This window comes from Oreochromis aureus, linkage group 3 (genome assembly GCF_013358895.1).
Source record: "Oreochromis aureus strain Israel breed Guangdong linkage group 3, ZZ_aureus, whole genome shotgun sequence".
Lineage (NCBI taxonomy): Eukaryota > Metazoa > Chordata > Actinopteri > Cichliformes > Cichlidae > Oreochromis > Oreochromis aureus.
The window spans coordinates 62,820,165-62,892,253 of NC_052944.1; the positions used below are offsets into that span (position 1 = coordinate 62,820,165).

At 39.9% G+C, this 72,089-nt stretch overlaps 3 protein-coding genes and 3 long non-coding RNA genes across 6 annotated transcripts in view; 2 read left to right on the top strand and 4 right to left on the bottom strand.

The window, feature by feature from the left end:
- Nucleotides 1-5,077: 5,077 nt before the first annotated feature.
- Nucleotides 5,078-6,256, top strand: LOC120434056. Its single transcript, XM_039601504.1, has 2 exons — nucleotides 5,078-5,146; nucleotides 5,703-6,256. Exons 1-2 carry the CDS (start codon nucleotides 5,086-5,088, stop codon nucleotides 6,254-6,256), a joined length of 615 nt encoding a protein of 204 aa, XP_039457438.1. The 5' UTR covers nucleotides 5,078-5,085.
- Nucleotides 6,257-18,183: 11,927 nt separating this feature from the next.
- LOC120436278 lies at nucleotides 18,184-22,737 on the bottom strand. Its single transcript, XR_005610292.1, has 3 exons — nucleotides 22,574-22,737; nucleotides 18,663-18,731; nucleotides 18,184-18,411 (listed from the first exon to the last, which is right to left on the bottom strand). It is a non-coding gene; the product is annotated as an uncharacterized LOC120436278 (long non-coding RNA).
- A 4,103-nt stretch (nucleotides 22,738-26,840) lies between these two features.
- LOC116328958 (coxsackievirus and adenovirus receptor homolog) lies at nucleotides 26,841-30,662 on the top strand. Its single transcript, XM_039607036.1, has 3 exons — nucleotides 26,841-26,958; nucleotides 28,222-28,554; nucleotides 28,886-30,662. The coding sequence occupies exons 1-3, from the start codon at nucleotides 26,901-26,903 to the stop codon at nucleotides 28,990-28,992; spliced, it is 498 nt and encodes a 165-aa protein (XP_039462970.1). The 5' UTR covers nucleotides 26,841-26,900; the 3' UTR covers nucleotides 28,993-30,662.
- Nucleotides 30,663-32,140: 1,478 nt separating this feature from the next.
- Nucleotides 32,141-37,096, bottom strand: LOC120436284. The gene is made up of 3 exons (XR_005610293.1): nucleotides 36,921-37,096; nucleotides 35,342-35,425; nucleotides 32,141-32,634 (listed from the first exon to the last, which is right to left on the bottom strand). It is a non-coding gene; the product is annotated as an uncharacterized LOC120436284 (long non-coding RNA).
- A 31,066-nt stretch (nucleotides 37,097-68,162) lies between these two features.
- Nucleotides 68,163-72,089, bottom strand: part of LOC120434073 (ena/VASP-like protein) — a 10,107-nt gene continuing 6,180 nt past the window's right edge. The window contains exon 4 of the mRNA XM_039601541.1: nucleotides 68,163-68,800. Within this exon, the coding sequence (XP_039457475.1) occupies nucleotides 68,583-68,800 (218 nt within the window). The 3' untranslated portion in view covers nucleotides 68,163-68,582. The remainder of the gene's footprint in view (nucleotides 68,801-72,089) is intronic.
- LOC120437407 lies at nucleotides 69,780-70,777 on the bottom strand. Its single transcript, XR_005611102.1, has 3 exons — nucleotides 70,608-70,777; nucleotides 70,445-70,534; nucleotides 69,780-70,365 (listed from the first exon to the last, which is right to left on the bottom strand). It is a non-coding gene; the product is annotated as an uncharacterized LOC120437407 (long non-coding RNA).

Genomic DNA, 72,089 nt, shown 5'->3' on the forward strand with positions numbered 1-72,089 from the left:
GATGCTTCACAAATAACGACCAATCAGTGTTTCCTGATGGCTGCAGAGCATGGAGATGTGCTGTCATCCTGCAGAAGTGGTCTCAGAGATGAGTCCATCCTGTGGAGATGAAAGCTTAGTTTAACTCTGTCGTGTTGCAAATCACATCAAATTTCACCTGGATGAGGAAACAGTCTTGGAGTCATAACTGGTTATGGTGATCTTAGACTAGTTATTTTTCCTCCCACCTCCTTAGATCACCATGACCTGCATAACTGAAAACCTACACAGACTTGGTTATTGTTTTTATTGATGTTTTTGACTCATTGTCAGTGGATCATGAGTTCTGTTTAAAGGATCAAGGGTCAAAACTCCCTCCTCACATCCAGCTGTGGCCCTGCCACCCTCAGAGCTCTGTGCAGACCCCAATTTTTTAAAAAAAGAATGTCCCTAAATGTCTGTTTTCATCCGTCCTTTTAACAGGAGCTGCTTTTAAATTGTTCTTCCTTTTAGCCCAAAGTGGTAAATCTGTACCTCATTAAATTAATGTGCCCTGTGCTGCATAATCCAACTGTGCACTAAGAGCTCTTTGCAATCCCCAGTTTTTAAAAATGTCCTCTAAATAGGAGCTGCTATTTTTTTTCTATCATGACACAGTTAGAGGTGAAGTGGGAAATCTGCAGCTCCTGTTATTCATGCTGTGCCCTTTGCTTCCTAAATAAAAGCAGCTCACCGGTTACATGTTCATGTTTTTGGGCCTGTCAGGCAGCTCATGGACACTGTGTGTCAACAACAACAAGCCTTTGGTGAAACTTACAGATCAGCAGGTCCATACTTGTACAGGAAGTCAGAGCTGATCATGTTTTTTTTTCTCTGTAATTTTCCAGGATCACATCGGAACCCACATAAGTCTCTGTGTGGCTAAAACAAAACTAAAACAAGACTGTTTGTATCACAGTAAACTAGACATATAGACACTATTACTGACCATTACTGACAAAATGGTTTGAAAACTGGAGTTAGGAGTCTATTTTACATGCTTTCAGTGTCTGTTTATCTCTCCATCAGAAAATGTTTCACTCATTTCTACAGTTTTTAAGTCCTGAGCAGCGGCACACCTTGAACATCTGTTTTCTCCCCCTGAGACTTAAAATATGAGTAAACAAACATGTCTTGAAGTGAGGACTGATGGTGGAGGAGTGGCTGTGATCATGACGCGTTCTTGAGGAGAAAGGAGATGTTCTGCCACTTGCTGGCTGTAGTTTGTAACTGAAATTGTGATAAAAACGTTGACATAGATCATGTCTTTAGGTTTAACTTTGATTTGATATATAATGGTCCCTACTTCCTGTTATATTTTGAAGACTAGTCTCCTGTTGTGTTTCTGTTTACTGCATTTACTATTTTGTTCCTCACCAAAAACCACTGTGAGCCTTTCATGCTGAAGGATGTCTTGATTCTTAAAATGCATCGTGAGGATTGAGGAGGCTCCAGGAGGAGCTGTAATTTTGTTTATATTGTTTAAAGGGCTTGTAATTACTGAGAATATTTTATTATATGAATATATTATGATCTAAATATTTAAATCATATATGAATGTATGGTTTGTAGCATATATGCATGAAGATCACTGGACTGTAATAATTTATAATGCATATGTGAAGCTGAATGGTTTTGTGTCTGCAACAGTGTGTAACTTGAGTGATGCTACAGTAAATAGAAATATTACTTTGCCTTTTGTAAATATTTATAATGTGTATATCCCATGCATGTGACAGAGCTGCAGGCATCAGAATGAATGATGTTACAGTTATGAATGACACACATGATGGGGCTCATAATGAGAAACACTTTGATGTTGTTTATTTAATTATATGTCACATTTAAAATTACAGAAAGAACAAGTAAATTAAGAGTAAACTTTCACTTAACGTTTTTGTAACTGTAACAGCCATTCTGTGTCTGTAACAGGGAAACATTAAATTCAGTGGTGGTTCCCTTCAAAGCAGTGTATGTTTTTTTATTTATCACAAGATTTTACACCAAATTTACATCAAACTGACTTCTTCAGCTTCCCCCATTTAATCCTTGCCTTTGCTCTCACTCACTTCCTCCTGTTGTTGTCCAAAGTCATCACACACACTACCATCTCATGTTGCCTAGCTACCTTCTCCCTGACACCACCTTGCAATCTCTTTCAGATTATACCCTCAGCATAAGATGTAGTCCACCTGTGTCCACCTTCCTCCACTCTTTTATGTTCTCCTTTATTTCTCCCTCTTCTTAAAGTATGTCTTCAATGCAGCCATTGTCTACTAATATGTGTAAGACTGTGACTGCAGCTGGTTTCAAAGACTTCTTCTTCTTTGTCTTCAACAGGTTAGGAAACAATCTTACTTTTTGAATCCAAGCTGTGGTGAAGGTGTGTCAGTCAGCTTCAGTGAGGAGTAGATGACTGTTGTCTCCAATGAAACGTCTGAACACAAACACAGAATAAAGAAGTTTAGCTGTCAGGAAGTAAACATGAGAAGAGTAGTGCACCGGCTCTGTTTATCACAGAGAAGATACAGAGGAGCAACTGGTTAGTCTACTGTCCTACCTTCACTATGACAGGGTGAGGAGCTCGCTCATTCAAGAGGGAGTCGGAGTGTATAGGCTCAAATTGTGGGAATAATATTTTGGACTTGTAAATCAAATGTGTATTTGAGCCCTAGGAGTAGACCACTGCTCCTCCACATTAAAAGGAGACAGTTATGGTGGCTCTGGCATCTGACTAGGATGTCTCCTAGAATAGGTTTTTCTCTGCATGCTTGGGAATGACTCTGTTTCCCCAGATGAGCTAGAAGAGTTGAACAGGGTCACTCTGGACTTCTCTGCTCACACTGCTGCCACCAAAACCTGAATTCAAACAAGTGTAAGAACATGATGGATGGATATTTTCTAAGATAGTTTGATCTTCCTTTTTAGTCTGATTTGATGAGCTTATTATCTTCATGTTATCACAGGAACTAATGGTGTTTTTCACTGTGTCTGCTGCTGCAGGCTGAGATCCGAACCTTTTTTTTTCAAAATGGAGTTTTTACAGTAAGTGTGAAAAAGGCAGCAGCTGTACCTCTGTGTCTGCAGTTTGTCCTGATGGAGATCTGTGCAGTTATTAACTGTTCTGTGCACTGAAGAATAACCTGCAGCTGGATGATTCTCAGTCATACCAAGTCATGTGACTGATACAAAACTTTTGTTTTAGTATGAAATGTTGGGCTTTATAGATTAAAGCTGCAAACATGAGGCCACAGCTCATCTTCTATTTAACCTGAAGTGACTGTAACACCTCTGCATCACAGGTCTGATTAGCTACTATAATATTAACTGGCAGGAGGGGTTCAGTCTAAGAGAGACATGTGGCACTCAGAAAACCCTTAATTCAAATCTATGACAGGCAGCAACAGTAAAGATGGTTGCAGAGGTTGAAATTCCATGTGTGAAAAGGGTTTTTTAAAACCTTATTTTGGGGCAAAGTCAGCAAACGTTAAAAAATGCTTGATGTCAGATTTGACTGCTGATCCTGTAAGTAGTATTATACCTGTAGCTTTTTTGCCCCCACACACACACACACACACACACACCCCGCATCCCCCCCCCCATCCCCCGCCGCGTTCATGTGTGCGCGTGAACGGACTTTGCGCGTGAACGGACTTGTGAGTTCAGAGGTCATATGTGTTTACATGTGTTTAATAGCGTTTTATTTAATGAAACCATTATGTGTTTTAATTAAACTCTTTTTAAAGGATTGTATAGGTCTCAGAGTTCTGTTATTTAGACATAGATGATTTAATTTAACTAGTTTAGGGGTATTTTGCTTTTTTCTTTAGGGCTCTGAAACACACAGAGGCTAATAGTTTTTAAACAGAAAGTTTTTCCACCTTCTAAAAAACACATATTCCCAACTTGCCACACTGTAACAACCCCCAATGTTCCTTTAATGCAACTAGCCCTCTAATTATCTACTAGGCACAAACACACATAGATGATTTAACTGCATTAGGAGCATTTTGCTTTTTCTTTAGCGATCTTATCATGACAGAGGTCCAGCGTAGCCAGGTCCATCGGAGCCACCAAAAGTTTTTTCATCCTGACCATTCAAACAGGTTTTCACCTGTTGCTTACACCCCCACACATTTATCTCTGCATCTCAGAGGTCAGCTGAAACAAACCCCACCTATATAAAAAGGCCATAATCAGCCACACTAACCCTTACATCGGTCCTTGAGAGCATAACACTTCGTTCATCAGCACGAGCATTTTACTTTTAATTTAACTAGTTTAGGAGCATTTTGCTTTTTTCTTTAGCGCTCTGAAACACACAGGGGGTAATAGTTTCAAACAGAATACCACAAACAGCAGGCATTCCTGCTCTGATACTTCAGATTCTTAACTCTGCAACAGTTAGACAGAGGGGGTTACAGTTAGACCCCTACAGGCAGCAGAAGAGGTCATCCTTATCAAGAGCATCTCAACTGTACTGCCATAGTTTTCAATACAAACAGTCTCCTTTATCTTATGTCAGAGGTCCATCGGAGCCACCAAAAGTTTTTTCATCTTGCCACTGACCATTCAAACAGGTTTTCACCTGTTGCTTACACCTTATCTCTGCATCTCAGAGGCCAGCTGAAACAAACCCCACCTATATAAAATGCCCTGATCAGCCACACTAACCCTTTACATCGGCCATTGAGAGCATAACACTTTGTTCACAGCACGGACAACAAACCTAAGAGCCTTCTTTTCAACATGGACAGCATATATGGTAGGTAAAACAAGACTATAACGGATTCTTAAATTTATACAACTGTATATCAAAAATATTCAAAATGTTTTCTCTTCTAAACAAAAGCCTGATTTTTAGGAACATGGCACACTGGGACATCCCACGCGCACATACACAAGGTTTGTATTTCTTCTTCTCACACAAAACAGCTTGTGCCTCATTGTTTAGAAGTAATCTTACCTGTTTCACACATAGTAACATTTAAATGTGTATTTCTCATTCTTTCTACAGGATCACAAAGCTATATAGGGCAAACAACACCTCTAACTAAGGAGTGCGGGATGACGTCGGGATCAACCATGACGAACAGCCAGAACATCGCCCAAGCCACAGAAGCTCTAGGTACGTGTACAGGTGTATGTACCCGATGCCCCTCATCGTAAAAAGCAACGCTGTAAAAGCGTCGTAGATGGTTCTAAATTTAAGTTAGAATAGCAAGGCAGTAATAGGTATGTGTATACCGTTAAATATACCAACGGAGCAGTTATACCAGCGTGAGATTGTGGTGAGGAGTGTTTGGGAGTCACAACGCATGTCTACTAGAAACTGGAAACTCTTTCGCACTGTTGTTTGTGCGGACTTGGACAATGTGGGCTTCCCAGAGATGCTGTATGTTTCCCAGTGGAACAGTCCAACAGGCCCTGAGCTTTACAGTGCGAGGCTGACCGTTTTAACCGTAGACCCGATGACTTTATTATTCTCAGGGTATGTGATGACAGGGAAAGTCTTGTTGGTGCCAGAGGGGTTGAAAACTGGAGGTTAAATCCTTACCCTCTGAGCATAGAAGAGCCGCACTACATGGTTTAAGGATATGGTTTTATACAGTGGCATAAATGTGTGTGTGTGTGTGTATCTATGCAACAAAATATAAAATCTTTTTTATTGTTCCCATTTTCAGAGCGAGACATGCAAGCGTGGGACCTCTCAGACTCGCCACCGCCTGCGCTGCTAATCCAGACACCACCAACTCCACCCCCTTCTCCACAGATGCTGCAGGATCCTACAGGATCAGGTCTGTGTGAGGAAACCATTATCGACATCAAGCTTGCAACCCATCACCTGGTGATGTTGGCATTAAACGCCTTTCTACAGGAAACATGCTACGGGTGTCGAACAGCTCAACCCAGTCAGGTGCAACACAGCTGTTTGCTCGAACTGCCCGAGTATTACTTTGACACCTACTATGACGATGTGATGCTGAGGCTCAAGACAGACCGATTCATCCCTGCCATTCGCCTGTTTGTACGCTCGTACACAGACGATGGGACTAAAACACAATTCAGCAGAATTGCAGAACACACCATGACTGAACTGAGATCATCACAACATATAGTATGCGCAATTAACGACAATATTGCGCAGCTGCTAGAAAGCAAGTCGTTATGCCGTCGTGTTAAACCAGCCATGCTTCGCATGATTGGTAACTACTGGGCTGGGAGACACCTGGTTTAATGTATGTTGTTCAGTATTCATTGTCTGTGTGAATGAAATAAAAAGACTTGTCAACACCGACATCTTAGTCATTCGCGGTCGACTCTGCTTATACAATAGAGAAAAGCAACAATACAGAGTGTTTCTCTGCACCAAGACATCGGTGGGGCCTTTCACACGGTAAGCATGTCTGTTATACCCAGCGCATAAATGTCTGTATGTCAGTGCTGATTATTCAAACCCTGTTTAAAATGTGACACATATGTTGTCCGAAAACAAATCCTCTAAATTTGCAAAGTTACTGATTTAAAAATATATTTACGAATTTTTAGTTGCATGACAAACATACGATAGACTCTTGAGTGTATTTATTTATATAGCTACATTCACAATGGTATATAAGCGTGCTAAATAAAAGAGGCCCAAGCACCAAAGCACTCTAATGCAAGCCTCTAAACTGTATGTTGATAAGTGCATGAAGTTAACCTCTACAGTTGAAAACAGTTTGTATCCGTACTCTGAGGGTCTGCTGAATTGTTTTTAATATTGTGCTTTTTTTCACGAACTGCAGATGATGAATTTCTCTTTATTGGACATAGTGTCCTTAAGCTATTGTTGATCATACTCACTGAGTTCCCTAGCTACTTCTTTACTATGTCAGTAAACTTTTTGAAAAGGAAGGTGTTGTAGATTTAAAGAAACATCCTAATTGAAGCAAAGGCAAAAATTGGAATGAATTTTATGTGACTGTTCATATTAAAGCCAACAACAAGTGAAAATCCAAAACCGACTCCAATGCTTTGTATTAATGATCTCCCCCTCTCTCTCTCTCTCTCTCTCTCTCTCTCTCTCTGTGTGTGTGTGTGTGTGTGTGTGTGTGTGCCCTCACAGAAGGAAGGTCACAGCAGGAGCTTTTTCAAACGCGTTTCCAATCATTTTTTACAAGAAGTGTAGCTCATACGATGGTATAAATGTATTATTTGCGATACTTTATAAATATGAAACTCTAAAGATTTTGAGTTCATGCAAATTGTGAAACAAGAATCTAAATATTTTGTGTCACAATGATTTCTATAAAAACATGTTGTTTATGGGCATAATGTAACAAATCTTTTGTGGACCTATTAATGATCAATGGTGATTGAAGAGGAAGCTGAACCCAGGCTCTGGACATTTTCATGACAAGTGACAGCACAGACATGTGCTAATGAGAGAACATGTTTTATCATCATAAACACGGTGATATGAAGCATCGTTAAAGTGTCACTTCAGTAATGTTTTTAATAGATGTCTTTAAAACACTAAACTCTAATTTCTGTGGTTTACAGAATATAACATGTGGTAAGACGATGAGTTTTACTTCTTACTGTCCGTGTTATGTGTATCTATTCATCATGTATGCTACTTTGCTCTGTGGACTGTAAAATGTTTCATTGTGTTCATAAAATAAACCAGACTTTCACCGTCTGCATCTTTTACTGTTTTTCTGCTTTTGTTCACACTAAGTTTGACAAAACCCACAGACATCCAAAGTTAACTCGCTAACAATGTGGAGCAGTCTCAGTGTATTTAGCTGCTTTTTCCCTAAACACAACCAACTGAGAGAAACGCTTGTAGTCCTCACTTTGGTCATTTTGAACGCTGAAGGAAATTTGTTCCATAGACCCCTTATACTAGTGTTTCCTGCACTTAATCCATCACTACCATGTTCTATTTAAATCCAGATTCCTTTTATAGTTTGCAGTGAAATTTCTTAAACCGTTGCTTAATGTGACAGAAGTACACGTCACTCTTTACTAACACATTTGTAGATGAGTTTATTGCTGAACCACACAGCTAGCAGTCTCACCCACTCTTTAGGTTTTGAAGTTTTGTGTGTAATGGTTTAGTCTATCAAACCTTACCCTTTTCTCCCCAGTATCACAACAGTATGACTCCCAAAGTACGGATCAGTAAACAACCAATGATTCTAAAGCCAGAACAGAAAGATACAGCTGGAAGATGCATGATTGCGTTTTTTATGAAGCGTAGTAAAACTGGCCCCTCTTCTTCTTCTCTGTGTTGTTGTTGTTGTTCTTGTGTGTGTGTGTGTGTGTGTGTGTGCCTTAGAAGTCAAATAATACATTAGCCACACTTAAAAAACAAAAAACATCTGAATTTCATTTAGAACTGAGATTCTAAGTTGTAAGCAGAAATCCTATCCTCAGCCACAAACATGTTTCCCCACTTTCACAATGCTGAGGTGTCAAATCCACAACCCCCAACAAATGGTTTGTTACACGCGGGTGTGAAGGGCAAGCTTTACTTACACAGCCTCACACACAGTAGATTTTTAAAGTTTTTGGGGACAATGGTTTAGCCACAGATGTAACTTCTACTTTTGATAAAGGCCACTCCACATGTTTATTTCTTAAGAAATTAAGCTCTCATTTATAAATGTCTACACAATAATAGACACGGTGTGCTCTGTGACATTATAGTTTTCTACTGCTGCTTCCAGTGGTTTGCATTTTAAACTCCCAACCTTTCAGGTTGTTATGAACGACTTATATTTCTAACATTTTGTGATATAAAAGTGAACCATGTAGGGTTTTTTAATTTTCTGTGTGATGGAATGACTTAAGACGCAAGTTATTTAAACAATTCTAAATGACAGTGTGATGGCCATAGTACTTTATGCTGGGCCAAATATGTTAAGGATAATGTTTATCAATGTAAAATTGCAAAGAACCTTTGAATAGATTATAACATTTTGTAAACAGTTACCTCAGAACCTGTACTGTCAGATCTGTGTATGTAAGGTGAAACTTTCCACAGTACATCCACTTAAGTAACTAAACACATAAAGTCACCCTTTACCAATAATCCACTGCTCCTTGAAAAAAGTAGCACAAACAGACAAATGACTCAGCAATGATGAGTAGAGCTACCCCTAGGCCGAGACTCAAGCGGATGAAAATTAAAAGTTTTGGTTTTTGCGGCTCGGAAAATTAAAGAAAGTATGTTTAATAATTCAACAAGACCTACACTTTCAACACATACATTATACGTGCTTTAGAAGACATAGCGTACATTTTCACTGCTATGCATATGATACCCACTTTTATTGGTTAAACTGTCGGGATGTCTTAGACACATAATGAGCTTTAATTTTCTGCTTCTAAGTTCAGATAAAACTGAGGTTATTGTAACGGGTCGTAAAAATCTTAGAAACACTGTGGCTAACAAGGTCCTTACTCTGGACGGCATTGAGCCGCCTGTTGTAGTCATTTGGCACATTATAAGTAAAATTGAAGCACACAATCCCGTTGCACAACATCAACATTTATTTATATACAAAAATAAAAATGCTTTTTACAGAAAAGAATTGTAACTTCATATTTTATCAACGATTACGCGGGTACATAGGGTAAGTCCTCATCATTATCCCATAGCGGCTCCGGTAATCTCTCAGGACCTTGGAAGGGTGGCCATGCCCAGTCTACCTCATCAATGTCGGGAGAGTCGCCGAAATACAAAAAATCTTCCTCGTTGTCAGTGTCCATAGTCCACAGTTGCGGTGGTGAGGAGGGTGGGCTCCACTCTGTCGCTGGTGAACACGGTGCGTCTTCACACCAATCTTCAAATGCAGGGCTCTCGGATGGCTCTTCAGAGAGTAAAGATTGCCCAGCATCCCTGATAGTACCAAGTACCAAGCATGTACCAGATTCAGACACTTTGATGGTTGATTGAGCAGAAGGGTTGGAAGATGCCATTTTCATGGAGAATTTCAAACCCAACAGATGAGAATTACCGTTCTTTTCCAATGTTGCAACTGCTAGAGAGACACAGTGGCCAACTCTACGGTTTTTGAAAATTGTTGCCACTCCTACCCACACCCTTTAAGATCAACCCCCTTCCAGATCACGCCCCCTCCTGTTATTTTAAAAAGAACACCGCCGTTCCATTCCTTCAAACCTTTTTTTTAGCTCAAAAACCAGAAGTATGGCCTCTACAGCCCTGCGCCACACTGAGGAGGAGGAAAGTTCTGCGGCCGAGGGCACAATAGTACCCGACACGCCCGGTTACTATCGCCCCTTGGAGAAGCAGCAGCAGCAAGCCGATGAGCTTGACGGTTGGGCATCTTCTTTTTTCATCGATACCGTGAAAACCGCAGTGTATCATCTAGTCAACCTAGTAATCAACAGGTACCTCACTGACGAATGCAACGGCTGTAAGTCCGATCAACCCCGCCAGAGACAGCACGAGTGTCTGCAAGTCTTGGAGGATGACTTTTACGCTGAAAATTATCACAGCATCAGAAAAAGACTCCTCACCCCACATTTCATTCCATCTATTCAACGGCTTCTGATTGCTCGCAACATCAAAATGGACGACGTCAAAGTCCGCATGGTGGCGGAAACTCTCTTGCACGAACTGAAATCGGAAAGGAAAGTCTTTGACGCCATAGCCGAGGCATACACCAATCTGGTGGGGTTGGACATGGTGAAAATCAGACAGTTACGGATGGTCGCAGAGTGTTACAAAGGAGGCTGCTAATGTTTTCTCTGAAAGACTGATTTTTCTTTCTTAAAACGTGTAACCTGCATTTTACCAAACAATGTATCCAACATTTAGTGTATTTAAAAAAACAACAACAACAACAAAAACCGTGTACCCGCGTAATCGTTGATAAAATATGAAGTTACAATTCTTTTCTGTAAAAAGCATTTTTATTTTTGTATATAAATAAATGTTGATGTTGTGCGACGGGATTGTGTGCTTCAATTTTACTTATAATGTGCCAAATGACTACAACAGGTGGCTCAATGCCGTCCAGAGTAAGGATCTTGTTAGACACCGTGTTTCTAAGATTTTTACGACCCGTTACAATAACCTCAGTTTTATCTGAACTTAGAAGCAGAAAATTAAAGCTCATTATGTGTCTAAGACATCCCGGCAGTTTAACCAATAAAAGTGGGTATCATATGCATAGCAGTGAAAATGTACGCTATGTCTTCTAAAGCACGTATAATGTATGTGTTGAAAGTGTAGGTCTTGTTGAATTATTAAACATACTTTCTTTAATTTTCCGAGCCGCAAAAACCAAAACTTTTAATTTTCATCCGCTTGAGTCTCGGCCTAGGGGTAGCTCTACTCATCATTGCTGAGTCATTTGTCTGTTTGTGCTACTTTTTTCAAGGAGCAGTGGATTATTGGTAAGGGTGACTTTATGTGTTTAGTTACTTAAGTGGAAGTACTGTGGAAAGTTTCACCTTACATACATAGATCTGACAGTACAGGTTCTGAGGTAACTGTTTACAAAATGTTATAATCTATTCAAAGGTTCTTTGCAATTTTACATTGATAAACATTATCCTTAACATATTTGACCCACACTAAGTACTATGGCCATCACACTGTCATTTAGAATTGTTTAAATAACTTGCGTCTTAAGTCATTCCATCACACAGAAAATTAAAAAACCCACATGGTTCACTTTTATATCACAAAATGTTAGAAATATAAGTCGTTCATAACAACCTGAAAGGTTGGGAGTTTAAAATGCAAACCACTGGAAGCAGCAGTAGAAAACTATAATGTCACAGAGCACACCGTGTCTATTATTGTGTAGACATTTATAAATGAGAGCTTAATTTCTTAAGAAATAAACAGGTGGAGTGGCCTTTATCAAAAGTAGAAGTTACATCTGTGGCTAAACCATTGTCCCCAAAAACTTTAAAAATCTACTGTGTGTGAGGCTGTGTAAGTAAAGCTTGCCCTTCACACCCGCGTGTAACAAACCATTTGTTGGGGGTTGTGGATTTGACACCTCAGCATTGTGAAAGTGGGGAAACACGTTTGTGGCTGAGGATAGGATTTCTGCTTACAACTTAGAATCTCAGTTCTAAATGAAATTCAGATGTTTGTTGTTTTTTAAGTGTGGCTAATGTATTATTTGACTTCTAAGGCACACACACACACACACACACACACACAAGAACAACAACAACAACACAGAGAAGAAGAAGAGGGGCCAGTTTTACTACGCTTCATAAAAAACGCAATCATTAATCTTCCAACTGTATCTTTCTGTTCTGGCTTTAGAATCATTGGTTGATTACTGATCCATACTTTGGGAGTCATACTGTTGTGATACTGGGGAGAAAAGGGTAAGGTTTGATAGACTAAACCATTACACACAAAACTTCAAAACCTAAAGAGTGAGTGAGACTGCTAGCTGTGTGGTTCAGCAATAAACTCATCTACAAATGTGTTAGTAAAGAGTGACGTGTACTTCTGTCACATTAAGCAACGGTTTAAGAAATTTCACTGCAAACTATAAAAGGAATCTGGATTTAAATAGAACATGGTAGTGATGGATTAAGTGCAGGAAACACTAGTATAAGGGGTCTATGGAACAAATTTCCTTCAGCGTTCAAAATGACCAAAGTGAGGACTACAAGCGTTTCTCTCAGTTGGTTGTGTTTAGGGAAAAAGCAGCTAAATACACTGAGACTGCTCCACATTGTTAGCGAGTTAACTCTGGATGTCTGTGGGTTTTGTCAAACTTGGTGTGAACAAAAGCAGAAAAACAGTAAAAGATGCAGACAGTGAAAGTCTGGTTTATTTTATGAACACAATGAAACATTTTACAGTCCGCAGAGCAAAGTAGCATACATGATGAATAGATACACATAACACGGACAGTGAGAAGTAAACCTCATCGTCTTACCACATGTTATATTCTGTAAACCACAGAAATTAGAGTTTAGTGTTTTAAAGACATCTATTAAAAACATTACTGAAGTGACACTTTAACGATGCTTCATATCACAGTGTTTATGATGATAAAACATGTTCTCTCATTAGCACATGTCTGTGCTGTCACTTGTCATGAAAATGTCCAGAGCCTGGGTTCAGCTTCCTCTTCAATCACCATTGATCATTAATAGGTCCACAAAAGATTTGTTACATTATGCCCATAAACAACATGTTTTTATAGAAATCATTGTGACACAAAATATTTAGATTCTTGTTTCACAATTTGCATGAACTCAAAATCTTCAGAGTTTCATATTTATAAAGTATCGCAAATAATACATTTATACCATCGTATGAGCTACACTTCTTGTAAAAAATGATTGGAAACGCGTTTGAAAAAGCTCCTGCTGTGACCTTCCTTCTGTGAGGGCACACACACACACACACACACACACACACACACAGAGAGAGAGAGAGAGAGAGAGAGAGGGGGAGATCATTAATACAAAGCATTGGAGTCGGTTTTGGATTTTCACTTGTTGTTGGCTTTAATATGAACAGTCACATAAAATTCATTCCAATTTTTTGCCTTTGCTTCAATTAGGATGTTTCTTTAAATCTACAACACCTTCCTTTTCAAAAAGTTTACTGACATAGTAAAGAAGTAGCTAGGGAACTCAGTAAGTATGATCAACAATAGCTTAAGGACACTATGTCCAATAAAGAGAAATTCATCATCTGCAGTTCGTGAAAAAAAGCACAATATTAAAAACAATTCAGCAGACCCTCAGAGTGCGGATACAAACTGTTTTCAACTGTAGAGGTTAACTTCATGCACTTATCAACATACAGTTTAGAGGCTTGCATTAGAGTGCTTTGGTGCTTGGGCCTCTTTTATTTAGCACGTTTATACCATTGTGAATGTAGCTATATAAATAAATACACTCAAGAGTCTATCGTATGTTTGTCATGCAACTAAAAATTCGTAAATATATTTTTAAATCAGTAACTTTGCAAATTTAGAGGATTTGTTTTCGGACAACATATGTGTCACATTTTAAACAGGGTTTGAATAATCAGCACTGACATACAGACATTTATGCGCTGGGTATAACAGACATGCTTACCGTGTGAAAGGCCCCACCGATGTCTTGGTGCAGAGAAACACTCTGTATTGTTGCTTTTCTCTATTGTATAAGCAGAGTCGACCGCGAATGACTAAGATGTCGGTGTTGACAAGTCTTTTTATTTCATTCACACAGACAATGAATACTGAACAACATACATTAAACCAGGTGTCTCCCAGCCCAGTAGTTACCAATCATGCGAAGCATGGCTGGTTTAACACGACGGGCATAACGACTTGCTTCTAGCAGCTGCGCAATATTGTCGTTAATTGCGCATACTATATGTTGTGATGATCTCAGTTCAGTCATGGTGTGTTCTGCAATTCTGCTGAATTGTGTTTTAGTCCCATCGTCTGTGTACGAGCGTACAAACAGGCGAATGGCAGGGATGAATCGGTCTGTCTTGAGCCTCAGCATCACATCGTCATAGTAGGTGTCAAAGTAATACTCGGGCAGTTCGAGCAAACAGCTGTGTTGCACCTGACTGGGTTGAGCTGTTCGACACCCGTAGCATGTTTCCTGTAGAAAGGCGTTTAATGCCAACATCACCAGGTGATGGGTTGCAAGCTTGATGTCGATAATGGTTTCCTCACACAGACCTGATCCTGTAGGATCCTGCAGCATCTGTGGAGAAGGGGTGGAGTTGGTGGTGTCTGGATTAGCAGCGCAGGGCGGTGGCGAGTCTGAGAGGTCCCACGCTTGCATGTCTCGCTCTGAAAATGGGAACAATAAAAAAGATTTTATATTTTGTTGCATAGATACACACACACACACACACACACACACACACATTTATGCCACTGTATAAAACCATATCCTTAAACCATGTAGTGCGGCTCTTCTATGCTCAGAGGGTAAGGATTTAACCTCCAGTTTTCAACCCCTCTGGCACCAACAAGACTTTCCCTGTCATCACATACCCTGAGAATAATAAAGTCATCGGGTCTACGGTTAAAACGGTCAGCCTCGCACTGTAAAGCTCAGGGCCTGTTGGACTGTTCCACTGGGAAACATACAGCATCTCTGGGAAGCCCACATTGTCCAAGTCCGCACAAACAACAGTGCGAAAGAGTTTCCAGTTTCTAGTAGACATGCGTTGTGACTCCCCCCAAACACTCCCTCACCACAATCTACGCGAAGTATAACTGCTCCGTTGGTATATTTAACGGTATACACATACCTATTACTGCCTTGCTATTCTAACTTAAATTTAGAACCATCTACGACGCTTTTACAGCGTTGCTTTTTACGATGAGGGGCATCGGGTACATACACCTGTACACGTACCTAGAGCTTCTGTGGCTTGGGCGATGTTCTGGCTGTTCGTCATGGTTGATCCCGACGTCATCCCGCACTCCTTAGTTAGAGGTGTTGTTTGCCCTATATAGCTTTGTGATCCTGTAGAAAGAATGAGAAATACACATTTAAATGTTACTATGTGTGAAACAGGTAAGATTACTTCTAAACAATGAGGCACAAGCTGTTTTGTGTGAGAAGAAGAAATACAAACCTTGTGTATGTGCCGCGTGGGATGTCCCAGTGTGCCATGTTCCTAAAAATCAGGCTTTTGTTTAGAAGAGAAAACATTTTGAATATTTTTTGATATACAGTTGTATAAATTTAAGAATCCGTTATAGTCTTGTTTTACCTACCATATATGCTGTCCATGTTGAAAAGAAGGCTCTTAGGTTTGTTGTCCGTGCTGTGAACAAAGTGTTATGCTCTCAATGGCCGATGTAAAGGGTTAGTGTGGCTGATCAGGGCATTTTTATATAGGTGGGGTTTGTTTCAGCTGGCCTCTGAGATGCAGAGATAAAGGTGTAAGCAACAGGTGAAAACCTGTTTGAATGGTCAGTGGCAAGATGAAAAAACTTTTGGTGGCTCCGATGGACCTCTGACATAAGATAAAGGAGACTGTTTGTATTGAAAACTATGGCAGTACAGTTGAGATGCTCTTGATAAGGATGACCTCTTCTGCTGCCTGTAGGGGGTCTAACTGTAACCCCCCTCTGTCTAACTGTTGCAGAGTTAAGAATCTGAAGTATCAGAGCAGGAATGCCTGCTGTTTGTGGTATTCTGTTTGAAACTATTACCCCCTGTGTGTTTCAGAGCGCTAAAGAAAAAAGCAAAATGCTCCTAAACTAGTTAAATTAAAAGTAAAATGCTCGTGCTGATGAACGAAGTGTTATGCTCTCAAGGACCGATGTAAGGGTTAGTGTGGCTGATTATGGCCTTTTTATATAGGTGGGGTTTGTTTCAGCTGACCTCTGAGATGCAGAGATAAATGTGTGGGGGTGTAAGCAACAGGTGAAAACCTGTTTGAATGGTCAGTGGCAAGATGAAAAAACTTTTGGTGGCTCCGATGGACCTGGCTACGCTGGACCTCTGTCATGATAAGATCGCTAAAGAAAAAGCAAAATGCTCCTAATGCAGTTAAATCATCTATGTGTGTTTGTGCCTAGTAGATAATTAGAGGGCTAGTTGCATTAAAGGAACATTGGGGTTGTTACAGTGTGGCAAGTTGGGAATATGTGTTTTTAGAAGGTGGAAAACTTTCTGTTTAAAAACTATTAGCCTCTGTGTGTTTCAGAGCCCTAAAGAAAAAGCAAAATACCCTAAACTAGTTAAATTAAATCATCTATGTCTAAATAACAGAACTCTGAGACCTATACAATCCTTTAAAAGAGTTTAATTAAAACACATAATGGTTTCATTAAATAAAACGCTATTAAACACATGTAAACACATATGACCTCTGAACTCACAAGTCCGTTCACGCAAGAAAGTCCGTTCACGCAGCGCAAAGTCCGTTCACGCGCACACATGAACGCGGCGGCGGGGATGGGGGTGGGGGGGGGGGGGCTAAAAGCTACAGGTATAATACTACTCCTGTACATGCATTGTTTATGTCCTGGTGACCATTCAAATAAAAGACAGAGCAGATAATGCTTCATAAATAACTACCAATGCAGCATTTCATGATGGCTGCAGAGTGATCGGATCTGCTTCTAGAAGGAATTTCCTGTGTGACGCCAAACTGGTTACCTTTAAAATGTTTTATTAAAGACAAACAAATGTTCCACTTCATCCTGAGCTCTACGTTCAAACTGTTCCAGTGCAGCTGTACAACTGTAAACACACACAGAATATGATTGAATAAATAATATATAATATAGAGAGGAGCAGTGTTGGTCAAGTTACTTGAAAAAAGTAATCAGTAACTAATTACTGACTACTTCCCCCCAAAAGTAATCCCGTTACTTTACTGATTACTTATTTTCAAAAGTAATTAATTACTTAGTTACTTTTTTCAAAAACGGTTTACAACCTGAATAGGTGATAAAGCGATAGATCTTTCAGCCCAATTCTACTTTTTCTGCATAATTTATCATACAAAATGTAATCAAATGTAATCAAAACGTCTCTTTTTATAACTTGTTTTATTAGTTTTACTCTTTTAACTTTATGCATCAAGTAAAAATTAAATTATATGCAACATTCTCTGACTGGAAGAAATTTGTTTAACAATTAAACCTATTTTCTGCACATTCCAGCACATAAAATAAAATAGTTTTTTGTGTTTACACTCTTTCAAATAGATGCAAGTAAAACACAGCAGAAAATAAATAAAATCAAAGACTAGCGGTCCTGTTGTTCTATTTTCACCTGTAAAGCAGGACTGGGGTAGGCGGAGGTTTACCCTGGTGCAGGTGTGCCGCGGCGGTCAGTGGAAGAATCCGCGAGTTTCTCTGTGAATTTCCCATTATGTCGTAGAGCACTCGGTCCTTGCTTGGAAGTTTAGGGTTTTTTTTCGCTGTAAAATGTTTTCTTCCCACGCACAACAGACACTAATGTTTTTGTCACTTTTTATGGAATCAAACTCAAAATAAGGTCAGTACTTCCACGCTTTAAACGCTGCACGCTCATACTCTCTCCCGCACTCGATATATTATCCATTGTTGATCTGCACACAGCTGTTGTCACCAACGTCGCACTCGCTTACGTCACTGTCATGAGACATTCTCGCAAAAAAATCACGGTTTTAGTAACGCAGTAACGCAGCGTTCCTATGGGAAAGTAACGGTAATCTAATTACCGTTTTTGCAATTGTAATCCCTTACTTTACTCGTTACTTGAAAAAAGTAATCGGATTACAGTAACGCGTTACTGCCCATCTCTGGAGAGGAGTGCAGGGATGTGTTTGGAAGCCAGCTGGACGTCACTGGTCAGACTGGTTACACTGTGGTGAAGGTGTGTGGTTCAGCTTCAGTGAGGAGTAGATGACCGCTGGCTCTGGTGGAAGATCTGAACACAAACACACAGATTAGAGAAAGTTTAGATAAACATGAAAAAAGACCTGCAGCGCTCTGTTTATGACAGCAGAGATATTCACTGACTGATGTGAGCAGGAGCAGGTTAAGTCTTCTACACTGCAGAAGGACCAAAGCGCTGTAATGTTTCCATTGTGGTTTTCCCAGTGTCTGCTGCTGCAGGCTGAGACTTAAGCTTTTAAAATTTTGATTTAGGGTTGGACCTTTGAAGAGGAGCAGCTGTACCTCTGTGTCTGCTGTTTGTCCTGATGGTGATGTCTCCATAAATGATGTCAGCTGTTCTCTGCACTGCAGCTGCAAAACAAGACAAAGTCATGTGAGAGATACAGTACTTTTTGTGCTAGGGTGAGATAAAGATGGACTTTTCATGATTTAGAGCTGCAAACCTGAGGCACATTCTTCACAACACATCCTCTGTTTAACCTGAAGCGACTTCAACACCTCTGATCAGTTTAGCTCTCAAAATAGGAAGTTTAATGACCACAGAGCTGCTCAGGTGTTAAAACGATGCAACTGTTTACACCTCTTGTAAAGGAAACCTTTTTTAAATGATTTAAAATGAATGTTTTTACCTGACTGGCACAGCATCACCATAGAGCTGCCCTGTGCGCATGTGGTACACAGAAAACATAAAAGCTTCTGTTCACTGTGAGAGTCAAATGGACAAACTTTAAGATAAAAAAAACAAATATTCTGTGCAGTTAAAGGGATTATATTTGTGTTAACATCATTCATTAACAGCTTCAGTTCTACCTCATGTCTTTTTGTTCATGCTACTGTCTCCAAACACCACACTGCCACCTTTATTTTAACTCTTGCGGCCATCCTTCTGTCACAAATCAGCTCTAACACTCGTCTCCACCCACTCCACCCTCCTATTCATGGTAAATGGTAAATGGCCTGTATTTGTATAGCGCCTTTCTAGTCCCTAAGGACCCCAAAGCGCTTTACACAACCAGTCATTCACCCATTCACACACTGGAAGCACACTGGAAGCACACACTAGCAAGCTACACTGTAGCCACAGCCACCCTGGGGCGCATTGACAGAGGCGAGGGTGCCGGACACTGGCGCCACCACCAGTAGGCAATGGGTGAAGTGTCTTGCCCAAGGACACAACAACTGTCCAAGTCGGGGCTCGAACCTTCCGATTACAAGGCGAACTCCCAACTCTTGAGCCACGCCCTCATGAGAGGGCGATATTCACCTCTCCTGCTTTTGATGGTTGGCCCCAGGTATTCATACTCATCCACCTTCACATCTCTACTCCTAGCATGTTCACCTTCCCACCTGCCTCCCTCTCATTCACACACATGTATTCTGTCTTGCTTCTACTGACTTTCATTCATCTTCTCTCCAGAGCACACCTCCACCTCTCCAGCCTCTTTTCCTCGTGCTCCGTGCTCTCACTATAAATCACAATGCCATTTGCAAACATCACAATCCATAGAGACTCCAGCCTGACCTCAGCCTGTCCGTGACATCACAAACAAGAAGGGGCTCAGAGCAGATCTCATACATGTCCTGCTCCACCCTCACATACCTATCTGCCAATATTGACCTCCTCATGCAGTACCACAGTTCCTCTCTTGGCTCCCTATCACATGTTTTCTCTAGAGCCACAACAACACAGTCCAGCTCCGTCTAACCTTCTCTGTTGTCTCCATCAACACTCTGTAAAGGGGCGACCGTGGCTCAGGGGGTTGGGAAGCGCACCTGTAACTGGAAGGTCGCCGGTTCGATCCCCGGCCTTTCTGTCCTGGTCGTTGTGTCCTTGGGCAAGACACTTTACCCTACCGCCTACTGGTGTTGGCCAGAGGGGCCGATGGCGCGATATGGCAGCCTCGCCTCTCTCAGCCTGCCCCAGGGCAGCTGTGGCTACAACCGTAGCTTGCCTCCACCAGTGTATGAATGTGAGCGTGAATGAGTAATGGCATTGTAACGCGCTTTGGGTGCCTTGAAAAGCGCTATATAAATCCAATCCATTATTATTATAATTAAAGAAAGCATCTGTGGAGCTCTTTCTCAGTGTGAAGCCGTACCGCTGCTTGTTGATCGTCACCTCCACTGCCCTCTCTCCTACACATCTCCACATGTATGTCATCTGGACTAACAGCATTTCCACTCCTTCATTTCCTCTACTTCCAAATTAACAATGTTGATCCTGTGCCAGTATTGAAACAAAATAAACTCCATTATAAAGAAGACTGTATGACTCTTGAGAAGTCATCTCTAAATAGAAATAAGGTCAATTGTCCCACTTATAATAGGATTTTTTTTTTTAGTTTTTGTGTTTGGACAACTGCCTGAGCACAAGAAATGTGAGCACAGACGTTTTCTCAGTGTTCTGAGCATGTGCAGTGGACTTTGTGCATGCAACTTTGTAATCCAGCAGTGTAATTACTCACACAGCATGCTAACATGAAGTCCCAGAAAAAAAACATGATATTTAGTATTAAGCCAAAGTTTAGAAAACATTTATGATTATAAATGTTGGCCTGATGAAGATGTTTAAAAATCTCAGCCATGGACGTCATGGAGTCTTTTGTGGAAAGAGCAGAGGACTTTTAAAGAGTTTCTAACAGGAAACTGTTTGACTCGTCTCGACCATCTGCTGAAGTTCTTCTCACTGATGATGAGGTGGCAGCTGCTGCAGGATCTCTGTCTGCAAATATCACAGATTTCCCTCTGATAACACAATCATTATGGTTACTGCTGGTTTGAAAGCTGGAATATGAATATTTATAAGAATAATGGAAAGTCAATGGAAAGATTTTAGTCAGTAAAACTTGGATGAAGCTGGAATAAAAAAGAACTAATTTTTTCTGAAAGCTGTGCTAAAAGGAAAAAGAGCTTTTCTTTCTTTTAGTCATAATACAGGAAACTGGACGCCAGCAGAGCTACTCACATCAAAACTCTGTGACCACAAAGTCTCAACTACATCATCGCAATCAACAAAGGAAACAAAAGCTAACTAAAAATATCCAAATGTGAAAATATATTTTAAAAATGACAAATTATTATCAAATGCGTGAGGAGAAAATGATGCACAAATACAGCCTGTAGCCTATTTTTAATTTAACACTCAAGTAGTAATGTGAAGGTCTGTGGCTCAAATCAGTCCTCACAAAGATAGAAGTATAAAAAATACACTTCATCTGTAGTATGTGTTTTTAAAGAAACATTTCACCCTATAATCACACCTACACATGTTTGGTTTGCAGTGCTTCTACTGACATTAGTGTGAGTAACCCACTGATCTGTAGTGGAATACATTTTAAGAGTAACCTTCCTAACACTGCCCACTACAGATTACACAATACATACCCCAAAATGTATTTTGTAACATATTCCGTTATGTTACTCAATGAGAGTAACGTATTCTGAATACTTGCTGTGTGATTTATTACTATTACTGAAAGTTACTGATCATACCAATACCAACCAGATTTTTAAATCTTAATATAAAATGAGTAACAGTAGGGTGGACATTAGGTAAGGCTGCACTTTTTGCAGTGATCTTGTATTGAAAACTATTCCACGCGTATATAAAACAGGTCCGTGGCTCCGAACCGTAGCAAAGGGACCTCTGGCTAATACGTCGGGCTCGTAGCTGAAAAATAGCTTTACTTTGTTGTCTGGGTCAACTTTGCTAGTGAGAGACAGAGAGAGGCGTTGAAAGGCTGCTCCAAGGGAACTTATTGTTTTGGAGGAAAACACGAACACAGCAGTGTAATCCATTTATTTCAACAAAGTAACTGGATTCTGAATACCACCTTTTTAAACGGTAACTGAAACGGAATACAGTTACTCATATTTTGTATTTTGTAATTAAATACATAACACTGGTACATGTATTCCGTTACTGCGCAACAATGATAGTGGAATTCATTTTAAAAGTAACCTTCCCAACATTGTATGTATGTAAGGAACAGTTCACTCCATAATCAAACTTACGTATTGCAGTGCTGCTTCTACTTAGATTAGTGTGACTAAACCACTGATGAAGATATCTGATCCAGTATAATGAAACTAACTTACTCACTCACCTTTTAAGCCTAAGTAGAGAAAACGGATATGATTTTGAGGTGAACTGTCCCTTTAAACGTTAAGTGTGAGCAGAATGTGTGTCTCACCTTCAGGTTTCCTTGGGACACATCGTCTCACCAGTACAACCAGCAGCAGCCCGAATATAGAGGGAACAGACACCAGCACAGAGAGAGGAGGGGAGGAACGCTGAGGAGGAGGAGGAGAGGAAAATGAGGAGGAGAAAGAGGCAGTGGAAGCTGATGGAGGAGGTGAGGTGGAAGAACCTGGAACTGAAACTAAAACAAAAGAACACATGAATCTTTGTGGTCAGTTTGAGTTTCTTTTGACGTAAAATCTGCAAAAGAAACAGAAACCTCACCTGTGACAGTGATCCAGCTGGATGGAGACTCTCCATGACCGCTGATGTCACACTTGTAGAGGCCTTCATCAGACCTGGAAACATGCTGGATGGTCATGTGACCTGTAGGCTGCTTCCTGATGAGGGAGCCATCTTTATAGAAAGCAGCTGGGAGGTTGGAGGGAGTGGTCTTTGTTTTACAGAGCAGAGTGACGTCATCTCCCTCCATCACAGGGAGGACAGGACTCTGCAGGATCACTGATCCACCTCAACACAGAGACAAACTACAGCATTTCATCCATTTACACACAGCTTCATCAACACTAACTCCACACACTCAGCTTACCAGTGACTGTCAGGTTAACCATGTTACTGATGGGACCCTCTCTGGACTCACACCAGTAAACTCCACTGTCCTGAGGGAGAATGGCACTGAGGTTACAGGAAGAACCAGCTGGTGTTCCCCATTCCTCACACTCAGCTCTGTTGTCTGTTGCTGTGTTTCTCCTCAGAGTCCATCCAGCAGAGCTGTCGTCCTCCTCACAGCTCAGAGACACAAAGGCTCCTTTAAGGAATTGAAAGCTGCTGGGACTCACAGTCAGACGAGCTGTGAGAGAATTTATTGTAATTTGAACAAAAAAGTTAAAAAAAAGATTAGTGTTTGAGGTGAACTGAAGTTTATTCAACAGATCGTGCCAGAACACTGCATAAAATAAAGCTGGTTGGTTGATTTCGCTGCCTTGATGTAGCTGCTAAGTTCATTATCTGTTTAAATCTATCTCCTCCCCACTCTTCTTCTGATTGGCTGCCCTTCTGAAACAGACAGTATGAACAGCAGCATGAACCTTTCTTTGGTTTGAACCTTCTGGTGTTGGTTCTCTGTACGCACACATAAAATAAGGAAATGACTGTATTGTAGTGGTGTTATGTTTAACTGATCTAAACCACTGACTTCACTATTTTCAATCAAATATTAAACTGAACCACATTTTTTAAAGAATAATTGGAGTTTTACTGGATTTGTAATTTCTTTGTAAGTTCTTTTTACTTCTGAGCTTCCCCTAACACACACACATCTGGGACTAATCTGTCTTTTATTGGTTGGTGACGCTCTTTGGGTCTGTTTAATTGTTCTTTGTGTTATTCTGTCATAAAAACAGGTTCACTAACCTTGATTTGTTGCGTGGCAGAGTAGAAACATTAGAACTGAAAAGAAAGCACAAGATCATAAAGATTCAGTGTCTTTTAGTGAGTTTTTGCTTACAGGAGCAGTGACCACAAACTGAGTCTCAGACTGATGAACTCAAAACAATTCCTTTGAACAGGATGTGATGATGCAGTTTAACACTGTGGTGGTTTACTCAGAATTTCAATGAATTTAAAGAAAGCAAACTCTGAACCTGTTAAAACCTCCTGCTAATGACAGAACCAGCTGAATTAAAACACTCAGATCGTCACTAGTATTTCTTTTTTCATTGTACTTAAAGTTTCATTTTCTTTTTAAGAGTTTTGTCACTGTTTCTCTCATGGTCATTAACTTCTATACATAAGTAAACACAAATATATCTGCTTTATCTCACTGCTGTTCTCAGCCAGAATCCCTTAAATGCACATATTAAGATTTAAAAAGAGCATGAGGTACTTACGGAGCAGCCACAGATGAGGTGCTTTTCCCATCGTACCACACAGAGGTGTGAGACCTTTCTGTTTCCCCCCGGCAGTTAAGCCCACCTCCTTCCTCTCAGTAGGACGATTTAGAGTCTGTGGTTTATTTGTAGCAGTTCAGGAAAAAACAGAATTTATAACCCTTTAGGTTTAAATTGAGATGTGAGTTTTAATAAAGCCACAAACATGAAACAATGAAAAACATCAGCAGGGTTGGTTACCCGATTGTTTTTAATCATAGAAAAGTGATGTTTAGTGTGTTATATTTAAACAATGATTTTTTTTCAAACAAAAAGGATCACATAAAGATTCTCTCCAATTAAAATCCCATTTTAACCTTAAATGTTTCTTCTGGAAGAAATCTCATCTCTTTGGATTTCTGAGACACAACTAATCAAAGTTACATAAAATGTCTTCATTTTTATTTAATTAATTCTTTTTTTAAAACAATGATATTTAGTCATACCTGTACTTTCTGGGGTATATAAACCCCCCTTTTAGTTGTAGTGAGAAGTAAAATATAGTTTTAACCCACTGAGAACATTAATGTGTTAATAAAGTTTATTTAAAAAAGGGTGAAATATGTCCTGATCCTGATCTGTTTATTTACCAGTGGAAGGTGGGTGTGATAAAATGAGGTTATGCTTCTTCCTGCTTCTTTTTGAACATGGAAGTCAAAATAAAGATTCAATGCAAACTGAATCCACGCTCCAATCCAGTAGGTGGCGGTAATCTATGGGGTTAGAACGATTCCACCTTAAAATGAAACTGAAAAAATATTTAAAGTAAAAAAAAATATATTGTAACTGAAATAAATATACTGAAAAATCTTGTACTGAAAGTGAAAAAAAAATGATAGTGAAAAACAATTAATTGAAGATTTTTCAGTACATTTATTTCAGTTACAATGTTTTGTTTTTTTTTTCAGTTTCATTTTAAGGTACAGGGCATCGTTCTAACCCCCATAGCTGGGTACTCTTTTTAGGATGGGGAAACATCCGACCACGTTATCTGATTGGTGTAATGTTATGGAGACGGTTGAACATTTGCTTATTAGTTGCAGGAAATATATAAGTCAAAGGAGAGTTAAAATGGGTGGTGGAATGGAACTTACGTTTGAAAAGGTGGTTAATCAGTTAATTCATGCTGAAGGGAAAGGAGTGCTTTTTCGTTTTTTAAGAAACACTGGTCTCATCAAGGCTCTATGGCAGGGGTCGGCAACCTTTCTGATGATGAGTGCCATCTAAAATTTCCTCAGAGGTCAATGTGCCATATGATTGCATTAGCAATAAATTTCATAACGCTCTATATTAACAGTTACAGACTATATAGAACCACTTTATAGAATTATATTTGTTCACAGATGTTGGCAGCTATCAGTGAATAGTCATCAGCTATTTTGAAACAAAAAAAAGACACTTTTTATCCATAACAGCAAATGAACTGTACAACAGAAAATACAAATGCTATTTATGGTCTCCTCACAACAATGATAAGAAAAATAAACTGGGCCAATATGACATGTCTGTTAATACAGGGATACACATGTTAATGTGATCTCTGGTCTCCCACTCAGAGACACAGGTCTCCAAGTGTCCAGCATTCAGACGGCTACCTGAGGACACTCATGTGAGAGAAAATCTGCTCACACAGATATGTAGAGCCAAACACTGTCAATAAGGCCTCTGCAATGTTCTGAAGACAGTTAAACTTGTCAGGTAGTGATGTCCAGCAGGTGAAAATGCAAACTCCATGAACACACACAGCTGTGGATTCCAGCTGCGTTCGTAGTTCTGCAAACTTTGACCCCCACAGAGTCGAGCTTTTCAGTTCAATCAGCTGCATTTCGATGTCCTCTGTGTCCAGCCAGTTAATGCGAGACAAATCCAGCTGCTCATTAAAGCTTTCTGGTTTGATGAGAAAAGAAAACATTGATCCACCTGAAAGTCCCGAAAACTCATTGTGAATTCTGTCTCGAGCGGAAAGCTCCTGAAGCATTTGAAGTGTCGGAATGTGGAAATTTCAACATCGCTTGAAATAACTGCCAGCTAGCAATTACAAGTTGAATCTGGTAGTTGGGGTTGTTCGCTAAGATGCCGTCATTAAGAAGCGGCATAACTAATGTGTCTATGCGAGCTAATTTGCGATGTGCATCGCTGGCCCGGCCATTTATTTTTTAAAGCACCTTCTCAGATTAATTCCCTGCGTGTCGTGCCATCAGTTAACCCTTCACGTGCCAGCTGTGGCACGCGTGCCCAGGGGCGCCGACCCCTGCTCTAGGGATATGGAAGTGAAGTGAGAGGAAAACCCAGGAGATGGCAGTAATGCAACATCTGTGGATGCAAGCTGCCGTTAAAAACGACAGAAGAAGAAGATTACAGTGACAACTGTTACTCAGTTTTTCCACACAAATGTTGTCCATTGCGGTTTTCCTGTCTTTGCTAATCATCTTGGTTTCAGGATTAAAAGGTGAGTCATGGTGAGTCACAGTAACTCACGGTGAGTCACAATGACTCACGACTCACCATGACTCACAATGAGTCATGGTGAGTCATTTGGAGACAGGAAGAGGAAAAAAAATAAACGTTACGCCATCGTTTGTGTTTACATGTTACAAACAAAAGCTGCTGGTGTGTTTTAGGCTGTAGCTAACATAAACGGGAAAACAATTTCAGCGAGTTATTAACCCTGTAAGACCCAACCCATCAACAAATAGCCAGAAAAGTCAGATTATTTTTTGAGATGTTTATTAACCCTTACAACAAAATCCACAAAAAATATGTTTGCTGTATCATGTTGCGTACGATATATTTTTATGATATATTTATTGCATCGCATTTAATACATTGGGCGTTTTTGGTAACTTTTTGTTAACAACAATGTTAATTTTAGACAAAAAAAAACAGTTTTGCTCATAACATTTTGAAATTATGAAATCATGTTAATGAGGTAGAGGTCTCAGAAACTCACGTATCAAATACATACAAAGGGCATTAAAGGGTTATGGGAAGTAACTCCGCTGTGTTGGAGTATGAAAGCTACAGCTATACATGAGCTATATCTATCAGAGAGGCTGATTTTACAGCCTTTTTCTTGTTGTGTAAATGTGGCGTCTACATGACTCTTAAACCAGGGCAGGTTATGCGTAGGTTACCATGGTGCTCTGATAAGGTGAGAACCACCTTTGTGATTCTGTAAACTCCGACCCTTTACTTGTCATATCACACTAAACTGTGCTGAAAAACTTAATGTCAATTTACTCACTGACAAACGCACCTGCAGCAGATTCCTCTCTGGTCTTTATTGTTTATTTGTCTGTGTCTGTGAGGCTTTACTGCTGAAGTGTTTTTAAGCATTCACAATGTTTTATAACAACTGAAGTAAAGTTCAGAGTTGAACAGACAAAAACAAATCCTGTCACATCTTCCTTGATGTACTTGTGGACATGCAAGCAACATGCTGGCACAGATGGCTTGTCAAAGATTTTGAGGCTTGCAGAGGAGCAGGTGACCATTACAGTAATACTAAAACACACTAATGCTTTTTTAGATTTTCTTCATTTCAATAGTCCCTGCGGTCCAAATGGTTCCTGTCTCTGGATGGGCTCATCTACTGGAAGAACAAACTGTAGAGAGGGAGTCCAACCAGTTGTTCAGCACAACATATCTGACAGACATGCGGTCTTAAACATGACTAATTTCTTTCTTTTGTCGTTGTGTTTTAATCACACAGAGCTCATTGTGAATCCTGGACAAGATGCCCCTCTTCAGTGTCAGGGTCCCAGAGATGCAGAGATCACCCTGTTGGAGTGGAACAGAGCTGACCTCAAATCAGATGAATATGTCTTTATGTACAGAAACCAGCGCCCGTATGAAAGCTACCAGCATGTGTCCTTTAGAGGCCGAGTGGACCTGATGGATCCATCCATGAAGGATGGAAATGTGTCTGTGACACTGAGGAACGTCAGGCTCAGCGATACAGGAACGTACAAGTGTCAGATTACAACCAAGGAAACAGAAAGTGTCGTCCACGAGTGCTCCATCAACCTCACAGTCACAACCCCAGGTAAGTTTGTAGAGGTGGAACTTGGAGTTTATGATTCATTAATAAGTCTGAGAGAGAAAATAGAAACGATAACCTCTGCAGTGAGTGTGCTCTAATGCTAATGAATGCTTTTTCTTCTGCTGCTGCTGCTGCTTGTGTTTGTGGGTGAATATGGTGAAACGCTGAGATTCTACCTGACAGTTCTTAACCAAATGCCTGCAGATGCTTTTATTACTATTTTTCTGACATCTGGGTGACTGCTGACAGCTGTGACATCACCTCTGCTGAAAACTGGAACTATTTTCCTGCCACCGCAGCCCTCTCACATGTTTCTGCTCTGCTGGTTTCACAGATAAAGACTCCAAGACGTCCAAGGATGGAGGAGAGAGGGATAAGTGTCTTTCTGTCACCATCCTTGTCCTGTCAGTTTTTGTTGTGCTTATTACTGATATTATGTAATTACCTGCAGAACATGAAAAATATGTCTGATATCTTGGCTACTGAGAGTCCAAAGTATACTACTGATACAACTTCTTCAGTCACTTTATGTTGAACTTTTAAAAACTGTTTGATTTTCAACCAGCTGCAATCATCTTCTTCCTTTTTGCTAACACCTAATCAGTCGTTTCAATTAAGCTTACCTCACATTTAAGATCACTGGCTCAGGAATCTCTGGACTGTGTAGATGTCCGCAGACATCCTGTTATGCCCTCTTGTACTTGCATGTCTGTGATGCAGCTCGATCCTCTTTAATGAGGCAGAACTCTGACTTTTCAAATGATTTTCACTTTTGGGAAGTGGACAAAGTCACAGAGAGGCTAATGTGGTGAATAGGGTGGTGATCAAAGGTTGTTCACACTGTAGACTTTAATGTACTGAGAGAGTACTGAGAGGTGCCGACACCTCCTACAATTTGTGTTTAAAACTGACCTGAATTTCATGGCTGAGCAGTTTTCTGATGAAGACATTCAGAGACTGACTAAAAACAGCAGCTGCACCTAAAACAGTCCAGAGGTTTCTGATTTTTATGAATCTGTTCTTTGGTTTGTGAAGGATGCACTATTATAATATAAGTGTATTTATTAAAGTTCTGTTAGTCCGTGTTGAGGGACCATGATCGGCTGTTGCCACTCATCGTTTATCGTGATTCAGTTTGTTTTTAATGCCCAGCAAAAAATCCTGACAAATATCCAACACAACAGCCTCTGAGTGATGAACCAAATACATTTTAAATAAGCAATTTATATAATAGTTGGAAATCTATCAGTACATGACTGGATTAAATCTGTTCAAGAAACTGTGATCACATTATTGTTAAAATGTTACCATATTCCTTTTGCTTTTCCTTTATTTTTTATTAACCGTATGTGTGAATGTTTTGTTTACACACATCTGATTTCATCTAGAAGACTGAAGGGTTTGTTTGGTGGTTTTCATTGTGAGGCTTTTTATTTTGTCTCTGAAGTAATGCTTTAAAATCTAACTTCTCCACCTTTTTTAATGCTTTTAAAACCCTATTTTTGGTCAAAGTCTGAAAATGTTTAAAACAATTGATGTCAGATTTGACTGCTGATTCTATGCATGCATATTTTATGCCCCGGAGACCATTAATATTAAAGGAGGTGTAGATGATGCTTCACAAATAACAACCAATCAGTGTTTCCCGATGGGTGCAGAGCATGGAGATGTGCTGTCATCCTGCAGATGTGGTCTCAGAGATGAGTCCATCCTGTGGAGATGAAAGCTTAGTTTAACTTTGTCGTCTGCAAAGCTGATCTAATCTGACCTGGAAGAGAAAACAATCTTGGAGTCATAACAACTGATTATGGTGATCTTAGACTAGTTACTTTTTATTTTTTTAAATGTCCCTAAATGTCTGTATTCATCTGTCCTTTTAACAGGAGCTGCTTTTATTTCATTTTTATTTCAGTTGTTCTTGTTCTATGCTGCAGAATCCAGCTGTGCACTAAGAGCTCTTTGCAATCCCCAGTTTTTAAAAATGTCCCTAATTATTTGCTTTTTAACAGGAGCTGCTATTTTTTCTGTCATGACAAAGTTAGAGGTGATCTGCAGCTCCTGTTATTCATGCTGTGCCCTTTGCTTCCTAAATAAAAGCACCTGACCGGTCACTAGTTTGTTTTTTTTGGTCCGTCAGGAAACAAGCATGCAGCTCATGAATACTTTCTGTCAACAACGAGAAGCCTTTGGTGAAACTTACAGAACAGCAGGTCCTTACACAACCCCACAGGAAGTCATAGCTCATCATGTTTTTGTTTTTTTCCTGTATAATTTTACAAGATCACATCTGAACTCACAAAAGTCTCTGTGTGGCTAAAACAGACTGTTTGTGTCACAGTAAACTGTAGACATGGTCAGACACTATTACTGACAGAGTGGTCTGAAACTGTGGGGACTGGAGTCTATTTTACATGTTTTCAATGTTTGTTTTGCTTCTGCATCAGAAAACGTTTCGCTCATCTCTATACTTAAGTCCTAGGCAGCAGAACAGCTGCACGCCCTGAACATCTGTTTCCTCCCCCTGAGGTTCAAAGTGTGAGCAAACAAACATGTCTGGAAGTGAGGAGTGATCCTGGAGGAGTGACTGAGTGTTCTTGAGGAGAAAGGAGATGTGCTGCCACATTATAGCTGTAGTTTGTCATTGAAATTGTGATGAAACGTAGACATAGAACATTTCTTTAGTTTGTCTTGTTCTGCAGGAAAGGTTTAACTTTGATTTGATGTATAATGGTCTTTACTTCCTGCTCTATTTTGAATGCTAGTTTCATTTTGTGTTTCTACTTCCTGCATTTGCTATTTTGTTACTCACCAAAAACCACTCTGAGTCTTTCATGCTGAAGGATGTCTTGATTCTTAAAATGCACCGTGAGGAAAAAGGAGGCTCCAGGAGGAGCTGTGATGGAAGGTCAACAAGTGAATCTCTCAACATCTGAAGGAGGGGTGGTCACAGCTGGAATATATAAATCATAGAGGGAGAACGACTCTTTAAATAACTCATCCTTTTTATTTATATGTTCCAGTTCTTCAATCCTGACTGTTTCACTATGTTTGTGAGATTTATTTTTCATAACTCAATGCTAGTTTATTTATTTTTTGAGCATTTAGATTTTTGTTTATAATGTCTAAGGGGTTGTAATTAATGAGAAAATGTTATTATAACGATATATTATTATCTAAATATTTAAATCATACATGAATGTGTTATTTGGGCCATATATGCATGAAGATCAATGGACTGTAATAATTTATAATGTATATGTGAAGCTGAAATTGTTTTGTGTCTGCAGCAAATATTCATATTACTTTGCCTTTTGTAATTATTTATAATGTGTATCTCTCATACATGTGACAGTGCTGCAGGCATCAGAATAAATGATGTTACAGGTTATAAATGACACACATGATGGGGCTCATATGCAGCAAGTGAATATTCATAAATGACAAACACTTTAACATTGTTTATTCAATTATATGTCACATTTAACATCACAGAAAGAACAAGTAAATTAAGAGTAAAGTTTCACTTAACGTTTTTGTAACTGTAACAGCCATTCTGTGTCTGTAACAGGGAAACATTAAATTCAGTGGTGGTTCCCTTAAAACCTGTGTATGTTTTTTTTATTTATCACAAGATTTTACACCAAATTTACATCAAACTGACTTCTTTAGCTTCCACCATTTATTCCTCGTCTTTGCTCTCACTCACTTCCTCCTGTTGTTGTCCAAAGTCATCACACACACTACCATCTCATGTTGCCTAGCTACCTTCTCCCTGACACCATCTTGCCATCTCTTTCAGATTATACCCTCAGCATAAGGTGTACTCCACCTGTGTGCACCTTCCTCCACTCCTTTATGTTCTCCTTTATTTCTCCCTCTTCTTAAAGTATGTGTTCAGTGCAGCCATTGCCAATTCCCTATTAATATGTTTAAGACTGTGACTGCAGCTGGTTTGAGAGACGTCTTCTTCTTCTTATTCTTCTTCAGGTGAGGAAAAAATGTTACTTTTGAATCTGAGCTGTGGTGAAGGTGTGTCAGTCAGCTTCAGTGAGGAGTAGATGACTGTTGTCTCTAATGAAACATCTGAACACAAACACAGAACAAAGAAGTTTAGCTGTCAGGAGGTAAACATGAGAAAACAATGGCAAACATGAGGACACAGCTCATCCTCTCTTTAACCTGGAGTGACTTTAACACCTCAGCTGAATTTAATTCTGAAAACAGGAAGCTTAGTGACCACAGAGGTGCTCATGTTACCATTTACCAAAGTTGAACTGTTCTGTGTTCCTGCAGTACACAGAAAACATGAACGTTTCGGCTCAATGTGAGAGTCTAACGGCCAAACTTTAGGAGTTTAAAAGCTGTTAAAATGATCAGAGTGCTGTTAACACTCTTCACCCTGTTCTCTACTCTCACTACAGATCTGTAAACATTACAATCCACAGAGACTCCTGCCTGAGCTCATTTGTCAACCTGTCCATCATCACTGCAAAGAAGAAGGGGCTCAGAATAATGCTGGACTGGGACAAAAAAACTGGCCCGGGCATTTTGACTAGAGACCGGCCCACCAGGTATTATGTACATATATATGTATGATTTCTATACATTTTACATCAGATAAAAACTTTGGTTGTAAGATTCAGATAATTATTTAAGCTAGACATTTTAAATGAAAATAAGAAAGAAAAGTATTTCTTTGTGCCCCCCTTTCCCTGTTAATGCCCTACCTGGCCCCCTGGCAAAACTTTGCTAGACCCGCCCCTGCACAGTTACCAGCTGTCAGCTACATAGAAAAGGATTTTCATTTCAAAACCTCCCTTCAACTCATTCATGTCACCTAAAAGGTAAACCTGTTACTCCATCACCTGTTCAGCTCTGATGATTCAGTAAGGACATCTCCTGGTTTCATCTTCATGTTTCCCTCTCACCACCAGTGTTGGTCAAGTTACTTGAAAAAAGTAATCAGATACTAATTACTGATTACTTCCCCAAAAAAGTAATCCCGTTACTTTACTGATTACTTATTTTCAAAAGTAATTAATTACTTAGTTACTTAGTTACTTTTTAAAAACACGATTTACAACCTGAATAGGTGATAAACCGATAGATCTTTCAGCCCAATTCTACTTTTTCTGCATAATACAAAATGTGATCAAATGGAAAAGTCTCTTTTTAAAACTTGTTTTATTAGTTTTAATCTTTTAACTTTATGCAAGTAAAACACAGCAGAAAATAAATAAAATCAAAGACTAGCGGTTCTGTTGCTCTATTTTCACCTGTAAAGCAGGAGTGGGTTAGGCTGAGGTTTACATTGGTGCAGGTGTGCCGTAGCGGTCAGTTGAAGACTCTGCGAGTTTCTCTGTGAATTTCCCATTACGTCGTACCGCACTCGCTGCTTGTTTGGAAGTTTAGGGTTTTTTTTCGCTGTAAAAAGTTTTCTTCCCACGCACAACGGACACTAATGTTTTTGTCACTTTTTATGGAATCAAACTCAAAGTAAGCTCACCACATATCCAAACCGACATCATGACCAGCAGCTTTACAGCTGTGGCTCCAGCAAACATCAGCTGATACTAGATATTAATATTAAATAAATTCTAACAACAGCTGATCAAGCTTAAACGTGCTGCTGTTGTTTAGCGTGACATCCGCTGGTTTCCTCTTTCTGGCGCAAAGTGGGCGATAAACAAACAAGAGAGAAAAGCCGATCAGCTGATCATTGATCAGTTTCATGATTGAAGTAGAAACAGGAGAGGGAGGGGGAGAGAATGAGAGAAGAAGAGGCAGCTGTGCAGCATAAAGACACAGAATAACTTCAGCTTTGTCTTTTTTCATTGTAGCTGAAGTCCGGGACAAACTGTGTTCCTTTTCAGCTCAATACGAAACGCGTAATATTTTCTCTGAATGCAGGACGATTCCATTTTTAAGGAGCAGTTGGCAACTCTACTAACTAACCTTATGAATAAAATAAAGTTCACTATCAGGAACATCATAGCACCCACCCAGCTGTATAGAAACTCCGTCATGCTAGCTAGTAAGAGTTATTGTAACTGACGGTAAACAGTCAGCACAACGAAAATAAACTCCACCTAAACTTGGTTTATATCTGACCCAGATAGACTGCAGGTCATAACTTCTTACCTGAAGTTCAGTTCACCTGACACTCGGACCGGCAGCCGCCTCGGCTCTCTCCTCCTGCCTCCCCTCTCTCTCATCCACCTGCTGGCCCCTGTGGAAGCTCCGCCATAGGCACCACCAAACAACTGAGTTCTTTTTACACATCGGCCAGCATCTGGCCAATCCACCACCTCTCATTGTTCATGCCGTTACAAAAAAAAAATAAAAAAATTCATCGGCCCATAGCCAGTCCAGCTATGCTCAGAACAGATCCCTGCTGTAATCCCAGCCACACCTTGAACCTGTCACTATAGCCCACACCTCAGAGCTGATTCATTGTCCTTGTCCTGCACCACCCTCACATACTTCTTTGTCACTTCACTCCTCTGACCTCCTCGTGCAATACCACAGTTCCTCTCTCAGGTCTCTATCATCTGCTTTCTGCAGATACACAAAGACACATTTGGTCTTAAACCAAAGTATTGAAAATGATAAATGTGACCTGATCAGCTGATGCAAAGTTAAAGAGCCACCATCACCTGAACCAAATTTAATTGCAATACATCCAACACATGTTTAAAACTCTCAGCCATTGACCTCATGGAGCTTTATGTGGAAACAGCAGAGGAGCTTTAAAGAGTTTAGAGATTTTCTAACGGGACACTTGTCGTACCTCTTCTCCTGATTGATCTGTGTTGGCTGTCTGCTGATGTTCTTCTCACTGATGAGGAGGTGGCAGCTGCTGCAGGATCTCTGTCTGCAAAATCAAATGTAAATGTTTCCTATTTATTGTCACTGTCCTGGGTCTGCGAACCAGTGTTTTGAGTTTGTACTATTACTGATCTTTGTTTCATCATGGTTTATGACTGCTGGTGTTTTGGTTTCTGTTTTGTATTTCTAGTTCTTCACTTTTGGCTCCTGTGCCCCTCCTGTTTAGTGTAGGGTTAGTTCTGTCATGTTTTCTTGCTCCAGTCAGTCGTGTCTCATTTTGCAGTTTGTTACTCCTGTCTCTGTTCTTCATGTTTCCTCTGTTCACAGGTCTGTCATGTGTCCACATCTCAGTGTCAAGTCCGCTTATCTGCGTTATGCTTCCTGTTTTACTTTGACTGTCTGTGTCCTGTGTCGGTGTGTTCAGCTTTGCTTCCTTTGTCTCGTTATGTGTAATTAGTCTTGTTGTTGGTTCGTCTGCATGTGTTCCACTGTTTCTCAAACTGTGTCTCATCCCCAGTGTTCAGGTTTTTGTAACGTTTACTGCTTTCTTCACGTTCTTTTGTTAGTTTATCCCAGTTAAGTTTTTGTTAGTCTAAGTCCCCACCATACTCTGCTTTTGTTTGCATTTTGTCTTTCACAATGAATAAATTCACTCACACCTACGCTGTTGTTAGTGCCTGCACTTGGGTCCGCTCTCTCTCGTCTTGATCATCTGCCTCGTAGATCTTTACATCAATAACAGAACTGTTACTGCTGCTGTTTCAGCATTTGTGTTATTAATGTTCATGACAATATAAAATACAGTTTTTATATCAATATAAATGAAGCAAAGTGTAATGAACTGCTGGTCTGTTCCATAAATTGTCATTGCTGGAGTTGTTTAGAGCTCTGTGCGCAGTAGCGTTAATGACGGATGCGTTCAGGCAGTTACAGGCGTGCCCTGTAACCTATATAGACCCGTCTGTCGTGCACATAAAAAAAGGTGCATAATGTTGCAATAATATTTAAATAAATTCAGTGTTAAAGTTTGTTTCTGACATAAGGTATGTTACTGCTTTTGTATTGTGAGATACCTGTAAACTTTCTCATTCTGTACTTACGGTGCATGCATCCATGTGCTATTTTTAGACATGCGTGTCACTCAAGCTAGCAGCAGCCCATGAGAAACGGACCGAATGTTTAACTGTTCACTGGAGTTTGCACCCTTGGCAAGCAGAGTGAGATATGTGATGTTATATTTTATTCAACTGAACTGTGAAGCACCTTGATGCAGTTTAAAATTACCTTTTTTGTTTTGTTTAATTAGTGACTGTAAATCTCAGAATTGCTTGTTTTTAAATTAACCTGATTTAATTTAAGCTCATTTTTTGTTATTTCCTATTGGTAAAGCATAATTCAAAGGGACTTTGCAAGAAGCAATTTTTCCTTATTTTGCAGTTTTCACAGTGCGCTGCGATGTGCAGAGAATGAGCCTATGTGTTTGGTGAGGAAATAAATGGCTGCTTAAGGTAGCTTAAGTGTGAGCAGAATGTGTGTCTCACCTTCAGGTTTCTTCCGGACCCGTCTTTTCACCAGTACAACCAGTAGAACCAGCAGCAGCCCAAATATGGAGGGAACAGACACCAGCACAGAGAGAAGAGGAGAGGATCGCAGAGCAGGAGGAGGCGGCGGAGGAGGAGGAGAGTAAAATGAGGAGGAGAGGGATTCAGTGGAGGTTGATGGAGGAGGAGATGTGGGAGAACCTGGAATTTATTTAAAAAAATATCTTTCAGGTTTTGTTTGTTGGGTCCCCCCGACACACACAAACTGCAAAAAAAAGAAGAAAAAACAAATCAGACGCTTCACCTGTGACAGTGATCCAGCTGGATGGAGACTCTCCATGACCGCTGATGTCACACTTGTAGAGGCCTTCATCAGACCTGGAAACATGCTGGATGGTCATGTGACCTGTAGGCTGCTTCCTGATGAGGGAGCCATCTTTATAGAAAGCAGCTGGGAGGTTGGAGGGAGTGGTCTTTGTTTTACAGAGCAGAGTGACGTCATCTCCCTCCATCACAGGGAGGACAGGACTCTGCAGGATCACTGATCCACCTCAACACAGAGACAAACTACAGCATTTCATCCATTTACACACAGCTTCATCAACACTAACTCCACACACTCAGCTTACCAGTGACTGTCAGGTTAACCATGTTACTGATGGGACCCTCTCTGGACTCACACCAGTAAACTCCACTGTCCAATCGGACGATGTGGCTGAAGTTACAGGAAGAACCAGCAGCGTCTGCCCAGTCTCCACACTCAGCCCTGGTGTCTCTGCTTGTGTTTCTCCTCAGAGTCCATCCAGCAGAGCTGTCGTCCTCCTCACAGCTCAGAGACACAAAGCCTCCTTTAAAGAACTGAGAGCTGCTGGGACTCACAGTCAGACGAACTGTGGGATAATTTATAAAAGATAGAGAATCTTTTTTTTTGGTGGGTTTTTTTTTGTGCTGCAGACTAAAGGTGAAGAGCAGAGCAGCATGTTCAGTAGATGTTAAAACAACACACACATAACATAAAATAAAGAAAATTGTTAGCTTTTTCTGCCTTGATGTAACTCATCAGTCCATCAGATTGTGCAACAGATCACTGTTCTGATCTCCATCTTACACATGCCAAATTTTCTCCTTCTCTACTCCATCTTTCTTCTGATTGGCTGCCTTTCAGAAGCAGAAGGTGTGAAAAGCAGCAGCATGGGGCTGTCAGGTTGAAGTTTATGGTATGCACACTCTTACTACAAAATAAGGAACTGCTTCTGTTGAGGTTTCATCTTTAACTGCTTTAAACATTAATGTTGTTATAGAGAGTTGAAAATAGCTATCTGTTAAAATATGTTATTGGAAATAAACAGAGAAAAACAGTCACCCCTGATTTTTTTTGTTGTTTTTGTTATTGTTGTTTGTTTGTTTATGGTTGTAATTGTTAACCTGTCATTTAAACATTCTTGTTGGATTATGACAATTTTGAGTATTAAGCGCTATTCTGTATCCAGACACTGGAGGGCGTATAGCGCACTGGTGGTATCGAGTAGTGTTTTGGGGCACTGAGGAAGAATAAATCTTTCTCTTGTGATGCTAACACCAGCTCAACGCATGTGCCTTTTCTGTTCTTTACTACAGGTTAGTAGTGATGTGTCGGTCGCGAACGAAACGGCTCTTAGAGCCGGATCTTTGACGTGAACGTTTTGTGTTGTTTCACTTTAAATTTGTTTAAAATATAAAAACTGAAAATTTAAATAGTTAAAAGTTGAAATGTGAATAGTTTTACATTTCAAAGTTGGTGCCTGTCGCTCGGTCAGGCCTCTTCCGGAGCAAAGGGGGCCCTCGGGCCTCCGGCCTCGGGGCCTGCAACTCGGTTCACTCTGGCACAGCTGGCTGCCGGCAGAGCCGGCGGGCACGCCGGTGCAGCCCCTCTGGCTTCTGCTCCGTGGCTACTGGGTGACCCCTCGTCTGGGGATCTCCTCAGCCCTTCCCAGGAAGGTGGCACGGATGCCCCTCCGGTGGTACTCCTTGGGCTCTCGCACTCTGGGGCCTCTGGATGTCTGGAGCCTGGATCTCCTCCATGCCTGCTTCATGCCCTGGGGGACGGGGCTATGGGCCTCCACACCCTCTAGCAGACCGTTACATGGGGAACCTTTTTTGTATACAAGCGTTGATCCACACAGGTGTGTACACGGGTGTTCACTGTTCGTGAGACATAAACTACACCTTTCTTAGCTGCTACTTCAAAGCACATTGTGCGCTGTCTGTCCTGCGTGCTGCACAACAACTTTCAATATTTAGTATTTACTGCTGTTCACACTTAGCTAGATTAACGTGATGGTGTTGTGTTTAGTATGTTGCTTTGTTTTTTTTTTTTGTTTTTTTTTTTGCTTGTCTTCTCCTTTTTCTCTCAACAGGTGATCCAGGAGATTTTTTTTCTTTCTCTTTGTCTTTGTAAGTGCCCTTTCTCACTGTCCCTTTTCCTTCTGTTTTTCTTTTCCTTCCTCTCTTTCTTTCTCCTTTCCTATCCCCCAGTCATGTCTGTCCCATCTGTAACAACTGAAAATAAAATAAATAATAATAACAAAGTTTGATCAAATGGACCAATACGGCAATGCCATGATGATCCATTTGGCAAAATAAATCCATTTGGTATCCTTGTTGGTCTTCAGACAACAATTCTGACGGCTTAAGAACCAAATGGGACAGACAAAAAAAAAGAAAAAAAAGAAATGTGAATAGTTGGTTTTTGTATTATATGATTTATTTATTACATTTTATGTGGAGTGAATAAATAAAAGTATATTTACGGAGGCCCCTAGAGACAAAGCAGCACGTAAAAACTCCAAAACACATACAAAAGACAACAGAAGTGCTCCAGGATGCTAGGCGCAGTGTTGAGTTTTTGTTACCTAGAGGCTACACAAGCCAGGAAGTACCAATGACCGGATTTGGTGTGTGGTAGTAACAGGTAAATGAACTTTTTTTTTTTATTATTTGAATATATATGAGTGCTTCTGTATAAATACACAAACAATACACATATGCTTTCAGTTGTGTAATTTAAGTGATCTAGGTAGCTCTGTTTTGGAAGTTCAGTTAATGCTAGAAATGTGTTTTGGAGTTTGTACGTGTTTTCTGGAGTTTGTACGTGCCACCACATATATTTATATATAAACATATATAAATAAAACCACTTTTTTTTTACATTAGTAATTCCTTTTGTGCATAATTTTATATTAAGATAAGATAAGATAAGTTATGAATAAAATAAAATAAATACAGTACACAACTGTACAGAATAGAATAAAATAAAATACTATATACAGTAGAATAAAAAAGAATAAAATATACAATAAGATAAAAATAGAATACAAATGCTATATACAACTGAGTAAAAATACAACGATGCCAGATTATTATCATTATTATTATTATTATTATTATTGTTAATAATAAATTAAAGCAACAAAACAACCTGAAGAGCCGGTTCGGAGCCGAGAGAGACGGTTCTTTTTAGTGAGCCGAGCCGGAAGAGACGGTTCTCTAAAAAGAGCCGGAAATCCCATCACTATTACTCATAAAAAAGACATTTTTAAAGTCAACAAGACTTTTTTAACAGCATAAATAAAGGATATGTAAAAGTCACTGCCAAAACCTGATTGTGGCTTCTACCTTGTTACAGGAAAGTTGTTTGTTGCTCAAGATGACTTGATATAATTCATCAGGGATATATTTGACATATTTTTCACATATTATAGACCAACAAGTTATTTATAGCAGTTTAAATATGAGCAATCCGTTTTTGGCAAATACCAGAAATGAGGTTTTGGCAGACAATCACTTTTTGGCACAACACCTGTGATCTTTTGGTTTATTCCTCCCCTGCTTTTCGCAAAATGCAGCAGTAATTGCTGGTACACCGCTACAGATCGATTAGCGAGATGAGCAGATCGCATGACAGCTACAGGTAGGCTCTCGCTTGACCTCCAATTCCCTCGGAGTATCGGAATTTATAGTAATATTTTTGTGGCCCCATTGTAGTGCGCCCGTTTCTCTTTCACTCCAGCTTTTGCAGAGAGAGGTGCTCGAATTATTTCCAGCAGCGCAGTATAGTGCCTCTGGTCCTGGGGTAAGCCGCTCAAAGTATTTTTATTAGTAATCACAACTAAAGGAGGCTAAGGTTTGCGGGGAGCTGCACAGGACTGTGATCGTGGACAGTCATAACCAGCACCAGCCGTGGGTGTTATGAAACAGCTGTACGCGGGCAGGAGAAGGACCCAAAGTGCAGATACCGGAAACAGACGTGAACTCAAAAAACAGCTTTAATGCTAAACTCAAAGTAACAAACTTCCAAAATACAAACAATAAACTCAGGCAGGCAGCCAGAACACACAGCATAGTAAACAGTAGACCGCAGTCACTGAAAAACTGAAACACAGGGCTTAAATACACAGAGGGAGCAATCAGGGAATGGGGAACGGGAGGGAAACACAGCTGGGGCAAATCAGAGCTAACGAAACAGGGGAAGCAAAACCAGACACATTAACATAAGACATGCACCTCCAAAGTAAAACAGGAAACATAACACAGACTGAACTTAAAGACACAGACTCACAGGCAGGCACTGCAACAGAGGGAACAGAGATGTAAACCAAAAGACAGAACTCTAACAAAGAAACCAAAGACTAGAAATGATAAATAATATAATAAACGCAAAACTCTGGGTCAACGACCCAGGCATCCTAACAGTGGGTTGACTCGCGGAGTGCAAGTATTTCCTGTGTGTGTGTGTGTGTGTTATTAAAGATCTCAGTTTTTCTTTTATTCTTTTTATTACATATAGAGAGCCTGATATTCGGTGTCCCTGTTTATTCCTTTTAACGTGTTGTGTTTTATTTTTTTTTTATGTTCTGGAGCAGAGGACTTGCCAGCGGCCCTGGGACCTGAGGTAGTGGGTCATTTTCCACATTTCTTTTTGTGCAGCACTGGGTGTGTAGGTTGTATTGGTTATTCGTGTGCTTTTCTTTTGGCCCCGCGGTTCCTAGTAAGTCCCAGATCAATGATTATTTCATTGTAATTTAGAACACTGTTACAGACGACCCTACATTTAGTGCTCTTTTATTGATTGTGGTTTTATCTTATTGTTGTACCATAAATACAATTTTATTAATATTTGAGCCAGCCTGCCTCGGTGTGTATCCCTGAACCTGTGCAAACCTATTGTTTTATGTTGTCTTATTTCTTCTTAAAAGATTTTATATTTCCTGGGTGTGAAATTATAATAATTATAATTATTAAAATAATAATAAAATTGTCATTTTATTAATTTATAACCCCGCTGATCACTTGGTCCCACTAATACCAGCTCAACATGTTTGCCTTTTCTATTCTTTATATTCAAAGATATATTCAATATATATATTCAATATTCTATGTTGTTGGCACAGGAAACCAGCTGCCCCTCTGATCACCGGCTTAGGGAAGCAAGATTGTTAATACAGTAGCAAATACAAATATTAAAATGACCTACACATATTTCTTCCACACATTTATTAAACCTATTTAGATTCCCATAGCAGAGACATCTCTTTCTAATTTTTCTCTATTCTAGCTCTATTTTTTTTGCTTTGTATGACTCAGTTCTCTATTAGGAAAGGTCTGTTTTATAGTCTTGTCACAGGACAGGATCACTAACCTGGATTTGTTGTGCAGTACAGGAGAAATATCAGAACTGAAAAGAAAACATTATTATTATTATTCAGCATCTTTTAATGACTTTTTGCTTGAATAACAAATATAAGCTTACAGGAGCAGTGACCACAAACTGAGCCTCAGACTGATAAACTCTAAACAATTCCTTTGAACAGGATGTGATGATGCAGTTTAACTCTGTGGTGGTTTATCGACAGCAACGACCACAAACTCTGAATTTTTAATAAAGTGAAACTTTGAGCTGAATTAAAGTAACTTAGATAGTCAGGAGTACCTTTTCTTTCTTATTGTCTTAGAAGTTTTCCTCTTTGTATTTTTATCTCCTTTTTTCTCCGAGGTTGTTAACAGTTGTTGATTTAAATGAAATATATTTTGCTTTATCTCAATGCCACTCTAAACAAAATTTACTTCAATAAGCACATTAAAGTTTTAAGAAAGCATTTGGTACTTACAGAGCAGCCGTAGAAGAAGTGTTTGTCCCATCGTGGCACACAGAGGTGTGAAATCCCTTTGTCAAGATGCAACAGTTAAACCCTCCTCCTTCCTCTCTGTAGCTCAGTGTTGAGGGTCTGTGGTTTCTCTGCAGCACTTCTGGAGAAAAAATGTCTCTGACCTTTTAGTTTTAAGCTGAGCTGTTAATCATGGGATGTTCTGTAGTGATGAAGAAGAAATAATGAAAATCTCAGGCAGTTGGTCACCTGATTTGTTTTTTTTTTTTCCTTATTCAGAGAAAACTGATGTTTAGCATCTGTCTTCTTATTTATTTTTAAATATATCTACTCGGGATTGAGCCAGGGCTCTTTCACTGTGAAATGTGGAAACCACCACAATAGCAGTCACACATTCGTTGAGAAATTCCCACTTTTGACAGAAGTTTATAAGTGAATTCTTTTATCAGCACACCTGTCAAGCAGGTCCAATGAGGACTATTCACATGAGTAAATAGGAGCCTTGTTCTTACGTGTATTTTCTTTCATGTACCTGAATGCAGCACCACCCTGCAGCAGCTGTTTCCAAAACGTCCTCTACCTTTAAAACATGTGGTTTGTTTAGCTTATGCAGTGTGAGGTAATTTGCTATTTGCTGTGAGTAAGAATAGTTTCTGCTGGTGGAAATGTAACTAACAAGTGAAACGTATGAGAACAGCTAAGATGAGGATGAAGAGTGGAAACCTGTGTTGGTATGGTGATGTGTGTTTTGAGTGAGAGTAAGAGGATGCCTGAGAAATGGAGAAGAAGCCCAGATTACAAGACAACATTGAACTAATGTTGATTTTTTTATCGTTACATCAACATTATGGACAGATTTAAATCTCAATGACTAATGTTGAATCAAGTTATAAATCTGAATTTAATATAGACAGTAAGTTTAATATAGATAGTAATAGGATTGGATTAACTTTGATTAGTTGTCCTGTTAAATGGACTGATGACATTAAAAATGTGAGCAAAATAGAAACAGGCCTTAAATTGAGGAGAGATGATGGAGGAGTGGCTTTGATCATGAGGTAATAATGAGGAGAAACTAGATATGCTGCTACCTGCTGGCTATAATTTGTTACTGGATCTGTGATGAAAGGTGGACTTTAGATTACTGTTACTTTAGTTTGCCTTGTTTACACTAAAAGTTTAAATTTAATTTGAAGTATCATGGTCCTTACTTCCTGTTCTATTTTGAAGGCTAGTTACGTTAAGTCAAGTCAAGTCACCTGGCTTTGTTGTCATTCCAACCATGTGCAGTGGTGCTGTACACAGAGAAATGAGACAATGTTCCTCCAAGACCATTGTGCTACATGTGACAGACAATCAACACAGGACTACATAAAGTGAAATGTGCAAAAATTGCAACAAAACAAAACAAAACAAACAAAGACAGTGTAACACCAGAGAGAACAGAACAATACAGACACAAGACAGTGCAATAGAAATGTGCAAGGGTGAAGAGTGTGTGTGAGGGGTGTGTGGGGTCTTCCACAATACTGGTGGCTTTGCAGATGCAAAGCTGTTCTCACTATCTGTTGTAGGGTATTGCAATCTGATATGTGACAGGTTGAAGGACTACTGCATATAAAACTGTTCAGTTAATACTAATTCATATCAGTTGATATAAGGACAAAAAAAATGTAAATATGGTAAGAAAATGGTTAAGAGTTTATTATTTTTCGTGTTATATTAATGGCTTTCATGTTACTTAAGAGAACTGCAATCTATACATCAGTGATCGGCTAGTAAGCCTTTTCTGGGATCGATTAGTAGTGTCTCTATTCTCCACTAGGGGGCTTTCGCGCGTTCTCCTCACTGCAATAAACGACTGCATGAGAGACGCAAGTCATAATCACTCTCGTGATTCTTTTCCCCCTGTTTTCAGGGGTGTAACAGATACGGTGCAGTTACCATATCAGACACTGATGCAGCTGCTCAGGATGCTCTCAATAGTCGCTCTGTAGAAGATGGTGAGAAGGGGCGATCGTGGCTCAAGAGTTGGGAGTTCGCCTTGTAATCGGAAGGTTGCCGGTTCGAGCCCCGACTCGGACAGTCTCGGTCATTGTGTCCTTCACCCGTTACTACTGGTGGTGGTCAGAGGGCCCGGTGGCGCCAGTGTCCGGCAGCCTCGCCTCTGTCAGTGTGCCCCAGGGTGGCTGTGGCTACAACGTAGCTTGCCATCACTGTTGTGTGTGCGTGAATGGGTGAATGATTGGATATGTAAAGCGCTTTGGGGTCCTTAGGGACTAGTAAAGGCGCTATATAAATACAGGCCATTTACCAATGGATGGTGGGAAATGGGCTTTTCTCAGCTTCCACAGGAAGTAGAGGTGCTGTCAGGCCTATTTAGTTTTGGAGCTGGTGTTGAGGGACAGGGAAAGGGGAAAGGTTATCCGCCAGGTGATCACTAAGGAATTGGGTGCCCTTGATGACCTGATCCGGAGTGTCTGAAGCCTCTCTGTCAGAAAGTCCAGGATCCAGTTGCAGAGGGAGGTGTTTAGGCCCAGCAGGCTCAGTTGTCCAATCAGATGCTGAGGAATGATTGTGTTGAATGCTGAACTGAAATCTACAAACATTATTTGTACATATGTGTCCTTATTGTCGAGGATGGTGAGGGCAAGATGGCGATGGCGTCATCTGTTGACCAGTTTGGGAGATAGACAAACTGCAGTGGGTCCAGTATGGGTGGCATCCGGGTCTTAATGTGCTTCATGACGAGCCTCTCCAAGCACATCATCATCATAATGGGTATGAGTGCAACTGGATGGTGGTCATTGAGGCAGGACAGTGGGGACTTCTTGGGCACAGGAACAATGGTGGTGGCCTTCAGGCACGTTGGAACAACAGCAGTGGTCAGGGAGAGGTTGAAGAGGTCAGTGAGGACACCTGTCAGCTGGTCTGCACATTCTCTGAGCACTCCCCCAGGGATGTTATTTGGACCAGCAGCTTTCCATGGGTTAACTCTGCAAAGTCAGGTGAGGTCAGACACAAAACCTGGTCATTGTAAAAGAGGGTGGGCTTCCTCACCAAAACGTCATTCTGAGTGTCAAACTGTGCATAGAAGTTGCTCAGTGCATCTGGTAGGGAGGCGTCACCCTTGAGGGCAGGTGTTGTCTTCCTGTACTTGGTAATGTCCTGGATGCCCTGCCACATGCACCGTGTGTCGCCGCTGTCCTGGAAGTGGCTGTGGATTCTTCTGGCATGCGAATGCTTCGCTGCTCTGATGGCTCGAGACAGTTTGGCCCTCGCTGTTCCCAAAGCTGCCTTGTCGCCTGCTCTGAAGGCAGAGCAGCTCACACACTTCTGCAGTCATCCGAGGTAGGGGCGGGGCTTTGCTCTGTACGCTCGGAATGTTTGTATGAACAAGATCCAGCACATTTTCCCCCCTTGTCACGAAGTCTACATGATGATGGAATTTCAGACTTAAGATTTGCATGGTTGAAAACTCCAGCGATAATAAACAGTTCATTGGGGAACTCTACCAGCGATGAGCATTAATTATAAATTATCACAGAGTTCTTGCACCATTCCAAGGTGATGTAGACACACAAGCCACCATAGCGAGTCTTACCGCACAGAGCTGCATTTCTGTTGGCACGAAATGAGGTGAGCCTGTGTAGCTGAATTGCGGTGTCCAGACCTCTGTCACTGAGCCATGTTTCTGTGAAAACAAAGATGCAGCAGTCCCTAAATTCCTGCTGTGTGGTCCGCTGGAGTCTGATGTAGTCCAGTTTATTGTCCAGTGAGCAAACAGACAATAAACTGTGTTTCTTTTACTTTTGTTTTTCTACTTCCTGTATTTGCTATTTTGTGCCTCACCAAAAACCAATGTGAGTCTTTCATGCTGAAGGATGTCTTGATTCTTAAACTGCATCGTGAGGACAGAGGAGGCTCGTCGAGGAGCAGTAATGGAAGCTGAAGCTGTGTATCCCAACATATGAAAGAGGCGTGGCCACAGCTGGAATATAGAAACCATGGAGGGAGGAAAGTTTGAATAACTCATCCCTTTTAATTTATATCTTCCAGTTATTTAAAATCACCATCCTCTCTACAATTCACTGTTTCACTATGTGTGAAATGTATTTTTCTTACGTCTATGCCAATTTATTTATTTATTGAGCATTTAGATTTGTGTTTATAATGTTTAAAGGGCTTGTGATTACTGAGAATATTTTATTATATAAATGGATTATTATCTAAATATTTAAATCATACATGAATGTATTACTTGGGCCATATATGCATGAAGATCAATGAACTGTAATTTATAATGTATATGTGAAGCTGAATGGTTTTGTGTCTGTGACAGTGCATAACATTAGTGATTCAACAGCAAATATAAATATTACTTTGCCTTTTGTAATTATTTATAATGTGTATGTCCCATACATGTGACAGTGCTGCAGGCATCAGAATAAATTATGTTACAGGAGAATATACATAAATGAGAAACACTTTGATATTGTTCATTCAATTATATGTCACATTTAAAATTACAGAAAGAACAAGTAAATTAAGAGTAAACTTTCACTTAACGTTTTTGTAACTGTATAACAGCCATTCTGTGTCTGTAACAGGGAAACATTAAATTCAGTGGTGGTTCCCTTAAAACCTGTGTATGTTTTTCTATTTATCACAAGATTTTACACCAAATTTACATCAAACTGACTCCTTCAGCTTCCCCCATTTAATCTTGCCTTTGCTCTCACTCACTTCCTCCTATTGTTGTCCAAAGTCATCACACACACTACCATCTCATGTTGCCTAGCTACCTTCTCCCTGACACCACCTTACCATCTCTTTCAGATTATACCCTCAGCATAAGATGTAGTCCACCTGTGTGCACCTTCCTCCACTCCTTTATGTCCTCCTTTATTTCTCCCTCTTCTTAAAGTATGTGTTCAGTGCAGCCATTGCCAATTCCCTATTAATATGTGTAAGACTGTGACTGCAGCTGGTTTCAAAGATGTCTTCTTCTTATTCTTCTTCAGGTGAGGAAAAAATGTTACTTTTGAATCTGAGCTGTGGTGAAGGTGTGTCATTCAGCTTCAGTGAGGAGTAGATGACTGTTGTCTCTAATGAAACGTCTGAACACAAACACAGAATAAAGAAGTTTAGCTGTCAGGAGGTAAACATGAGAAAAGAACTGCAAACATGAGGACACAGCACATCCTCTTTAACCTGAAGTGACTTTAACACCTCTGCTGAGTTTAATTCTGAAAACAGGAAGCTTAATGACCACAGAGGTGCTCATGTTATCATTTACCAAAGTTGAACTGTTCTGTGTTCCTGCAGTACACAGAAAACATGAACATTTTGGCTCAATGTGAGAGTCTAACGGCCAATCCTTAGGAGTTTAAAAAGCTGTCTGCAGTTAAAATGATCAGAGTGCTGTTAACACTCTCTTCACCCTGTTCTCTACTCTCACTACAGATCTGTAAACATTATAATCCACAGAGATTACTGCCTGCGCTCATTTGTCAACATGTCCATCACCACTGCAAACAAGAAGGGACTCAGAACCAGGGCTGGACTGCGACAAAAAATCAGCCCGGGCATTTTGACTAGAGACCGGCCCACCAGGTATCACAGGAAAAGCCATAAAGCCTTTGAATGAAAACAGACGCTGTGACAGTGATGTACACTGTCTTGTTGGTATATGTATGATTTCTATACATTTTACATCAGATAAAAACTTTGGTTGTAAGATTCAGATAATTATTTAATAAAAGCTAGACATTTTAGATAGATTTTAGCGACATCCGGCGGTTTCCTGTTTCTGGCGCAAAGTGGGCGATAAACAAACAAGAGAGAAAAGCCGATCAGCTGATCATTGATCAGTTTCATTATTGAAGTAGAAACAGGAGAGGGAGGGGGGAGAATGAGAGAAGAAGAGGCAGCTGTGCAGCAAAGACACAGAATAACTCCAGCTTTGTGTCTTTTTTTCATTCTAGCTTAAGTACGGGACAAACTGTGTTCCTTTTCATCTCAATACGAAACGCGTAATATTGTCTCTGAATGAGGGACCATTCCATTTTTAAGGAGCAGTTGGCAACTCTACTAACTAACCTTATGAATAAAATAAAGTTCAACATCAGGAACATCATAGCACCCACCCAGCTGTATAGAAACTCCGTCATGCTAGCTAGTACACAGTACGAGTTATTGTAACTGACTGTAAAAACTCAGCACAACAAAAATAAACTCCACCTAAACTTGGTTTATATCTGACCCAGATAGACTGCAGGTCATAACTTCTTACCTGAAGTTCAGTTCACCTGACACTCGGACCGTCTCTCTCCTCCTCCTGCCTCCCCTCTCTCTCATCCACCCGCTGGCCTATGTGGAAGCTCCGCCATAGCCACCAACAACAACTGAGTTATTTTTACACATCCGCCAGCATCTGGCCAATCCACCACCTTTCACTGTTCATGCCATTACAAAAAAAAAAAAAAAATTCATTGGCCCATAGCGAGTCTAGCTATGCTCAGAACAGATCCCTGCTGTGATCCCAGCCACACCTTGAACCTGTCACTATAGCCCACACCTCAGAGCTGATTCATTGTCCTTGTCCTGCACCACCCTCACATACTTCTTGTCACTTCACTTCCTCCTCTGACCTCCTCGTGCAATACCACAGTTCCTCTCTCAGGTCTCTATCATCTGCTTTCTGCAGATACACAAAGACACATTTGGTCTTAAACCAAAGTATTGAAAATGATCAATGTGACCTGATCAGCTGATGCAAAGTTAAAGAGCCACCATCACCTGAACCAAATTTAATTGCAATACATCCAACACATGTTTAAAACTCTCGGCCATTGACCTCATGGAGCTTTATGTGGAAACAGCAGAGGAGCTTTAAAGAGTTTAGAGATTTTCTAACAGGACACTTGTCGTACCTCTTCTCCTGATCGATCCGTGTCGGCCGTCTGCTGATGTTCTTCTCACTGACGAGGAGGTGGCAGCTGCTGCAGGATCTCTGTCTGCAAAATCAAATGTAAATGTTTCCTATTTATTGTCACTGTCCTGGGTCTGCGAACCAGTGTTTTGAGTTTGTACTATTACTGATCTTTGTTTTCATCATGGTTTATGACTGCTGGTGTTTTGGTTTCTGTTTTGTATTTCTGGCTCTCTCTCTCTTTTTGTTTTGTTATTTCTAGTTCTTCACTTTTGGTTCCTGTGCCCCTCCTGTTTAGTGTAGGGTTAGTTCTGTCACGTTTTCTTGCTCCAGTCAGTCGTGTCTCATTTTGCAGTTTGTTACTCCTGTCTCTGTTCTTCATGTTTCCTCTGTTCACAGGTCTGTGATGTAGCCACATCTCAGTGTCAAGTCCGCTTATCTGTGTTATGCTTCCGGTTTTACTTTGACTGTCTGTGTCCTGTGTCGGTGTGTTCTGCTTTGCTTCCTTCGTCTCGTTATGTGTAATTAGTCCCAGCTGTGTTTCCCTCCTGTTTCTCACTCCCTCGCTACTGTGTTTTCCTCTGCTTGTTGCTGGTTCGTCTGCATGTGTTGTGCTGTTTCTCTCATCCCCGGTGTTAATGTCTCGTTCCTTGTGTTCAGGTTTTTGTAACGTTTACTGCTTTCTTCACGGTCTTTTGTTAGTTTATCCCAGTTAAGTTTTTGTTAGTCTAAGTCCCCACCATACTCTGCTTTTGTTTGCATTTTGTCTTTCACAATGAATAAATTCACTCACACCTACGCTGTTGTTAGTGCCTGCACTTGGGTCCGCTCTTTCTCATCTTGATCCTCTGCCTCGTAGATCTATAACAGGACTGTTACTGCTGCTGTTTCAGCATTTGTGTTATTAATATTTATGACAATATAAAATACAGTTTTTATAAATGAAGCAAAGTGTAATGAACTGCTGGTCTGTTCCATAAATTGTCATTACTGGAGTTGTTTAGAGCTCTGTGCGCAGTAGCGTTAATGACAGATACACTCAGGCAGTTACAGGCGTGCCCTGTAACCTGTATAGAGCAGTCTGTCGTGCACATAAAAAAGGTGCATAAAGTTGCAATAATATTTAAATAAATTCAGTGTTAAAGTTTGTTTCTGACATAAGGTATGTTACTGCTTTTGTATTGTGAGATACCTGTAAACCTTCCCCTTCTGTACTTACGGTGCATGCATCCATGTGCTATTTTTAGACATGCGTGTCACTCAAGCTAGCAGCAGCCCATGAGAAACGGACCGAATGTTTAACTGTTCGCTGGAGTTTGCACCCTTGGCAAGCAGAGTGAGATATGTGATGTTATATTTTATTCAATTGAACTGTGAAGCACCTTGATGCAGTTTAAAATGACCTTTTTTGTTTTATTTAATTAGTGACTGTAAATCTCAGAATTGCTTGTTTTTAAATTAACCTGACTTAATTTAAGCTTATTTTTTGTTATTGCTTATTGGTAAAGCATAATTCAAAGTGACTGTGCGAGAAGCAATTTTTCCTTATTTTGCAGTTTTCACAATGCTCTGCGATGTGCAGAGAATGAGCCTATGTGTTTGGTGAGGAAATAAGTGGCTGCACCTGTTAGAGACTCTTCTGTCATTCTTGATGCCAGGGAGTCCTACACAAAGATTGTGAGTCATAAAACAGAAAGCTTCTGTTCACACCCACACTATGTGATCACAAAGTCTTGTGCGTCATTAAAGGGAAAGTTCGCCCCATAATCACACCTACATGTGTTTGGTCTGAAGTGCTGTTTCCACTTAGATTAGTGTGAATTGCCAACAATTTGAGATGTCTGATTCATTTTTCAGGTGAACTTTCCCTTTAAACTATTTAATATGTTCACATTAAGTGTGAGCAGAATGTGTGTCTCACCTTCAGGTTTCTTCCGGACACGTCGTTTCACCAGTACAACCAGTAGAACCAGCAGCAGCCCAAATATGGAGGGAACAGACACCAGCACAGAGAGAGGAGGAGAGGATTGCAGAGCAGGAGGAGGAGAGGTGGATGAATCTGGAATTAAAGAGAAAAATGAATCTTTGTGGTCAATTTGAGTCGCTTTGGATCTAAAGTCTGTAAAAGACACAGAAGCCTCACCTGTGACAGTGATCCAGCTGGATGGAGAAGCTCCATGACCACTGATGTCACACTTGTAGAGGCCTTCATCAGACCTGGAAACATGCTGGATGGTCATGTGACCTGTAGGCTCCTCTCTGATGAGGGAGCCATCTTTATAGAAAGCAGCTGTGAGGTTGGAGGGAGTGGTCTTTGTTTTACAGAGCAGAGTGACGTCATCTCCCTCCATCACAGGGAGGACAGGACTCTGCAGGATCACTGATCCACCTCAACACAGAGACAAACTACAGCATTTCATCCATTTACACACAGCTTCATCAACACTAACTCCACACACTCAGCTTACCAGTGACTCTGAGGTTAACCATGTTACTGATGGGACCCTCTCTGGACTCACACCAGTAAACCCCACAGTCTTTTAAGACGATGTTGTTGAAGGTACAGGAAGAACCAGCTGTTTCTCCAAACCCATCTCCACACTGAGTCGTGGTTTCTCTGCTTGTGTTTCTCCTCAGAGTCCATCCAGCAGAGCTGTCGTCCTCCTCACAGCTCAGAGACACAAATTCATATTCAAAGAACTGAGATCTGCTGGGACTCACAGTCAGACGAGCTGTGAGAGAATTTATATTTTTGAGCAAAAACATTAAACCCTTTAATGCATGAATTATGACAACCTCAATCAGGATTTTATTCTTAAGTATTTTTATTCATCTTTAGGCATGAAAATAAGATTTCTGAACTTAATTTGTTAAACATGTACTTTTCAAAGAGTTTTTTTTCCCCATTGGTTGACAACATGTGTTTTGACACATAATTTTGACAAACAAATAAATAATATATACTGTGTATATATGAAAATAAACATATATGTTATTGTTATTTGTTTTTAAACTTATGTGGTAACACTGAAAGCAATGAAAAAAGGTGGAAATTACTCATGACTCCTCAACCTCTCTCCTCTCTATGCATCAGTAGTTTTTTTAATGTGTAAGTTTACCATCAGCACTTACAAAAATACAAGAAAACAGCCTTTCAATAGCTGTCCACTGTGGTGACCACTATGCATGAAAGGGTTCGATAAAATCAGACTCAACGAATAAACTATATGTTAAAAAGATCTTTCTTGGTGTGTTTGTGCTGCAGAATGAAGGTGAAGAGCAGATCAGCTTGTTCAGTAGATGTTAAAACAGCACACATAACATAAAGAAAATGTTTAGATTTTGCTGCCTTCAGTCCATCAGCTCACTGTTCTGATCTTCATCTTAAACATGCCAAATTTTCTCCTCCTCCTTTACACCACCTTTCTTCTGATTGGCTGCCCCTCAGAAGCAGACGGTGTGAAAAGCAGCAGCCTGGGCCTGTCAGGTTGAAGCTGCTGATTCTCTGTATGCACACTCTTACTATAACGTAAGGGACTGCTTCTGTTGAGGTGTCATCTTTAACTGCTTTAAACATCAATGTTGTTAATACATTTTTACACAAATATTGAACTGACCCACACATTTTCTTTTGTTCAGTTTTACTGCATTTACTTTTATTTCTTCAAGAAATGAATAGAATTGGTTCAAATTACCATAACATAGCATCTGGTTCTAATCTGTCTCTATTCTGGCTCTATTTTTGCTCCTTGTGGCTCCGTTCTCTGCTGGGAAATTCCTGTTTTATGGTTTTGTCACAGGACAGGATCACTAACCTTGATTTGTTGTGGAGCAGAGGAGAAACATTAGAACTGAAAAGAAAACACAAGATCATAAAGATTCTGTGTTAATAACAAATATAAGCTCACAGGAGCAGTGACCACGAACTGAGCCTCAGACTGATAAACTCAAAACATTTTCTTTGAACAGGATGAGATGAAGCAGTTTAACTCTGTGGTGGTTTATCTGCAGCATCGACCACACACTCTGAATTTTTAATTAACTGAATCTTTGAGCTGAATTAAAGCACCTCAGATAGTCAGGAGTATTTTTTCCTTTTCCTTTTATTGAGAAGCCACAAGTCTTCCTCTTTACATTTTTATCTTCTGAACATTTTTTCTTCGGGCATTTCTTTCTCCATGGTCATTAACAGTTATTGATTTAAATAAGATATTGCTTTATGCTTTATTATATAGATATTGCTTTATCTTGCTTTATGTCACGGCCAATTTAAACCAGATTTACTTCAATAAACATATTAAGATTTTAAGAAAGCATTTGGTACTTACACAGGAGCCACAGAAGAAGTGTTTGTCCCATCGTGGCACACAGAGGTGTGATATCCCTTTGTCAAGATGCAACAGTTAAACCCTCCTCCTTCCGCTCTGAAGCTCATTGAGGGTCTGTGGTTTCTCTGCAGCAGTTCTGGAAAAAAATGTCTCTGACCTTTTAGTTTTAAGCCGAGCTGTGAATCATGGGATGTATTTTAGTGATGAAAAAGAAAGAATGAAAAAAATTTAGGCAGTTGGTCACCTGTTATTTTTTTTCCTTATTCAGAGAAAACTGAATATGTCTCCCAGGGCTCTTTCACTGTGAAATGTGGAAACCACCACAATAACAGTCACACGTTCGCTGAGAAATTCCCACTTTTGACAGAAGTTTATAAGTGACTTCTTTTATCAGCACACCTGTCAAGCAGGTCAAATGAGGATTATTCACATGAGTAAATAGGAGCCTTGTTCTTACGTGTATTTTCTTTCATGTACCTGAATGCAGCACCACGCTGCAGCAGCTGTTTCCAAAGCCTCCTGTATCTTTAAAACATGTGGTTTGTTTAGCTTGTGCAGTGTGAGGTAATTTGCTATTTGCTGTGAGTAAGAATAGTTTCTGCTGGTGGAAATGTAACTAACAAGTGAAACGTGTGAGAACAGCTAAGATGAGGATGAAGAGTGGAAACCTGTGTTGGTATGGTGATGTCTGTTTTGAGTCAGAGTAAGAGGACGCCTGAGAAACGGAGAAGAAGCCCAGATTACAAGACAACATTGAACTAATGTTGATTTTTTATCGTTACATCAACATTGTGGTCCAGATTTAAATCTCAATGACTAATGTTGAATCAAGTTATGAATATGAATTTAATATAGACAGTAAGTTTAATATAGATAGTAATACGACTGGATTAACTGTAATTAGTTGTCCTGTTAAACGGATTGATGACATTAAAAATGTGAGCAAAATAGAAAAAGGCCTTAAAGTGAGGAGAGATGATGGAGGAGTGGCTTTGATCATGAAGTATTAATAAGGAGAAACTAGATATGCTGCTACCTGCTGGCTATAGTTTGTTACTGGATCTGTGATGTAAGGTGGACTTTAGATTACTGTTACTTTAGTTTGTCTTGTTTACACTAAAAGTTTCAATTTAATTTGAAGTATCATGGTCCTTACTTCCTGTTCTATTTTGAAGGCTAGTTTCCTTAAGTCAAGTCAAGTCACCTGGCTTTGTTGTCATTCCAACCATGTTCAGTGATGCTGTACACAGAGAAATGAGACAATGTTCCTCCAAGACCGTGGTGCTACATGTGACATATAACAGACAATCAACACAGGACTAGACTTGTAGTCAAGACCGCCTAATCCGAGACCAAGACAAGACCGAGACCAAGTCGAGACGAGACCAAGACCAAGACCGAGACAAAAAAGTCTTTAAACTGCAGCCAGATGCTGCTTCGTTTACGGGTGTCAGGCATATCTATGTGTTTTTGCGATGCACTCCTCACCGCTGTCTACTGTCTCACTCACTTACTGAGAGGACAGACGCATGCTCCACTTGACTGTTGCGTCTCTCACCCTCTCTGTTTTTCACATAATGATATTATCCTATATCCTCGCATGTGATTGGCCACAATATGGAGGGATTGGAGCATAGCTGAGCCACTGTGTGAGAGCTGAGCAGCAAAAGGAAATTAAGTGATGGTAGAAATGACTGAAAGATTATTAGGCTCTGTTTTGAGTTTTGTTCAAAAAAGAATGACTTCATATAGGAAAAAAATATATATCACATATGCAGGACACCTTAAACTAGTTTTTTAATTAAGCAGCAAGGCAGAACAAAGTCGGGGCTGTATCAAGACACAGGGACTAAACCCCAATTCAACCAGACCCAGAACTGATCCAGAATTAAAACAGGACTACAACAGTTCAAAATCAGGACTACTTAGGACTTAACCAAAACAGAACCAGAATCAGAACTAGATGATAGTAGCACTAAAAATCATCATTGACCTGCACTACACTTATTTTTTAATTCTACTAAAGTCCACTATTTAGATTGAGAAAAGTTTATATAATTATTTAGCCTTGTTGTACAAACAAGCCTGCATAACTTAATAAATAAAGAATTTGAAAAGTAGCAAATGGTATCTAAAAAGTTACACTAGGCACTAGATACATGTTCTGATGAGTTTTGGCAAACAACCATTTGACTAACGTGTGTCTCACCTGCTCTTGTTCCATCTCTGTTCTATCCTCATTCTCCTCTCTCTTCCCCTCTCTGTTCCTCCCCCCCTCTCTCTCTCCTCTGTTCCTCTCTCTCCCTCTTTGTGCTGATAATCAAGCCAAACACCAACATCATCAAATATACAGTGGAAACCAGATATTTACACACTCTTCAGATAAAAACACAAACACTTTTTTAATTGTAACATCAAATCAGACTAAATGTTTATTTTTTATTGATAAATATAAAAACATATTTGTTAACTTTAAGAGTAAAGAGAGAAATCGTCTGTATTTCTTAATTGTAAATGGCACCAAATTGTATTCAAAATTGAGCCACACTTATGGAGCTCCACAATTCTTTTCCTGGTGTTTTGTTGACATCTCTTGATTTTCCCGTTTCAAAGAAACAGGCTCTGTGTTTTGCCTTATATGCATCCACAGCTGTGGCACCAGTTTACTCACATGAACTCTACTAACCTATCAGAAGCTTCTTCAGCTCAGAATGGAATCGTCTGGAGTTTTCTTATTAATTAACAATAAACTTAGTGTATATGTACTCCTAAATTTGATGAAAGTGATTAAAATAGACAGCTCCCTCTTTTTATTCTGACATTTAACTAATTCAAAAGATATTTCAACATTTATTTATCTAAAACAAAAGTTTACTCTAAATGGATGTTTAACAGTAAAAAACAAAAAAGTTTTTATGTTTTCTCCCTAAAGTGTATGTAAATATCTGGTTTCAACTGTGAATATACTGCTGTGTATTGAAATTCCTCTTGTTTCGCATAGATATACTGAACAACATACAAAGCATAATATATAAAATAACAACTACCTGAGTTTTTTCTTTGAAAAAAGCTCCTTATGTCCATTCTTGTATATCAGTACATTACTGAAACTGATTTATTTAGCCGTGGAGGGTAACAACTGAAAATATGAAATGTAAGCTAAGACTCTCTAAAAAAATCAGCATTGTTGTTCGGCTTTTCATTTATCCATTTGTTGATTCACTCGAAGAGCAAGTAATGCAACCAAGTGATCAGTTTGATATCAATCTTTTGTGATACACCATCATATTTACATTATTTGTACAGTACGAATGATTTGCTTTGGTTCCTGGTCAAACTTAAGCTCTCCTCTACCAACCTGTTGTTTTTGTTTTATACAGTTGTCAGTCAGGCATCTAACTAACAAATTACACTCCAAAAGACCCCGGGCTTCTGAAAAAATGACCTGGGCTTAAGCCCAGTAGGCCACCCCTCTGCTCCGCTGATGGTTGACTCCAAATCTCCTGAACACTATGTCGATTTGAGAACGCAGGACCGAAACAGCGCGACCAAGACCGAGACCAAAGTCAGTCGAGACCAAGACAAGACCAAGACCACGAAGCACCACAAAAACAGTGCAACACCAGAGAGAACAGAACAATACAGACACAAGACTGCAATAGAAATGTGCAAGGGTGAAGAGCGTGTGTGAGGGGTATTGAGAATAGAAATATTTTGCTGCTATTATTTGCTGCTACTTTTATAATCATCATTACCATTTCATGATTGAGGGTGATGTTGCTTTCGCAGATGCATTCAGATGTTCAAATATATTGGTATTATATCAGTCTTTATTACAAGTCCAGTTATAACCACTTCGAACTGTTGAGTTGAATCTATAATTTTAAATGCTTTTCTAATGCTTCGATAATCTTAAAGGTTTCTGTGTAGACTGCAGGGACAGGAAGTTACATGTGTTTGAAGTTGCATGCTTTTGCAGAAGTGAAACTGAAACCAGAGTTTAACTGCAAGTTAAGAGCAGGGTGTTATTATGCATGTATCGTTGATTAACACACACACTTAGTTAGAGGGATCACTGATAGGGGAAAGTTCAAATTGTTTTGCTTTGGGGTTGCTTAAGTTGAGGTCAACTAAGGTTCAGAGAGCATCTGCGCACAGACAGACGAGACACACACACACATACAGACACAAATAGAGAGGTCACGACACACACGCAGTACACAGCACGCGCACGCGCCCCGCACGTGCACACACACACACAGATAGACTCATTTAGTAGGTAAGAGTTTATAACTGCAAAGTTGTGCCTGTATGAGTGACATTTTGTGCAGAATGGGGACCTGATGTTCCAGGAAGATAAGCCTGGGCAGGATGGAGACAGGAAGCATCTGCCGTCGAGGCGAAGATGATGTTCTATGTTAAAAGTCATTGTGGTTTTGGAGTGACGTATGCTTTGTTGTCCTATCCTATAAGACCTTTGTTTGATGATTGTAAGTGCAGTTCGACGCTGAAATCTGCACAGCGGTCGGGCTCACACATGTGTTTATTAAAATGCCGTCTAAGTACACCAGGCTGGATCAGTGGTTATTTTTAGATTCCCTCTCTCAATATTTTTGAACCTTAACATTTGGGGGCTCGTTCCGGTGAGAGAGAGGGAGTTTTGGTGTAGATGGAGAGATCCGGGGTCCGTGGTGATTAGATGGGCAGATACGAGTCAGTGGTCTGAAGTGAGAGACAAGCCGGCTTAAACAAAGGTAAGGCACATACCTGTTGAATTTCCAAAATGTGCTAGAATTGGATATGACAAAATTGAAGTCTACTCACTGAAAATTACTGGTGAATGTCTGTTTTGAGTTTGCTGAAATTTTTATGAGGTTTACCGGTTGAAGTAATGATAATGAAGTATAAGTGACAGTACTGAGTAATGAGAATGAAAGAATGAAAAGAGAATTAAAGCAGTTGGACTGCTAAGTGAAGCTTAGAATGATAGGTAATTGGCATGTCTGTGAATATGCAGTGTTGATTGACTATAAAGCTGGGCTTGGACATCAATAAGATTACTTGTGATCTTAGGTGGTGTTTTCAGAACTTTGATTAAATTATCTTAGGACGGGAGCAGGGCTCCTAGGACTGCACCAAGTTCAGGGGTGGGAACCCCCTCCCTTTTCCAGATGTGGGAAAGGGTCCTCCGGCGTGAGGGTATCCCAGGTGGCCACTGCCAATGACTTGGGACCATTGGTTTAAAATAGCCCCTGGTAGTTGACCAGGTTGTCGTCGGGGACGGCATTGTGCAGTTTTTGGTCAGTAGAAACCCGGTTTCGGGCGTGTAACTTTAACTTAAAACTTCGGGGAAGCCGGGGATGTGAAATGCCCAAAAATAGAGCTTCAGGCAGAGTCTGGGTTGGTTCACGCTTTTAAATTCTGTTAGGGCACTAGCAATCGGGCCACCGTCGGGGACGGGACAATGGCTAAATTGGTCGCAAAAAACTCAGGGAGTTTTCCGCAGGGCGGTTATTATTAAATTTGTCGAAATTCGGTAGGTGTTTTAAAGGCCTAAAAATCTGTGCAGTGTAAATATAAAGACGTCTTGTGTAAATATAATAATATGAGATCTATGTGGGAGATCCGTCTCTGCACCACCAGTGCACTACCGGATGTGCACTGATGGTGTGTTCATGTAAATGAGCAGCGGTGACGCGCAGAGAGGGTGGTTTCAGTTTCGAGTGTACTGAGCTTTATAACTATTGTTTGAAAATATTGCTAAATGCCTGTATTTAAGGGGCTGGTTTTGCTTATTACGAGAGTATAAAGAGAGTGTGAATTCATTAGTGTGGATGTATGGTAATGACTGAATTTTGATAGATGTATATATCTTGAGCCATAAATGCTGGTGTGTTTTGTCTTCAGTTATGTGTGTGTGTGGTGAGAAGCTGCGAGGATGATGAGAGGTTTCAGTTTTCTTTTTCTTTTTTCTTTTTGACTTGCTCTTTCTGATTATGGAAGGCATGTCCAAACTACGCACATGAAAGCGTATTTTGTGTGATTTTAACTGTGTGAATGCTGTCAGTATTTGATTTGAGTGACTCTGCGTGAGTTGTCTGAGTGAGAGAAAAGGCAGTGTGTGTGAGACGATGGATGGCGTCTGAAAGAGGTTAGAACCTTTAAAAGTGTGTATGAAAGAAAGGAGTGTGAAATATATTTCTTTTGTGATGTAAAGTAGGATGTTCTAAAGTTTGAAAGTGCTTTTAATTCAAGAAATGCATGAGTGATGGTATGAGAGGTTGAGTTTCTTTTTCTCTCAGTTCAAAAACACATAAGTATATACACTGGTTAATTGTTGGGATGTTTGAAAGAGCTCTATTTAAATGTGTGTGAGTGAAATGAAGGTGTATTGTTTTTAGATTAAGATTTAGTAGAATTACTGATTGTTTTTAGACTATAAATACAAAGAAAGAGGAAGTCTGAGAGAAGTGTGTGCGTAGCCAAACTGGAGAGTGTGTGCTTGAAACAGGAAGTCTGATTATAGCTTGTGAGTTAGAGAGACATTGCAACATGAAAACAGAGCAATTAGAGACTGAATGTCTTAAGAAAAGTAATAAAATATATTAATTACATGTTTTAGAAAAGAGAAAAATCGAGAAAATAAATACATGAACTAACAATTACATTAATGAATTGAAAACGCACGTACACGAATTGTTATATGTGAAATTATTGTTGGAAAGTTTAATACACACATGAAATAAAGAAAGCAGTTTACACTCCTTTAATTTCCAGAACCAGTGTGTCCCCTAGACCTGATAACACCCTTGCCCAGTTGGCCCCCGTATAAGGCAGCATGGAAGGCTGGACAGCCCATGACGGGTAAGATCCCACCTCGAAACCCTGGGACAACCTAAGGCAAGGCGCAGTCACGATTGCTTGAACCTGGGTCCCTAAGTGAGCTTGGAGTCACTGGAGGAGACGGGACTTGACGGGTAAAGCCGCTGGGCACAGGCGAGGGGAAATGTCATTAACAGTGACCAGTGATGAGCCAGAGAGAGAAAACACACCCTGTCAAAAGGAGTCTGAAACACTGCAAAAGAAACATTTACAAGATCACAAAGATCACAAAGAAACATTTATAAAAATCACACATACAAACAGAAAATGCACTAACCTTACAGAGATAAGCTCATGAAGATTAATGCATAGATAGTGATTAAAACCTGGCTAAGAACACAAACATATGTAATTAAATCAGCTTGCTAATTTCATGAGTGTTAAAATGGTGTGAATGTTGAAGAAAATACACTTAAAACACACTTGGATAAAATAGAGTTGTGGAATAACTCAAAAGAAGCTGCATGACAAGGGAGTGAGTTATGGAAAAAAAACAAAAAAACAAACAAAAGAGAAGTGATTAAAGTAGTTTAAAAAGGTGACTTAGGAGTGCTCTTGCACTGATTGATAAAAGTAAGTGATTAGGATAGAAAGAAAATGAAAATAATTCAATAATGTGATAAGGTTTAAACATGTATTTCTCTTGTCAAGTTGACTTGCTGAGAGGAGCCACTATGCAAATTAGCTGGAGCAAAGACACTTCCTGTGTGCGTGTGTGTCGGAGGCTTTCAGTTCAAGAGAGAGCGGTGGCTGTTGAAGATTATTTGGCGAAATATATAAGGGTAAAGTATCAGGATATTTGATTACGGTGGTCAGGTCTGTTCAGAGGGGCAGATTTGGACAGGAAATTTATAATGTAGTGATGACGCGTTGTTGAAATTGGTTTATATTTATGCTGAACGAAAACATGGCAGGAGGAGGAAGGGAGACATTGTGCAAACGGTCTTTGATCTTTTGACGAGGTTTTCGGTGTGTTGAAAGGGTGAACTTTGAGATTGTTTCAGATTTTTGAGGCTGTTGTTTTTATTTCAAGAGAGGGTGGTTTGATTAGACATGGATATGTCTGAGAGGGGCCCAGGAAATTTTTGTAGTAAGTGCACTCAGAAAAAACCTGTCAGGTGATTTTGTTTTGTACTTTGATGAGCTAATAATCAGCTCTCTTTTTTCTTTTTTTTCATTTTTGTTTTAAGCAGGCCTGGAAGAGAGTGAACTGACGGCGCTGACAAAATTATCAAGTACGAAAATCAGGTGGGCTTTACCGATTATAAATTGGCTGAAAAGGAGACCTAATTGGCGGTGAGTCTCTGTTTAATTTTAGGATTGCAGCGAGTCAATCCAGTCAAAGGTATAGAGAACTATTTTCCTAAAAAGGAAAACGAAATAAAACAAATGATTGAGCTCATTTTGCTGATGTGGAGCATCTGATGACGTGTGCAGAAGGCTGCAGTATCAGCAAAAAGATCGTGTGTGAATGCATGTGAGTGAATGCGAGTGATGGGACCAAGGGGGGAAATAAATGAAAGGACAAGTGGGAGACTTAAATCTGGGGATGCTGATTTTGGGATGTTGATGTTTACTTTGAGGTAATTATTTACTGGGGTTGGATTATGTTATTACATTATATTGTTGGGAGAATGCTGAATGCTAAAAGGGAAACAGGGTTTGATGAAATTCAAGTTACCATTAACTGGGGTAACTCATGATTAATAACTGTTCTGTTTAAGTTTATTTTTTGTTATGACATAGACGGGATCAAAAAGGGAAAGTTGAGTATGAAATGTAAACTACAGGTTTTGTTTCCAGGAAATTCCAAGGATCCAGAGTTCGATGGAGCAACGAGTTTGAGAAGATTTGACATGATGATTAAATTGATTTTATTCCTTAAATACAGGTTTTCAGGGCGGGAGCAAAATACCGGAGAAGATGGCTGAAGTGTTCTGAGAAATGTTATGACTAACCTTTTTTCCCTTTTAATTTCCTAAGCTTGGGTGAAGCATTTTGAGTTTTTTGCCACATGAGATGTGTCAAAAAAGAGAGGGGTTTAAGATTTAATTTGTTTAATTTGAAATGGGTTTTAGTATGATTTTATAACTATTGGGGTTGTTTGATAATCTAGATATAGTAAAACTGAGGCAGTGAATGTTATTTTTTTTAAAGAGAGGATTAAAATGAACTGAATTCGGTTTAGAAGATAAAATGCTGGTGTTAATCAGAAGTTGTATACCAAAATTAAAGGGAAACTGTGGGAATAACGGATATGCTTTGGGGAGATTAGTGAAGACTTTGAGTAGAAAATGTGTGATTTCTTTTGATTTTTAGGATAAGTTGTTATATTGTAGGCTTTAGAAACAGATAGTAAATAGATTTATTCCTAGGGTAGAGGAGAGCTTTTGGTGAGGATGTTAGAAGTGTTACTGACCCAAATGAATAGTATTGAAGATTACATACACAGGAATGATTTCATACACATTGCATTTTGTGCTCATTAAAGAAATGTTGCTCAAGTCAATAACTGAAGGTCAGAAGCTTTGTTTGGCGTTATGTCCAAGCAATTTATTGTGCAAGATGACCTGAGCATTGAAGGCTGCGCACGCTTACAGACATATAGAGTTCATCAACACACAGGACAGTATTGATTTGAGGCCAAGGGCCTGAAATTCCTTTAGCTTTTAACTGAATTTGAGTTGGCCCTGTAACAAGTGACAGAAAAGAGGAACTGAATAGGAGTTTGTTTGTAACTAAACTGGGTGACATGTAAAATATTGAGATAACACATGCGGCTCTAAATTAGTCTTATTACATAAAATGCAGGTACAGAATAACAAATGCTTGTTGAAGTGACCAAGTTTTTGTTTAGAACAGAACCAAAGGGAGAAAGCTTATATAGTTTGGTTAAGTCTGATAAAGTATAAATTAGAATGAATCATTACATTAAGAGCAGCAAAATGAAATAAAATGATATATTAAAACAGGTTAAACACAGGAAATGTGAGTTCTAAAATACAGGTGGAGTTCAGCTTTTAGCTATGATGTAATTTATTTCGGAGCTATTGATAATGTGCTTACACTTAGTGAGTAAAATGGTTGTTTTTTATCCTTTAGTAGAATAAGCAGGTATAATGATTTTCTTGATACATTTTCTTGTGAGAGGTGACTTTAGATGAGAGGTAGGCACTTGCAGCAGCGACAGTTTTGTGCATAGGATGCTGATAATCAGATAAAGGAACCAACAGGAAGCACATGCAGAGACGTGCTTCCTTTGATCCTCTTAAAGGCAGTGCTTTTAAGAGTTTTACAAATGCTGAGTATGGTTGAATGAGATATAAAAATAAAAGTCAAAAACCAAATACAAAATTAGGTTCATGTTTTGAGTAATATTAGCTTGAATCAGGTTTGAATGAAGAGAACAAGAGAGGGTTAGAGTGGGAGAAGTGATCCTAAAGTTTATGACGTCAGGGGTGGACAGGGAAGCAGCTGAATGGGCCGAGGAGTGACCCAACGTAATGTATGACGACCTCTGGTGTGCCAGAGGTCGAGAGTGGGAATATTGAGAATAGAAATATTTTGCTGCTATTATTTGCTGCTACTTTTATAATCATCATTACCATTTCACGATTGAGGGTGATGTTGCTTTCGCAGATGCATTCAGATGTTCAAATATATTGGTATTATATCAGTCTTTATTACAAGTCCAGTTATAACCACTTCGAACTGTTGAGTTGAATCTATAATTTTAAATGCTTTTCTAATGCTTCGATAATCTTAAAGGTTTCTGTGTAGACTGCAGGGACAGGAAGTTACATGTGTTTGAAGTTGCATGCTTTTGCAGAAGTGAAACTGAAACCAGAGTTTAACTGCAAGTTAAGAGCAGGGTGTTATTATGCATGTATCGTTGATTAACACACACACTTAGTTAGAGGGATCACTGATAGGGGAAAGTTCAAATTGTTTTGCTTGGGGTTGCTTAAGTTGAGGTCAACTAAGGTTCAGAGAGCATCTGCGCACAGACAGACGAGACATACACACACACACAGACACAAATAGAGAGGTCACGACACGTACGCAGTACACAGCACGCACGCGCCCCCGCACGTGCACACACACACACAGATAGACTCATTTAGTAGGTAAGAGTTTATAACTGCAAAGTTGTGCCTGTATGAGTGACATTTTGTGCAGAATGGGGACCTGATGTTCCAGGAAGATAAGCCTGGGCAGGATGGAGACAGGAAGCATCTGCCGTTGAGGCGAAGATGATGTTCTATGTTAAAAGTCATTGTGGTTTTGGAGTGACGTATGCTTTGTTGTCCTATCCTATAAGACCTTTGTTTGATGATTGTAAGTGCAGTTCGACGCTGAAATCTGCACAGCGGTCGGGCTCACACATGTGTTTATTAAAATGCCGTCTAAGTACACCAGGCTGGATCAGTGGTTATTTTTAGATTCCCTCTCTCAATATTTTTGAACCTTAACAGGGGTGTGTGGGGTCCTCCACAATACTGGTGGCTTTGCAGATGCAGCGGGTGCGATAAGTGTCTGTGATGGAGGGAAGAGAGGCTCCAATGATGTTCTCAGCTGTTCTCACTATCTGTTGTAGGGTATCGCGATCTGATACGGTGCAGTTACCATACCAGAAACTGATGCAGCTGCTCAGGATGCTCTCGATAGTCGCTCTGTAGAAGATGGTGAGAATGGATGGTGGGAAATTGGCTTTTCTCAGCTTCCACAGGAAGTAGAGGTGCTGTCAGGCCTATTTAGTTTTGGAGCTGGTGTTGAGGGACCAGGAAATCTCCGCCAGGTGATCACTAAGGAATTGGGTGCTCTTGATGACCTGATCCGGAGTGTCTGAAGCCTCTCCGTCAGAAAGTCAGAGTGTCAAGAGATGTATTCTAAAGCACTTCTTCAGTTGAGAACCAGAGAGGAGAAACACAGATTTACTTGTATACAAGGGCAGCACAGAGCACCCGCAGTGAGAGTGAGGGCTCTGTGACACGTACTCTGAGACTGCCCTGGTCTTTATTTATACATCAGTGGGTGTTTGTTCCTTACATTGGAATGTGTGTGTGTGTGTGTGTGTGTGTGTGTGTGTGTGTGTGTGTGTGTGTGTGTGTGTGTGTGTGCGTGCGTGTGTGTGTGTGGCCCCATAAACGACTTCCCTAAACCTGCTGGTCTGGAAGTCCAACAGTTCATCTAAACAAAATGCACTTAGCCTAAAACAGACATAGATACGTTTATCCTATCATAAAACAATAAGACAAGGTATGAGCTCTCCCATGCTCCCAGAGTGTGGGTGTGAAAACCAGAACACCCTGGAAATGCACACAAAGCCTACTAAAGATCACACATCCTATCACTACACAATCGATTATACACCTCTAAGCATATATGGAAACTTATATCATTAAAAGCTTATACTGACTACTAAGTACAATTTTCCATTGACAAAGAGCCAGTTGCAGAGGGAGGTGTTTAGGCCCAGCAGGCTCAGTTGTCCAATCAGATGCGGAGGAATGATTGTGTTGAATGCTGAACTGAAATCTACAAACATTATTTGTACATACGTGTCCTTATTGTCGAGGATGGTGAGGGCAAGATGGCGATGGTATCATCTGTTGACCAGTTTGGGCGATAGACAAACTGCAGTGGGTCCAGTATGGGTGGCATCCAGGTCTTAATGTGCTTCATGATGAGCCTCTCCAAGCACATCATCATCATGATGGGTATGAGTGCAACCGGATGGTAGTCATTGAGGCAGGACAGTTGAGACTTCTTTGGCACAGGAACGATGGTGCAGAGCAGCTCACACACTTCTGCAATCATCCACAGTTTCTGGTTGGCGTGTATTGTGATAGTCTTGGAAACAGTGACATCATCGATGCACTTGCTGATGTAGGACAGATGATGTGTACTCCTCCAAGTTGGTGTGGTCGTCATTTGTTGCAGCCTTCCTGAACATGTCCCAGTCAGTATGCACAAAACAGTCCTGAAGAGCAGAGAGAGCTCCTGCAGCCCAGGTAATCACCTGTCTCTGAACCACTTTGCAGTATCTGACGAGTGGCCTGTATGGAAGAATTAGCATAACAGACAAGTGGTCTGAGTATCTGAGGTGGGGGCGGGGCTTTGCTCTGTACGCTCGGAATGTTTGTGTAAACAAGATCCAGCACATTTTCCCCCCTTGTCACAAAGTCCACATGATGATGGTTGAAATCTCCAGCGATAATATACAGACACCACAGCAAGTCTTACCGCAAACAGACAATAAACTGTGTTTCTTTTACTTTTGTTTTTCTACTTCCTGTATTTGCTATTTTGTGCCTCATCAAAATCCACAGTGAGTCGTTCATGCTGAAGGATGTCTTGATTCTTAAACTGCATCGTGAGGACAGAGGAGGCTCCTCGAGGAGCAGTAATGGAAGCTGAAGCTGTGTACATCTCAAAATATGAAAGAGGCGTGGCCACAGCTGGAATGTATAAACCATGGAGGGAGCACTGTTTGAATAACTCATCCCTTTTAATTTATATCTTCCAGTTATTTAAAATCACCATCCTCTCTATAATTCACTGTTTCACTATGTGTGAAATGTATTTTTCTTACGTCTATGCCAATTTATTTATTTATTGAGCATTTAGATTTGTGTTTATATTGTTTAAAGGGCTTGTGATTACTGAGAATAGTTTATTATATAAATGGATTATTATCTAAATATTTAAATCATACATGAATGTATTAATTGGGCCAAATATGCATGAAGATCAATGGACTGTAATTTATAATGTATATGTAAAGCTGAATGGTTTTGTGTCTGCAACAGTGTGTAACTTGAGTGATGCAACAGCAAATATTCATATTACTTTGCCTTTTGTAATTATTTATAATGTGTATATCCCATACATGTGACAGTGCTGCAGGCATCAGAATGAATGATGTTACAGGTGAATATACATAAATGAGAAACACTTTGATATTGTTTATTCAGTTATATGTCACATTTAAATGTACAGAAAGAACAAGTAAATTAAGAGTAAACTTTCACTTAACATTTTTGTAACTGTATAACAGCCATTCTGTGTCTGTAACAGGGAAACATTAAATTCAGTGGTGGTTCCCTTCAAACCTGTGTATGTTTTTTTATTTATCACAAGATTTTACACCAAATTTACATCAGACTGACTTCTTTAGCTTCCGCCATTTAATCTTGTCTTTGCTCTCACTCACTTCCTCCTGTTGTTGTCCAAAGTCATCACACACACTACCATCTCATGTTGCCTAGCTACCTTCTCCCTGACACCACCTTACCATCTCTTTCAGATTATACCCTCAGCATAAGGTGTAGTCCACCTGTGTGCACCTTCCTCCACTCCTTTATGTCCTCCTTTATTTCTCCCTCTTCTTAAAGTATGTGTTCAATGCGGCCATTGCCAATTCCCTATTAATATGTTTAAGACTGTGACTGCAGCTGGTTTCAAAGACGTCTTCTTCTTCTTTGTCTTCTTCAGGTGAGGGAAAAATGTTACTTTTGAATCTGAGCTGTGGTGAAGGTGTGTCAGTCAGCTTCAGTGAGGAGTAGATGACTGTTGTCTCTAATGAAACATCTGATCACAAACACAGAACAAAGACGTTTAGCTGTCAGGAGGTAAACATGAGAAAACAATGGCAAACATGAGGACACAGCTCATCCTCTCTTTAACCTGAAGTAACTTTAACACCTCTGCTGAATTTAATTCTGAAAACAGGAAGCTTAATGACCACAGAGGTGCTCATGTTATCATTTACCATAGTTGAACTGTTCTGTGTTCCTGCAGTACACAGAAAACATGAACGTTTCAGCTCAATGTGAGAGTCTAACGGCAAATCCTTAGGAGTTTAAAAGCTGTTAAAATGATCAGAGTGCTGTTAACACTCTCTTCACCCTGTTCCCTACTCTCACTACAGATCTGCAAACATTATGATCCACAGAGACTCCTGCCTGCGCTCATTTGTCAACCTGTCCATCACCACTGCAAAGAAGAAGGGGCTCAGAACAAGGCTGGACTGGGACAAAAAAACTGGCCCAGGCATTTTGACTAGAGGCCGGCCCACCAGGTATTATGTATATATATATATGTATGATTGCTATACATTTTACATCAGATAAAAACTTTGGTTGTAAGATTCAGACACTTATTTATTAAAAGCTAGACATTTTAAATGAGAATAAGAAAGAAGAGTATTTCTTTGTGCCCCCCTTTCACTGTTAATGCCCTACCTGGCCCCCTGGCAAAACTTTGCTAGACTCGCCCCTGCACAGTTGCTGTCAGCTACTTAGAAAAGGATTTTCGCTTCAAAACTTCCCTTCAACTTCATTCATGTCACCTAAAAGGTAAACCTGTTTCTCCATCACCTGTTCAGCTCTGATGATTCAGTAAGAACATCTCCTGGTTTCATCTTCATGTTTCCCCTCTCACCACCAGTGTTGGTCAAGTTACTCGAAAAAAGTAATCAGATACTAATTATTTCCCCCAAAAGTAATCCCATTACTTTACTGATTACTTATTTTCAAAAGTAATTAATTACTTAGTTACTTAGTGTGACCCGTGGTAGGTACCTATTTAAAATAGGACAGAGCCGTAGGCGCACAGTCAGTTAAAAAGAATTTATTTTAATACAAAATAAAAGTAACAATGTAACAGCAGCACTTAAAAACAATTAAAAACTTCACCTTATTTAAAAACAATAAGACTGTATGATTGCCCGTGAGGAACAAATCAACATAGCACACAGGTTAAAAAGGAACGGCAACTCACACATAACCCCCAAATGGGCAAAACACTGTAGAAAAAGGCAAATCTTCAGTGCCGTCTTCACTCAGGCCCACCGCTGTGCATGCAAAAGTGGTGAGACAAAAAAAAAACAAAAAAACAAGGATTTGTTTTCCACGCAGCGCTTTCACCGTCCGCGACTATATATCTATATATATAAAAAGGTTAAAACACTAAAAGAATCAATATCTGTGGTGCCTACTGATACAGAAAAATAAAACAAAACACAAAACACAACCGACAGACGCAGCAGTCAGTCTGTCGAATTACACCAGTTTAAAACAAATTAAAACACACTGATATGTCGGGTCCTTTGCCCGCAGCCAGAAATCCACCTGGCAAAGCAGCAGCTCGGTACTCTGTGAATAAAAGGCAGGAGATCACTTACGCTGGACAGTAAAACACAGGAATATTCCTCAACTGTATTGTTTTCGTTACCTGTCCACAAGTTCGTGTCACACCCTAATAAATGTGGGTCAGTGGCGGTGAAGTCCACTATACTGCTCTCACAGGAGCAATGTTTCCCACCTACAAAGGTGCAAATAACTGTAAACCTCTGCCAACAGCCAGAGCTCAAGTGGTACATTTTTGTGTAACCTACCGTTCTAACAGAAGTTTAGGGGGACCCGCATCAAGCTTTCACGGAAAAGAATTAAAAGAACACCAACTTGCCCCGCTTGGACCAAGCACTCGCAGCTTCAGGTTTGTTAGAGGAATACCTAATTGCCCACACCTGCGCTTAGGGCTGTGCGATATGACCAAAATCTCATATCCCGATATAAGACATCTATCGTCCGATAACGATATAAATCAAAAAAATGTAACATTTTCTGTAAATTCTGTGAATCCCGGACAGCTCGTCTTGGGTGAAGTGTTTCCAGCTGGGCGTCGTGGACCTGGAGTCGAGTGTTTTAACCGATGCATGAAACTATACATTTTTAGACATAGGTTATAATGGCCGCCGTTTTCTTTGTGAGTATTTATTACACAGCGTGCTGCAGGGAAAATCCTGTTCTAACGTTTGAGTGTAACGTTTATTTTTTAGCACCTAACAGCTCTTTTTTGCTTCTCATCCGTAAATACTCAGCATCTTTCACGTGATTCAGTTTATTTTGAAAAGTCTCAACAGGATCTTGAGCTTTATTGTGAAAGGTTTATGTGGAAAATAAACAAGCGGACACGCCGTGGTTTTACCGTCGTTGTTGCTAACGACAACACATAAAAACAAGCGCTTGTCCGTCCGTAGTGTGGTTATATTAAATATAAGAGAAAGAGAGAACTTTAAGAAATTAATATAGCCACTACAGTGACCATCAAAATGATGAAAAAATATTGCCGTAAACAGTTTATTTTGCGACACCACGAAACAAACGATAGCGTAAAATGAAACGATAGACGTTTTTATATCGTCAAAGGAGCAAAGACCAGCTCCGCCCACCAGGGGCGGTTCCCAGACTCCAGGTCTCACCTGTCACATTCATTACTTAGTTACTTTTTAAAAACACGATTTACAACCTGAATAGGTGATAAAGAAATAGATCTTTCAGCCCAATTCTACTTTTTCTGCATAATCCATCATACAAAATGTAATCAAATGGAAACGTCTCTTTCTAAAACTTTATCTTTTAACTTTATGCATCAAGCAAAAATGTAATTATATGCAACATTCTCTGACTGGAAGAAATTTGTTTAACATTTAAACCTATTTTCTGCACATTCCAGCACATAAAATAAAATAGTTTTTTGTGTTTACACTCACTCTTTCAAATAGATGCAAGTAAAACACAGCAGAAAATAAATAAAATCAAAGACACCTGTATAGCAGGCGGATGTTTACCCTGGTGCAGGTGTGCCGCAGTCAGTTGAAGAATCCGCAAGTTTCTCTGTGAATTTCACATTACGACGTAGCGCACTCGGTGCTTGCTTGGAAGTTTAGGGGTTTTTTTCGCTGTAAAATGTTTTCTTCCCACGCACAACGGACACTAATGTTTTTGTCACTTTTTATGTAATCAAACTCTAAATAAGGTCAGTACTTCCACGCTTTAAATGCTGCACGCTCATACTCTCTCCCGCACTCGATATA

Coding starts and splice junctions, on each gene's coding strand:
- LOC116328958 (XM_039607036.1), top strand. CDS start 26,901: ATGTTGTCCATTGCGGTTTTCCTGTCTTTGCTAATCATCTTGGTTTCA. Junction 26,959..28,221: donor CTTGGTTTCAGGATTAAAAG/GTGAGTCATGGT, acceptor TTAATCACACAG/AGCTCATTGTGAATCCTGGA. Junction 28,555..28,885: donor CCTCACAGTCACAACCCCAG/GTAAGTTTGTAG, acceptor CTGGTTTCACAG/ATAAAGACTCCAAGACGTCC.
- LOC120434056 (XM_039601504.1), top strand. CDS start 5,086: ATGACGTCGGGATCAACCATGACGAACAGCCAGAACATCGCCCAAGCC. Junction 5,147..5,702: donor CCAAGCCACAGAAGCTCTAG/GTACGTGTACAG, acceptor TCCCATTTTCAG/AGCGAGACATGCAAGCGTGG.